This window comes from Indicator indicator, chromosome 5 (genome assembly GCF_027791375.1).
Source record: "Indicator indicator isolate 239-I01 chromosome 5, UM_Iind_1.1, whole genome shotgun sequence".
NCBI lineage: Eukaryota > Metazoa > Chordata > Aves > Piciformes > Indicatoridae > Indicator > Indicator indicator.
Genome location: NC_072014.1, coordinates 12,287,302 through 12,359,390, shown reverse-complemented (window position 1 = coordinate 12,359,390; position 72,089 = coordinate 12,287,302). Strand labels below are relative to the sequence as shown.

The 72,089-nt window shown below is 42.4% G+C and overlaps 1 protein-coding gene across 1 annotated transcript; it reads right to left on the bottom strand.

Moving 5' to 3' along the window:
* Positions 1-15,428: 15,428 nt before the first annotated feature.
* TRAF3IP1 (TRAF3 interacting protein 1) lies at positions 15,429-63,714 on the bottom strand. Its single transcript, XM_054381121.1, has 15 exons — positions 63,577-63,714; positions 62,687-62,755; positions 58,174-58,335; positions 55,353-55,490; positions 54,734-55,204; positions 53,594-53,668; positions 45,518-45,593; positions 35,505-35,603; positions 32,578-32,668; positions 31,720-31,803; positions 30,890-31,010; positions 30,707-30,743; positions 29,569-29,645; positions 18,214-18,437; positions 15,429-15,594 (listed from the first exon to the last, which is right to left on the bottom strand). Exons 1-15 carry the CDS (start codon positions 63,697-63,699, stop codon positions 15,429-15,431), a joined length of 2,013 nt encoding a protein of 670 aa, XP_054237096.1. The 5' UTR covers positions 63,700-63,714.
* Between the last annotated feature and the right edge of the window lie 8,375 nt (positions 63,715-72,089).

The window sequence follows — 72,089 nt, the reverse complement described above, 5'->3', positions numbered from 1 at the left end:
AACACCCAGGGCCTTGCAGGTGCTTGAGGAAGCCCTGCAGGTGCTCATGGTGCCCACTATCTCTTGGCCACTGGATTTTACTGGAAGATGACAGCATACTCTTCTTTACCAAGGCAGAATGCACAGAGCCTTCACCCATGCTCTCACATAAGAGCATGTCTCAAGATAAGAATTGCAGAGAAACACCTTTAACCAGTTTCCTCTCTAGGTTAAAATATTTATTGTCCAACATGAAAAGAGATGCTTAGGACAAAGCAGTACTGGCTGCAACTCTTCACCTTGGTTGAGGTTTTCTTTCATGGCTTCTATGCACCTAAGTGCTCAGGCAGCCAGCAAATGCTCCATGGCTGGTGTGTCTCTCCTGGCTCTCCTGACAAGGGAAGGTTGCCTACTAGCTCTGCAGCAGGGCAGAGAGAAGATGTTACAGCTCCATCTCCCAACACCCAAGCTAGCCTCTCCAGCCTCCATCTTGCCTCTCCTTAGTTTTATCCCTGGGCACTAACCACCCTGTGACAGTGCTGGGAGTTAGGTCATTTCCTTCCCCCTCTTCTTTCTGAGGGGTTTTAATTAGCATTGCCATTGTACAACTGAATTTGACCACACTCCTGGCTTCCCTTACTTTTTTTTTTTTTTTTACCTTTTCTTGTTATGAGCCCTTTAAAACGCAGCTGTAAAACTCTGCAGACCATATATCATCACACTTCATAATCACACTTACATCTTAGCAACATGACAGAAAGCAGCTCATTCCTGGAGAGCCTAAAACCAGTAAGCCAGCACACTTTACTAATGAAGCTGGGAGTGAGGCATTGAGCTGGAGCACCACTGCCCCCCTGTCAGTGTCCCCAGTGGTTCTCAGGGAGGACCCTGGCTGGAAGAGGCTGAACCCAAGGGGGCTAGGGAACTGGGAGCAGTGTCTCATTCTTTCTATCTCATGAATGCATAGGGAAACAATCTGGACATGTGAAGACAATAGACAGCCTGCCAGCGTACAAAACTGAGTCAAGCATCCTTTAGAACACATACACATGGAGATACATTAGTCCACCAAAGATGGACTTTTACTCACAGATCATTCTGCTAACTGAACAAAAAATTATATTGTGTGACTTACTTCATCTTAGTCCACCCAGAAGATCTGTCTCTCAGGCTCTGGACTTCAGAAGAAGCACAGTCCATCATGAAAAGGACAATGACAGCCACACATTGTGCTCACTGGAAACCATCCAGGCAGCTGAAAAGCACTGCTACTCCTTCTCTGTGCCAACCAAGATCAGCACAGGATGGGATCCCTCTCCTGTGATGTGTTTATACAGCACCTTCTGCAGCAAAGCCTTGATGTAATTAGACCCTTTAGCTGTAATTACACCACTAACAGCTGTAAAGCCTTTCCCCTGAGCCCTCACAGCTGCAGACCTCCAGCTCACTCTGACTTTCTTCTCCCCAGGACCCTATTTCCACCTTCAGCAGTACGTTCACTGGTTTTCACAGCAAAGGGCAGTAACGCTTGCATTGTGCCATCCACATTCACCATGCCACATGCTGCAGCACAGTCCTTACATGTTTTTCCTCCTGGACGCACATTTAAGGCCCTTACCCAACACTTAAAGGAGTTTGCAGAGTGCTTGCCATTGACTTGAGCAGGTTTTTAATCAGGTCTTGTAAGTAAAGTTTGTCCCAGCCAGATACTAGTCACTAGGGTGTAGGTTTTGAGACCAAGTTTAAATACAAAGCCCAGACCTGGACTCTGTTCCCTTGCTGACCTGTCAGAAAGCTTCTTCTCATTTTGCTTGGCTTCTTTACCAGTTCTGCAGCCGCCTGTGGGTTTGGTAGTGGTTCAGGTTACTTGTTGATGGCCTGTTCTTTTACCTCTGCCTTTCAAGAAGGGTTCACTCCAGGATTTATAACAGGTTTTTGGTAGCACCCTCTGTACTTAAATCTGTAAAATCATTTCGGTTTAACCACCTGTTTTCACACGCTCATAATTTCACAAAGTATCCACCTTTTGGGATAAAATTTTCCATGCTTCAGCTCTTGCCCAAGGCACTTTTTTTCCCCCCCTTTAAATAAAATCCCCAAAGGAAAAAAAAAAAAAAAGTTCTGTCGAAATCCATTCCACATTTCTGCACTTGGCCTGAGGCAAGAAACCTTCCCCATTCAAAAAAAAAAAATTTCTAACCACACTTCTCCTTGTGGCACTCAAAAGAAAAAGACCTGATGCTCAGGAGCTGCCACAAACACTCTAGGAAGACAACTGGAGGCCAGCCATGGGCTGAAAACCCTGATTCAGCCCAAAGACTTGACAATGAGGTGCCTCTCCTTCCCTTGCTATCAGGCAGTGGGTGGTACCTTGCTGGTGCAGCTCTGTTAGCTTGCAGCACATCCAGCAGCAATGATGTTACGAGGGTGGCTCCTTGGTCACAAGAGCCCATGCTGTGATCCAGCCTTTCCTGGGTCCACTGGGAGCTTTACCACCAAAATGGACTTTCAGTGATGCATGCAAGTGCATCACTAATTCCATCTGGGTTCAGAGCCCTCTGAAGTCAGTAGGAGCCTTTCCAGTGACCTCAGCTGAGCAGCTGTGGTTCAAAGGGCTGATGTGGGGTCTGGGGGAGAAGCCGGCACAGCTTGTAAAATACGTGCCATGTTTTTCTTTTATTTTTCACTCTCTGCTCTTCAGGATGTCTTAGGAAATGAAATGCAGAGAAATAACACCAAGGCGATGCTCAGGCTGTAAGATCATGCAAAGTAATCAGGAAGTTGTTTTAAAACCCCCTTATGTTGCTCCAGAAATGCTGTCCTAGTTTCCCTAAGCTGTTTCTGTTTTCCCTGGTGTTAAAGGTAAAGTATTACTTGTCTTACTTGAATCTGCCCTCATTCCTTTACTGCAGTATGCTAGTCTCAAGCCACCCATAGGGCCCCAGACATGACAAACAGAACAGTCCCCACCCCAAGGTAGGGGTCTAACTGCCTTAAACAACATCTTGTTCCTCCTGCCCTGTAGAGGCTTCCCTGAAGGACTGTTCCTCATCATCTCCGTAGATTTATTTCTGGTGGCTCAAGTCTTTCACTCTGGGCTCTGGCTTGGAAACCCAAGTCTCCATCTTGCAGCTGTCAGAAGACAGGAGAAAAGGATATGGGAGAAAGAGATCTCTGGTACCACCATCAGATCAGAAGAACTGTGAGGCAGGAACTTCTGTGTGCCAGGCCAACCTGTCAGACCATCCTTCCTCCAACCTTAAGGCTCACTGGGAGAGCCAGTCTTCCTCCAACGTGCTTACAAGATGCTCAAGGTCCCTGCACCCCTCCACAAAAGCTGCTTTCAGCAATCAGGAGGCAGCTTAGCCATTCTCCTAGGAGATGCATTGACAAATTCCTTTAACTCAACAGCAGCTGTATCACCATCTCCCTTTCAAGCAACCCTGCTGTTTTGGATGCCTTTTCTGCCAAGCGAGACAGTGTCCATTGAATGGCCTCCTCTGCACTTTTTTAAGGATGGCTTAGGTTCACTCCAGGATTCCCTCTTGTGAGTCCAGTAATAAGCTGCTCTTCCAAAGAGCAGCTGAGGTTTGGCTGCCTGCTTTTGGATGTCTGCAGGCATGCTGATCTTGTTGGACTGACAAAGGCTTCCCAACACCTTGTTTCCTGTTACAGAAAAACAAAACTAAACAACCAACCAAAGCAAACCAAACTAAAGCAAACCAAACCAAAGCAAACCAAACCAAAGCAAACCAAACCAAAGCAAACCAAACCAAAGCAAACCAAACCAAAGCAAACCAAACCAAAGCAAACCAAACCAAAGCAAACCAAACCAAAGCAAATCAAACCAAAGCAAACCAAACCAAAGCAAACCAAACCAAAGCAAACCAAACCAAAGCAAACCAAACCAAAGTAAACCAAACCAAAGCAAAGCAAAGCAAAGCAAACCAAACCAAAGCAAACCAAACCAAAGCAAACCAAAGCAAACCAAACCCAACCAAACACAAACCAAAGCAAACCAAACCAAACACAAACAACCCCCCCTCCAAAACCATTAATCAAAAAAGAAAAAAAAAGGTGCCTCAAGACCACTAAGGCATCTGCCTCTAGGCAGAGTAGTCAGAGGTGATCTCATATAAGCATACATATCTATATTGATTAATCCCTGCTCAGAACTTTATTGGGATGCTCCATTTCCATCTCTCAAAGCTTTGGAGAAGATACAGATGAACAGAGGACAGTTTCTTAAACAACTTCAGCAGTATCACAGTGCCCTAGTGGTCTTTTACCACCCAGGGACTTCAGAGCATGCAACAAGACCATCACCATCAACTTGCTTAACCTTTCAGCTTTCCCCATCAAGTGTGGCTACAGCCTTGACAGTGGTGTAAAAAGGGTAAGGGTGTAAAGAGACCCAGGCTGCAGGAGACAGAGCAAAGGGAGTATATGAAGGTGTGATGTCTGTGTTAGGAAAGCTAAGGTACAGCAGGACTGCAAATTAAATATCTCACATGACTAAAGGTACTTTGCTCTTGCATAAAACAATTAAGGACAAATTTTCTGTCCAGGCTCTGGGAGTGAGATGAAAATGAACTCCAGTGAGCATCAGACATCTCACACAAGCCCCGCCTCCCCTCTTAAATTTCAGCACTGAAATGTGCACTTAATAGCCCAACACTTTCCAAAAATATTGTTTTTAACAGTGCAATGAAACCTCCTGCTCCTCCAACTCTTTCTGCAGAAGCACCAGCAGGTGACTGGGACTCAGCCCTACATGGCCATCAAACCATCCTACCTACACGAGCCTGGAATGACTTTACTCCTTCTGGAAGAGCTCCTTCCTTCTCCAAGTACACCAGGGAGACATCCTCTCTCCTGCATCACACGGTAGTTTTCCCACAAATCCCAGCCTCCAGCAGAGCCAGACCAGGCAGCAGCAGATGCTGATGTTGAGACCAGTGGCGGAAGTTCACATATGCCTTCCACCACAGGTTGTCCCCCCTCCACAGCACTGCATTGGAAGCAGATGGATGCCTTCGGGTGGTCTTGTGCTCTACAGTTGCTCCCCACAATCACATAGTGAGAGCCCACAAGCCCTGTGCAAACACAGCACATGATACTTGAGAAAGTGACATTTTAACGAAATAACACATTCAAGGTACATTCCCACACAGCTTCTGGTCGCTCCTACCAGCAGATATAGAACACAGCACAATAGAGCAGTATTCAGCTGGGAGAGACCCTGGGCTCTCGCCCTCCAGTTTGGCTCCAAGACACAAGTCTCCCATTCACGTGAGATCTGAGTTTACAGCCCTCCAGCTAATGGAGTTAAACAGAAATCTAGCCCTTTCCTGACACTTCTGTGGACAAGAATGAAAAGCTGAGAGCCAGGGAGCATTGCAGGAGAACACCTTTCCTTCCTTCCAGGACACCTGATCAGCACAGGGCTGTCTCTCCTCTAAAGACTTTCAAAACCCGCCTGGGTGCTTTCCTGTGCAGCCTGCCCTAGGTGGTCCTGCTTTGACAGGGGAGTTGGACTTGATGATCTCTGGAGGTCCCTTCCAACCCCTGACATTCTGTGATTCTGTGGCATTGAGTGGCCCATGAATTCCTCCTGGCTCCAGGGCTGGTTTCCAGTACAAGGTGCTCCTCAGCTGAGCTGCTCTTGCAGCCATTAAGATCCCATCAGGGATGCTGAGGCCATCAAGGGGGCATTTCCTACTCTTCTCTGCCTTGTCCCAGTCCATTCATGCATGGTGACAGCCACAACTTCATTACACTGAAAACCTGCCACTATTGGAAAACCTCCTGTGACTACTACCTCTTGGAGGCTACTCTGCACCCAGGCTGCTCAGGATCACTTTAAATTTAGGTCTCTTGGTGCATCCTCCAAAACAGCTACCCTTTTGCTCTCCTGTTGGGACATTTTTGTTTGGACCCATGGCTGCTTGCTGAAGACCCAAACTGCTAGGACAGAGAGGTACTTTTATTCAGCTCCCACCCTGCCAGGAGCAACAAGAAGCATGAATAAAACTCTTGGTGTGACTAGAACAAATAAACCTTCCTGCTACATCAAGCTGCACACCCCAGGAAGGGCTATGTATCTTTGTCCAACCTAAATAACAGTCTCTCCTTGCAGTCCTCTTCTCTTCCCCCACTCCAAGCATAACTCTCAGTGAAGAGACTGACCTGCCAGAGGTGAGCACAGAGGAGTGACATCTGGAAAGGATGCTAAACAGAGGACAGGAATAAAATCCCTTCTGCAAGAACTGCAGGGAAAATCCAGGGGTAGTTGGGTTTTGTAGATGACCATAACGCAGCAAGAGTCATCTTGCAAGATAAGCAAGCTCCACTTTAGCTGCAAAGGGATTCCAGATCTCAACTGATAGGTAAAAGGGAGCCACTTTTTTCCCCTCTCCTGTCTTTTCCCCAAATATCTGCAGAGACAATGGACAAAGAGCCCAGTGTGAGTCCACAGTTAGGACAACCCCAAAGAGATTTGGCAGATGTATGTGTGCATTAGAGAGCGAATTGGTGATGATGGGGTCATGGGTGACAATGAACCACCATGACTATAAAACCAGTGTGGAAATAAATGAGCTCTCAGCTTGCTCCAGTAGAGTCTGGAGTGAGATATGCCAGGTGAGAGCTTACCAAGCTCATTCTTGCCTAGCTTCACATCTTGCTAAAGTCAGAGCCACCATCTCCCCACTGCCTTCTGGGACTTTCCAGATACAAGCACCAGCGGGGCAAAGATGTCTTTAGCTGTTTCTGTCAGTGCTGATGCAAAGTCAAAATGCTCTACTATGGCAATTATTTTCAGGTTAACATATATGTTGAAACAGTTTGACAAGCATTTTGTTCTGCTTGCCCAAACTTACAGACTTTATCTGTGCAAATGAAGGCCAGGGGAAGGTTTGTCAAGGCTTTTTTATATTCTCTATTGGTTGTCAGGCCATTTACTTTCACCTTTGTCCCCACGATACAATTTATGTCCACTTCTATACCCAATTTAACCATCAGTGCTTTGTTGACATGGTCTGTTTCAAAAATACTTGACTGTAATGCCATTTTTCTGATGTCCTGTGATCAAACTCACAAGACACTCCAAGATGTTGGAGCAGCCATTCTTTGTTCTACACATCCTCAGACATGATAGTAGCTGAAGGCTGTGAAAACAGCACTCTCATTATTTTCCCATCTCTCCTTACAATGAGAACTGCAGCACAGACATTTGTGATGGTCAACAGAGTAACATGGGAATTGTGGAGAGGAGGATCTTGGGCTGTTCTCTTCCCACTGCCATCTCTCCAGTAAAAAAACCCAACCAGCCAACCAACCAACCAAAAAAAAACCCAAAACAAATCCCAAAACAACAACAACAAAAAAACCCCAAACAACAGAAAACCAACCCAAAAGTATTGTGAAAATGGTTAAAGGCTCCTTGTCTGGTTTTAGGAGGATGAGATGAGACAAAGCCCAGCATCTCCATGTTCTGGCTCTGCACTCACAATCCATCAGTGTCACTGCTGGTTCTTACCTGCCTTTTCCTACGCTCCATGCACTGATGCTGACCCAAGACCTACCTCAGGTCGACTTTAGTTTCCAACTTTGTAACGTGCACTGGGAGTACTGCTGAGATTATTTGAATTGGACAGAAAGACTTCCTTTCTCTCTCTTGAGGTTAAAGCCAGACCAGCTTGGAACCTCCTACTCAGGGCAACTGCTTCTTATCCAAACAGCTTCTCCTTCCCAGACAGGTCTGCAGCACGGTGTGTATCCCAGCTCCTCCCAAGCACAGCCAGCAGTCAGTCTCCAGCATCAGCAGATGCTGTTCCAAAACCCAGAAAAACCTGAAAGCACAGAAGAAACCAAGCACCTCTTGCCACCAGCCTAATCCAGCCAAAAGCTGTTAGCCAGAAAATGGTCCCTGCGGCTAGGCTGCCAGCCCAGGAATTGAGAGATACTGTGCAGCTCCTGCACGCTGCTCCCTTGTACCACTTCCCATCCATTTCCTTCTAGACCAAGTCAGTCTTCTGAAACAAAAAGAGCTCTGTTAAAATATGCCTTTTCCATTAAATCAATAGGAGTCCTTTCAGTTTATATGCCGGTCATCTGGAACAGGCTCTTCTGGCCTTTTGGGAAGGGAGGAATTTATGTCTGTAATTAGCCTTTCAAACAAAAGCAGCTACACTGGATGGAAAGCAAGGGCCCTTCCCTTCCACAGCACTGCAGCATGGGACCTCCCTGGTTCAGCAGGAGGCAGAGAGAAGACAGGTCCTGGTATACCCTGGGCATGCAGCCCGTGTCTGCTATCCTTCTCAGGAAAATGAAATTCCTTCTATTTGTCTCAGGCTTTGGGTTGTATCCACTACTTATGTAGTTTTTCCTGTGCCGTTTTCCTTCTCTGCACTATTTGTGCCGTTACCTTCTAACAGACCTTGCAATAAAGATGGACATACAGATCCCCCCATGGTAGACTTGTTTCAGTCATTGCCTCTACAGCATCCTCTTGGGAGGAAGGAGAGAGCAGGGAGCCTCCCCAGCCACACATCCTGCAGCAGAGTGATGTTGAGTGTGGTTTCCAGGCCTGTCCTGATCCAGCAGCTGAGCACCTGATCCAGCTGGGGCATGCCTCCATGTCCCTTGGCAAAGCACTATGCCTCAGCATGCAAACGTGAGCCCAGGGGGTTGTAGATGGGAGATTTCTAAGCAGTGCCCCACACAGAGGAAGACCACCTCCTCTGCCATCTGTGAAAGTCTGACAACTGCAGGATTTGGGACTGGCAGCAGTTAATATTAACCTTGTCCTGCTCCTTTGCAGAGCCAGCACACCTGGAAGTACTTCCAGTGCTGAAAAAGAAAGATGTCACCTGGCTTTTCCACGTACAGTAAAATAAAAATTGTCAAAAGAAAAAAAAATAAAAAACACAGACATTCATCTTTAAAAGAAACCTTCAGTTCCTCAAAAGCTGGAAAAACAAAAAGACACTCTTTTTCCTTGGAGAAGGAGTCTCACTTGCAGAACATGTCCATTTTCTCCCTGGATTCAAGGAGAAAGTTGTCACCATACGTGTTCAGGTGCTGCTTTCCCTGTAAGGCCAAAGATGGTATTTCCACAACACCTTTGGCTTCTCTACCTTTTCCAGGGGAGAGCAGAGTGAGAAGAAAATAAGCCAGCAAGTTTACTCCCTGTTCTCCAGGGATGGATGCATTTTCAAAGGTGGCATCTGCACTTTGCTGTGTGTCCTATGGTCCATTTCCCAGGGCTGCACTCTGGGTGAACTACCAAGCCAAACAATGCCTTCCCGTGTGTCCTGGCTGCTTCTGATGCAGCACCTGTGGAAAATGCCTTCAGCACATTTGACACCAGGTATAGACACTAGGGTAGGGTTAGAGGCTTTCTAGGGTCACTGGGTCATTTACTCTGGCTTCATGTGCCTCCTGGCAATGCATTTAGATCCTGCCACATTGCTTCCCAAACTTCCAGTAAATGAAGGAGGTGAGCTCTGTTCTCATCCCAGATCTGGTGATCAGCATATTCCTTCCTGCAGAAACAAGGCATGACCAGGATGACAAGAGAAGGATTCCCTGTGCCATCTCAGAGCAGGGCTCCCATCCCTATCCTCTTGCCTCTGAGCAAGATAAATGGCACAAAGATAATCAGCACAACTATGCTGCTACCCAGTGCCATAAATCCCTCTGGTTCTGCAGAAGTCCTAAGACTCCAGGAGATCAGGAATTCCCTAGGTGTCATTTCAGGGCAAAACCACAGGGCTTGGGAGGTCACAGAAAGCTTCCTTGCATCAAGCTGCACCACAAGGCTGACAGATCCTGAAGGAAGACGCCAGGTCTGGGTTCTCCAACTGAGCAGCAGATGTTTGCTTTGGCAGGTCTACAATAGACAAGGACTGGAGCAGGGACCACCAAGCAGAGCATTTCTTCTGTGCAAAACTTGCCACCCAACTGGTTTGATTGTGGCAGGGGGGTCCCTGGGGCCAGACCCTCCCATTCAGTTCTGCCTGATGCTTCTAATCACTATCACTAGCCAAAGAAATGCTAAAAATGGGGAAATTGCCTGGGAGGGAAAACCCCACCTTGCAGGGACAAGAAGCACATGCTCCCCACATGTCTGAACACACACTTTGCCACCTACACACACTCAAGAGCCTCAGTGGCCCAAAATAGCACCTGAGCACACAAGTGACCTGCAAAAGCAAAAAAAAAAAAAAATCAGTTTTCAGCCCATTCCCAGGCACACAACAAAGTCAAGTCTGTGGGACCCAGCACAACATAAAATAAGGCCAAGCCACGCAACCTCAGGCCTCTCAAGTCATAAATCTGGGCTGGAATTTCTCTCCCTTTTCTCCTTGGTAAGCGCTTCCTTTCTGTGGCTGTCGGAGGCCAGGCTGCCATCGTCTCAGGTTGGGATTTGGGTAGGAGGGGGAGGGAGCTAATCCTTTTTTCATCACATTAAATTAAACCATAAACTATACCTTTTAATTCCTTCTAATTAAATTTCTCACTGGAAATGTTATTTCTCAGTGGTTTTTTTTTTCCCCAAAGCATGGCAGGAAGCACTTGGGAAGAGGCATGCCTCAGCACACAGGCGGTCATCCTGGGTGTCCTGTGGCATGCCTGGGGCTCTTGGAGAGATGAGGATCATTCCACAGCTGGCAGCTCCTGAGTCCATTACATGTACTAGATTTGAAGAGAGGACAGTGCAAATTCAGTCCAGGCAGTGTCCAGTGGTCTATGATACACAAGGTGCTGGTGCTAGCCTACACCCTTGGACTCTCCTGGAAGAGAAGGATGCATTCCCAAAGGCCCTGGGCTCTACACAGTCATGGTTCTGCCATCTTCTTCTGAGCTACAGTGCTTGGATCAAAAGTGCTTTGGAAAAACTCAAAACACGATGAGGCGTTTTTAATTTTTAGAGCAAAGTTGTTTGGGAGCCCAATTTCAATTAGCTCTCAGTGGGTTGCATTCCCTAAATCACAGAATATATCTGGTTTGAAGAGACCTCAAAGATCATCCAGTCCAACCCCTGACCAGCACTGAAGGATCAACACTAAACCATATCCCTAAGAGCCAGGTCCACGTGCCAGCTGAACACTCCCAGGGATGGTGACACCACCAAAGCCCTGGGCAGACCATTCCAATGTTTGATAACCCTTTCAGTGAAGAATTATTTCCTACTACCCAGCCTGAACCACCACCACCCCCCCCCCCCCCCCCCGAAGGGTCTGGCAGGCTTACAAATGCCAGGGTTCTCTCTACTGACACAGAAATACAGCTAGAGCTTTGCAATCCTAAAGCATTTAAAAGTAATTGCCATTTTCCCCTTTACGTTCCAAGATGTGCTCAAGGGAAGTAACCCAATAAGCAGCAGGTTGTCTCTGAGGCCTCTCAACTGTTCTGGCTTCATGAAAGATGAAATCCAATACAGCAACTTGCAGGAGGAGTCAGCTGAAAGCAAGGGCAGGCCATGGAGGAAGCAACATGTCCTTCTCTTAGTCCTTCGGGCTTAGTGAGCAGAAGTAGTTCCCATATGCTCCTCAGATCCCCAGTAACACAGCAAACCAGTGTCACTGAGCCAGACCAGGGGGAGCTACAGCAACATCAGGCACCAGCTCAGCAACCCAGATCTATCTCTAGGGCACAACTATGTCCTGGGTTGCACAGGATCAGGAAGCTTCAGATTTTGAGGCAAAAAATAGCAATGCTGCTGCTCCCAGTGAGGCTCTTGAGCCATGAACAGTGGTAGAACTGTCTTCCCAGGTCAGCAGCCACAATTTGGGAAGAGACAAACCACACAGCATTCACCTGAGGTTGAAACAAGCACTCCAATGCCAGCACTGGCAAGAGCTGCTCCTTTACAGCTGTTAATTCCTGACCTCCAACCAGGACCATAAGAAGAGTTAGCTCTGTCCCTGAGCAAGATGATTGAATTAGAGAAGCTGCCTCAATAGAAGTGGGGAATGAAAATATGGGGACTAAGTAGTATGCAGAGCTTGCTACCCCAGAGCATCTCCCTTTGTGATGGGTGAGGAACCTTGGCAGATGGCCTCCACGAGATGAGAAGAGACATCTGATCTGGTAGCTAAGGTGTGGGGTGTGAGACTGAAGGTCTCAAACTCAGAGATGAGTGAGACAGCAGTAAACAGCCTTACCTGAGCCCAAGGCTACTCTTGCAGACAACACAGGGAAGTGAGCTTTTCTAGTGAGCCCTATTTTTTATCTCAGCCTGGCAATGAGGTGAATTGGAGAATACTCAAGAAACAGGTTGAATTTAGCAGCAGCTTAAATGGCCAGCGTATTTATACTTGGCATGCCCAGCAGTAGTGACTCCAGAATTGAGAACTGAGGTCCCAGGTGAGCAGGGGATCCCTCACAACTACCTTCTGTACCTAAACTCCATCCAAGTACCAATTCCCATGCCCTAAGTCTTTAGGCTTCTCTTCCCCTGCACTGTTAACAACAGGACCAAACCTCTTCCACACCTAGCCAAGCGAACTGTCTCCAACACCTTCAGAACTCACTGATGTCTTCAGAGAGAGATCTCTGAGCTCACCCCACTATTTCCTTCCAGCCTCCCTCTGCCCCTGGACCTGAGTCCTCCTGATCTGGGGAGGTTCTATCACCCCTCTGGCATCTCTCTCTGGCTAACTGCTGCATGTCGGGATCTTGCCAACAGCTCCACCTTTGCAGCTGAGAAACATTCCCCAACCCTAATCCTGAGGGACCAGCAGCCACCTCCCAACCTGCACAGGAGAGGAACGTCAGGCATGCTGTGAAATAAAAGTCCTGCTTCCCAGAACTGTCAGGCTCCATTAGCACCAGAGGGCCCTGACAATGTAAGGGTTTTCTACCCCAAACCACCACGCCAGCAAAGCTGCCCTTGTGATGAGCCACCCACATGCTCACACACCAGCCTGAGGCACCGGCAAGGAGCAGCATGCGAGAGACATGCAGCAGACCCATGCACAGAGATGTTCTTCTCTATCCATCCCTACAGAGGTTCCTCTCCCCTTTGCGAGGCACAACTGCTTACTTGCCTTTTCAATGCTGCATCCCCAGCCTGCCTTCAAAACTAAACCAAGCCTCAGCTCCAAGGCATTGGCTTTGTTTAGTCACACTGGAAAACAAGGTGAGCATGGAAAGAGAGGCAGCTGAGGCTGTGGGAGATGTGAGACACATTATTGGACCCCAACACTAACCCATTCTTGATGCAGAATGCATAAGAAAACAGGTGCATAAAGAGGCAAGCAGTCATCTTTAAGACCTCCCAGGAACCAAATCAATGCCTCCAAGCCTCAGGCTTTGCACCCTAACTCAGGGACAGTCACTTCTAACAGAAGGACAGATGAATGGAGGGGTCATGTCACCATGTGAAGAGCATGCAGCACCATCAGCAGAGGGAAGATGAGGAGAGGGTGTCTAATGTGAAGGGAACTTCATGAAACGGAGTAGCCGATGTGAAAAAAAAGATTTAAAAATTGCTTAACCAAGGGCAAAGTTGAAATCACTTCATGTCCCTAGAGAACACCCAAAACACCAAGCTACTGGTCTTCCCTTACAGCTTTCCTGACAGCCCTGTGCTCCAGCAGCACCATGCTGGTTCCATCTGTGAATGCAGAAGGGTCATGGGTGAGGCACCAAGGGGGTGACAAAGGCTGGAGTGATAAATCTCTCTGTGCTTTTAAAGGGTGGCTTCGAGCAGTGAAAACAGAAGCACCAAGGGATCAGGGCTCACAGGGTCACACACAGTCTAAGCAGGGGTCTGAGCTATCCAACTACACCTCACAGTTTTTGATACAAGTATTTAAAGAGATAAGGGAGGGAGCATTCAAACTGCTCCCAAGTTACATATTGACCATGCAGGCTTTCAACATCAGTTCTGGGCTCTGGGGATTCTGATGGACATCCTGAACCCCTTTTCTTTTCTGTGAGGATCTGAAGGCAGTGGACAGGCTCCAACCCTGGATTAGAAGCAAGGCATGGAAGGAGAAGGTGACAGCGCAGGGCGGGGTCAGTGCAAGAGTCTTGTCTCTCTGCACCCACAGAATCACAGAAGATATCTGGTTGGAAGAGACCTCGAAGATCATCCAGTCCAACCTTTGACCCAGTACTGAAAGGTCAACACTAAACCATGTCCCCACAATATTGCTTCACTATTTAAGTTCACACAGAGAGATAAAAAAAATTGAAGTGACAATTCAAAAGCAAAGACCACAGTGTCATATCAGAATATTGCTCCTATTCTTTCACAAGTCCCCTACTTTCTCTCCACTCCCACAAAATCCTATGCAGCAAAGCATCCTGCCCTTTAAAACGTCTGTAGGTAACACACTAAATACTCACGCTAGTTGTTGATGATCCATTTGGGAGGTTTTTCAAGGTCCTGATACCAGAAAAAAAAAATCAAGAAGAAAAAAAACCCAAACCTCACAGATTTGCCAATCAAAGGAAAAAAAAAAAAAAGAGAGAAAAAGGACATTAGCACTTCATACACCATCCAAACAACATGGGAGGAGGAGATGTGCTCACGCATTACAAAAATCATCAGAGACCAGCCTTGCAGGGGACTAAAGCCTTCCATGCTCAGTGCAGTGTCATACAGTTGTGTCTAAGCTAATATGCTTTGCAGATTTAGGAATAAGTAAAGCTGGACTCTTTAGTGCAGTACATTGGAGGTCATTAGGAAAACACTACAGACATCTGCAGTTAACTAAAGGAGTGAGTGGAATTATTCACATAGAAAACGTTACAGGGACATGCATTTGGGAGGAAACAGGTACTTAAATTAATCCTTTCCAAATGAACATATGCAATAAAAATGGAATTAACACCTGTGCAGATAAAATACTTCTGCTCCCATTGCATTTTCAGTCGTTCCTAATAAGATTCCCGATAGCTCTGAAAACATGACATCATCTCTGTAATGATGCAAAAACCTGCAAGCTACAGCAGGCTTTCTCTACTTCTTCACTTTGTGACATTGTTTCGTACATAATTTTCCCTGTTAATAACAAACAGGATTCAGGAACCTTCTGACCCGCAGGAGCCTGGAACATTTCTTTAAAGGGGCAAAAGAAGTAACTTTTTCAAGACAGCATGTTCAGTGTAGCCTCAGTGGAAAGAAGAAGGAGCAAATGCAGAGAGAAGTGGATCAGAAAATGTGTGTGACACACCAGGGAGAGAAAGCAAGCTGTGAAGACCTGGTAATGGAGTAACAGCAGTTCACATCTAACCAAACGAGTTATTTTAATAGCTCTGCAACCTGAGCATTCATAGGAATATAATTTTATCCTGGGTAACACCAACATCTGAACAACAATGCAATAACGGAGTTCTATACCATTTTGACTTCTGGTCCCTAAACATTCTGTTTTGTTTTTATTTGGTAGGAATGTCACTCAGTCCCAAGGCCTTTTTTATCCTTTTCTTCACCTTCTTGAAGACAGGTTTATGCTAAGAACCATCCTCCGGATCTTTTCTTCGTTCTTTAAAATATTAGCTTTAACAGCACAGGTCTTGTCTTGCTGGTCTTTAATCAACTGTTCCAGTTCAGCCAGATCAGCTTTCAAGGGTTCTACAGCACTGTCCGTGATGCTGAAAGAGACACACAATGTTATTGGAAACACTATGCTGCTTGGGGTTACTTAAGCTTCCAAGAAAGTATATTCAATACCTGCAAAGTATTTAAGTTGCACCCACCCTTCCTGAAAGAAAGTTTAGAATAAGAAGCACAAAGGTAAAGCTAACAACATGGATAGAGAAGAATATTGTTCAAGAGAGATCACCCACAATTCAACACTTCAGCAGTCACTTCTTGGCTAATCTAGCTTTGCTGCTGAAGTGGTGCTAAAAATGCCTTGCAGTTATTTCACCCTGCGCTATGCATATGTCAAGCACTTCTTTTAGGTTACCCAACCAAAAGCTGTAACCATCTGACCCAGGGATGAAGCAGCACCAGACTCTGGAGGTATAAACCAACAACGGCCAAGAAGTCTTTGGAAGTGTTCAAAGCCAAGCTGGGTGAGGCTTTGAGCAAACTGGTCTAGTGGAAGGCGTCCTTGCCCACGGCAGGGGGCTTGGAACTAGATGATCTTTAAGGTCCTTTCCAACCCAAACCATTCTATGATTCTAAGGACTTACAGGGACTCCTGAGTCCTTCCATGACACACTTTGTAACAGTGACCCCTCTGGGCATCACTGCAGGAGCTTAAATGAGATGCATGTGGCAGAGAGGGACAAGCACAGCTACTGTGGAGGTTGCTGACCTCCTACTATCTATTTTCTACAACACATCGGCAAGCCAGTAGCAAGACACCAGCAGCTGCCAGTAGCACCGAGCTACAGCAGATACATGTCTGAGAAGAGGCAAGGAATACAAAATCTGCAGACAAGGGCAGGCAATCTAACACTAACAGGAAATTTAATAAACCCTATGCTAATAAACCACAAGTGCATTGATGCAGCTGAAGTGAAGGGGGCTGCTGGCTCTAAAACAAATGTGCCCCCTTACATAATGCTCTGCTGATATTCAAGAGTGCTGAACAACCACGGAAATGACAGACTGAACTAGCCTGCTGTCACTCTGAATTGCCCAGTCAATCTGAGGACATACTAGTGCAAGTCTGCATCTCAAAATCATTTTGTTTCCCCCTTCTTTCTACCACATTAGCATAAATCACAAAAAGCATTGCTAGAAATTGCACTAATATTTCCCCAATGGGATCCTTCAACTGTCTTCCACAGAAGGAAAGAAAACCAAGACATGCACCCAAATTCCAGTACATATGGGAAACATTGTCTTCTTCATGTCTGATACACTTTAATTCTTTCCTAAACGATTGGACATGCCTTAGCACTACACTGACCTGATTAGGATCTCATGTGGAACCTTGTGAAGTGCTGGGATACACTGCAGCAGTGTCAGCTTGTGGAAGAGTGGTGCTGCTGAAGGGATGTGAGCCTGCCTGCAGTCTCACAGGAAGCAGCTGGGCACTGGAAAGCTTGGGCTGACAAAAGTTGGCAAACAAATTCAGCTGGGCAGTCCCTCCTTCCCACTCCCCCTCTCCCCCTGCACCACTGTCAAAGAGACAATCTTGTCCTCAGTAGCGTGTGCCTGGGAACCAGGGGGGTCATAGGAGTCCAAGGGAAGCATGTACAGTCCCTGTGCCAGGAACCCAGCTGAAGAACAAATGACTCGTGTGGCAAGGCCCGGGTGGATCCACTGAGTAAGCACATGCCTGGAGAAAAGCCTGAGACTTGCTCCCTGTCACTAGGTGTGGTGCAAAGATGTGAGTCAATGCCTCAGATTCTCCAACCATAAAATAAAGCCAAGTATCCTTTCCTTTCTCTTTGCAGGAGTGGTGCATTCTAAGGCCAGAGTGCTAAGGCCTGTCAAAATTTTGGGATAGAAGGTGCTATGTAAGTGCAAGGAATTAATATAATTACACTTTATATGTGAACCAAAGCCCTAATTCCCACCCCAGCCACTGCCAGCAGCTACAAATTTCCAACATGTAACACATTTCTACCTATCAAGATAGGATTTAGCTAAGAATACCACCCATACTTGCTTCTGTATGAATGAAGCACATGGATTCAGGGAGCAGCACATTTATCTAGGCTGATTGTCAACCCAAGATCAATATCTAGCTTATATTTAAGACCAGAGGACACAACTGAAAGGGATGCCCTCTTTCCAACAAACAAAAAGACACATTGGTGAGACAAAGCCAAAAAACCTGTTTCTAGGCTTAACCTCTTTGGTTTTATTGTGCATGTCACTTTCACTCTCCTTATTTTCCAAAGCTTTTTTTTTTTTCACCTTGCACAGGCAACAACTGTTATTAAACCCACTGCACAACATGCTGAATTCAATGGCACAGAGAGCAGGTTGTGATTCAGGAATCCACTTCCCAGTTCTGATACAAAATCTGCTTTGTTTACTAAACTCTTCCTCCCTGATATATTTTTGAGAGAAAGAAAACATATCAAGCACCTCTTGTATCACACAAACCTCTGCTGTCATGGGCAACATGGGAAATGGAGCTGAAGAGACTTTAAGACTTTAAAAATTTAGACCACAAAAAAAACATCCCCAAAACACAAAAGTGACTGATGACAAATTTGCTCCAAATAATGAGTAAAACTCACCCCTCTCCTAAAACCAGAAATGTGTCTCAAAAGATAAATCAAGCTTTCCCAGCCCAAACTCACCTTTGCTCCTTCTGTAGTGCTTCCGCGTGCTGTCTGTTCTCATGCCGCCACATCTGCAACTCGTTCTTCATGGCATCCATGTCTTCTTGAATGTAGTCCATGATCCTGCCAAGTGTAAGGGCACTCTGGCACAGAGTCTGGATAGAGACCTGAAACTTCTCAATTTCTTTGGCTACCAAGTCTCTCTCTTTCTTCCTAGCTGCTTCTGATACAAAGGGCTTCTCCTAATAGAAAGAATGAATGAAAAGGAAAGCATCACAACTAGGGAAACCAGTTGTGGCACATGAGGTACAGAGTGAAGAATATTTTGGAGACTGCTAACTGAAGTATCTGAAGAAACGTTTACAACAGTCTGCAATGAAAGAGAAGAAATGAAGCAACAGCCTAGAAACAGACAAGCAGAAAGCATTTTGTATCCAAGTCACCACTGCTACACAGGACTCCTACAAACCTGTGCAATAGCATCAGCAATATTAAATCATTTTTCAGGTGACATGTGCACAAAATATTTGATCCCAGAAATGATCTCACAGGTATTCTTGTTTTTGACCTGATCTTTCCCAAAGAAACAAGTGCAGGGTGGGGCAACCTCCTTCACATTCAGTCATTGGTTACTTCAACCTGTTCCTGTACCTTGAAAGGGAAATTTCTGTGGCTTCATGTGGCATCACCAAGCAGAAGCTCTTGACAGACTCATAATACTCAACAACACTTTTGTTATCAATCTGTTGCTGCTGCTGCTGGCTGCCAATGCATTCACTATGAAAATCACACAATCATCCATCCATCCTCCTCCTGGGCACTCTACAGGGCAAGGCTGGACTGTCACTGTGTCACTTCAGGGCCCTGCATCAGGATTTGGTGGACTGGCATTTATTCAATACTGCTGTAAGTCACAGTGCACAGCAACACTGAAAAAACGGTTCTCCTGGAGGAAGACAGTGATGAAATCTGAAAGGCAACAATTTGGAGAAGCAGAAGCATAAACGTTCATTGGACTTGCTGGCCACAGGGCTTTGCTGTTACTTGGTATCTACAGCAGATACTGAAGGGCACAGTCTCCTTCTAGCTCTCTAAATTGGTTCTTTCAAGATGCTTCTCTCCTTCCACTGTCTGTGCCTGGATTTCCAGGTCCTATTGCTGGTCCTAATAATTGCACAGCTAAAACAGACGGTGGTTATACTACGCCTTGTACTTCTGTTACAGTGGTTGTAAAATCATACAGACTGCAGATGTGGCCTCAATAAACTCTACTACTCAAAAACTATTTGGTCTTGTGCACAATTCCCTCATGTGCAGGCAGCAGACTCTCTGTGGTCAGTCTCCTGAAGCCTCTTCTAGCTTACTGCAAGTTGAATGCAGAAAAAGCGTTCACCAAAGTGACAAAGTCACGAAGAGCAAAAGGATGCCATAAAAGCCAAGTGATGCCACCTTATTCCAGGAAAGCCTTCCCTGAAAACAAAAAAAAGCCTGCTGTTTTTTTTTCTCCCCCATCAAGAAAAACAATCTAAGTTTTCTGTCTTTCCAAGAGCCCTACAGGTTGAATTCCCAAACTGCATTTTTCTTTAAGATACACAAAGCTTTAAGCAAAGTTTATTTAAAGTCATTTTGGTCATTTAATATATGCCGGAAAACTAGAGAGGTCTTTCTCTACCACCCCAACCACAGGATCAACCAGTTCCTAAGCACGGTTTCTAGTGGGTATATAAACACAGGAGTGGCAGCGTGCTTCTCTCTCGTGCTGGGACACCACATCTACCACACTGTCCCCTCCTGCCCTCCTACCCAATTGGCCTGTCTTCCTGTGCGAGCTGTGGGCTGTTTGTTCAGCTGCGTTTGGAGGCTGTAGGGACTACTGCCAAACACATTTCAGCAGCCCTTGGCTTACTGATGAACTCAGATATATATATTTTAGAAAAATACTTCTAAAGATTTGAAGGCTGAGATTTACTTGAGTCTGATGCTTGTGTTATACCACACACGCGGTGCATGAACGCCGTGGGACTTCCGAGTTTATGGCAATTTTATAATGTTGAAGTTGTTTAATTAGGAACTGGGGCTGAAGTGACAAATGCTGCTGAACTTATGACCTTTGCTTCCTAAGTCAATTCATGAGTGCTGGCTAAACTGTTAAAAATAACACTCATCTTAATTCCTTCTCACTCTACCCATACCTCTCCTCTCAGAAGCAGGTGTTTCATTATACTGCATTACATGAAACACCTTATTTAGACACTTTCTGGAGCCATCCGTGTGCCTGCTGTCCTTTATGTTGCAAAGATGAAAGCACTGCTTCATGACCCATTTCATCTCCTGATTGCTGGTGAGCACCCCCGTTTCAAGCACAGATGCTTAGGGTTGAGCAGATCTCCCCCCCTGGGTCACTTCTTTGGCCAACCTCTGAGCACAATGGCCAACACTGTTCTCATCCATGTTGTTCAGCTTCTCTCCCTGTTGATCTTGCAGCTCCCCAGAGAAGATGGCTTTTCGCCCAGGTGCCCCAAAGGCAAAGATCAGAGGACAGGGTCCTGCACACCAGCCATTTACTAGGGCTCAGCATGCATCTCAGCTTGACAGCATTTTCATATGCTGGAAATATTTATCTGCCCCACTGCCTTGCTGCAGCTAGTAAAAATGTACTAACAGATCTGCACTCTCACAGCATTTCAAAACCTTTTGCTCTCTATACTAGCCCTTTTTCCCTTGTCCTTGAGACATGTTGTGCTCCACCAAAGCCATAGAGAAGGCTTAATCCATGGCAGCATACTTTCCATGCGTAACTGGAAAGCTACCTATAAAGACTTAGTTCAGCTGCTGAGCAGAGTTGTATCAGATCCAACAGCTTCCTAAGAAGAAGTCCCATTGCCTTGTTTTTCCTTGTCTCCTAATTGCACCAAACTCTTACCACCATCCTCACTGCTATCCGTTATAAGAAGCCACAGTCAAGAGATAAGGAATGTCCTTCTAATGCAACTATCTCAGAATGCGAAGATCCAGCCAGTCCTTCATCTGAGGATATAGTTCATAGAATCATAGAATTGTTTAAGTTGGAAAAGACCTTTAACATCATCAAACCCACCTGTTAACCCAGAATTGCCAAGTCCACCACTAAACCATGTCCCTCAGCACCACATCTGCACACATTTAAATACCTTCAGAGATAGTGACTCCACTACTTCCATGAGTGAAAACCTGAAGAATGCCTCATTTTCATTTTTCAAATGCCCAGTTCAATGTTTTACATCCTTGTAATACTTGTGTGATGTCCCTGATATCCAGACAGTCCAAGCAGCCACACTTTTCAACACCAGCAAGTACGGTAAGAAAATAAAAAACTGAAAATCCCACAATTCAGTAAACAAGCAAACTAGAATTTTATACTTTCAAATACAGATCCAGCTAACAATTTGAAACATTCCACACTATAATACACAGCTGCTTGAAAAGCTTCAGTGGAAATAAACCACTGTGGAATATTTTCTATGATTCAGGAAAATGTCCTTAAAGCACATAAGTGTTTTAAAATAATTGTAATTGCCCTTGTAGCTCCAGCACGCTCTGTGTAGTTCAGTTCCTCAAAACAGATATAAAAAGAACAACATCTTATCCCATCCAAAGCAATTTCAAGTACTTAACACCACTACTAGAAATCTATTAAATACTATTTGGACTTTAACAGGTACATCAATAGGCTTGTTATAACCCCCCAGGTCTCTAAAACACACACTGTGTGGTATCAAAGTGGTGTAAGAACACACTGGAGTTTTTTAGTGCATATATCTAAGGCAGAAGCACTTTAATTCCAAGCTCCCAGGAAAAATCTCCCAGCACCTGAAGGTGCCAAGAGCTCAGCTGGCACAGTGTTGTGGCTCTTTAAATGAGCTTAAAAATAATCATCAATTCTTTCTTGCATTTCACTAACACTTGTAGCACCAAAATACCGTGCAACATTTTCTGTAGTCTACAGAAAGTTGAGTTCAGGACAAAGAATTATCACCATGAAGCATTCAATCTTTGCCAGCTATTACTGACTACAAGTAATTAAGAGGGGTGGAGAAAGCCATATTGTCTATTCTCAGTTTCATAGTTGCATTATGGGTTAAAAATCTACATGGGACACTCTTTTAACTGAGAATTATGGCAGATGGTTTATTACAACAGGCAGCGTGGGTGGTAAGAGTCCTGAATGCCACCTTTGCTCATTTTGCACAAACACGTAACAGGATATATTCAATTTTAAGAAAAATGCCAGAATCAGAATTGTTCCAGCCTATTTAATTAGGCCATACACTTCACTGAACTCTCCTTTCACAAAAGCTCAAAATTCAATAAATTATCCCCATATAAAAGACTGTATCACTTCTGTAGGCCCAGCATGCTTCCTTTCCTTCATGTTTTTCATAAGGCAGCAAGATAAATGTTTATTTTGGATTCCTGGGAAAAAGTCTGCCTTTCCCATTACCTCAATGTGAACAAGAACATAGCGTGGACTTGGATATAGGGACCTGAGAAATTAGAAAGCAGGAATTTTCTTTTTCATCAGTAAAGAGAAAATGATCAACATGGCTCCAGAAACCACCAGAATTTTCTTGTGTTTAATTTGCCCTGGCTAAAGCAATTAGTATAAATTTTGCAGTGTGCACAGCGCCATAAAACTGGATTCTTCACAAGCCATCCATTTCTGATAGCTACTCATTCGAAGAGCATGACCGCTATTAAGCTAAAGAGGTGGTAAGATATTTTTTCTCCCACTGTTTGAAAAGTTTCTTTCTAGCAACAGTGTTTGCTTACTTTTAAATAGCTTCTCCTTTCTTCCCACTTCTTTCATTAACAGTTTTTAAATATGAATCAAATTAGAACAAACATTTATCAAGCACTTAGTAGTTTCTGCAGTGCCTTTCAACTATTGCATGGCGTCCCATTATGAAAACACACCCATGTATTCATAGTTTTATTGAGCTACACCATTTCCTCCCTACCTCTTTCTATAGGACAGGACAGAAATTTCATTTTGGACAAGTAATTTCGATACATTCAATGCAAAAACAACAAATTGGGGTTTTTTTTATGGAACTATTTTTTTTTTTTATCATAAAGGGTGTTTTCTTTACCTGGTTTTTACAGAGTCTGCATTTTAAGTAACTATCCACTTGGGATCACCATAAGAAACTCTTTCACAGAAACACAGGGAAAACAGTAAATGTTAAATCATTTCAAATGAACAGGATGCTTTTTCTGCTTATGCCAGGTACTGAGTTCAGTAACAGGCCAGGGAATCAGAGGAGACACAATGTTCTTTACCATTAGAATTAAGAGTCAGTCTGACCTGCTTCTGAGTTGGAAAGCACCAGAATAAAATAAAAGGATAGCTCTTTAAAGGTGGCTTTTTTTACCCCAGTTCACACTTGTGACCTCTAAAAAGAGCTGGACTTTACAGACATAAACACCCCAGCTCAGCTCCCAGAGCCAATCTGCTTTACTTCACGTCTGGTCTGGGAGAAATCATTTCATAAAACCTCACATATTTGGTGCAGTACTCACCATACTAAGAAGAATCCTATGCCTAACCACACACATTGCAAGAGACAACTCTAGCAATGGTCAATGATAGACAGTGGCATTAATTCAGCCATAATGGTATATTTGGTGCCAGTTCTGCCCAGTTTTTCTTTTAGTCTCATGCTGCTGAAACTCTGGGTCCACAATCTCCTTCTCTTGACAAAGCAGCCTCTTTCCTCTTCAACAAGAATTTGCAATAAACTTGTTCCCTGTGTTAAACAACTGCTTTCACACCACTCTATGCCCCAGCCAAATCCATTGATAAGCTTCTTGAAATATGTGAAAGTCACCTGCACTGTGTCCTCCAACACCCAGACGATGCACTGCATCCTTGCTAAGGATGGAAATCACAGCTGTCTCACTGCACTTTTATATATCCTCTCTGTTTTACACATCCATCTGCTGCCTCACGTTGTATTTATACTGTACCCACAGGAGAGAACATTGTGTGTTTTTGTGTGCAAAGACCACAGCAAAGGAGCCACAATAGTGCAGGGATATCATGAGAGCGACAAAAATCCTGTTCCTGTGTTCACAGCTTGTAACAAAATTTACCTGGGGGCCACAGGTTGTTGTTTTTTCTGAGAGTTAGTAACAAAGACACTGAAGTACATATTCGTTTAATTTAAGCTCCTATGCTGCTTGTCCATAACCTGACTGTGAGGTACAGTTATTACTGAGAAACTGTATGCTTGCACCAAAAACATCTCACTGCAGCTTTATTCAGGTTCCTGTGTCAATGTCACCAAAAACATCTCACTGCAGCTTTATTCAGGTTCCTGTGTCAATGTCACCAAAAACATCTCACTGCAGCTTTATTCAGTTTCCTGTGTCAATGTCACCAAAAACATCTCACTGCAGCTTTATTCAGTTTCCTGTGTCAATGTCACCAAAAACATCTCACTGCAGCTTTATTCAGTTTCCTGTGTCAGTGTCACCAAAAACATCTCACTGCAGCTTTATTCAGTTTCCTGTGTCAGTGTCACCAAAAACATCTCACTGCAGTTTTATTCAGGTTCCTGTGTCAACGTCACCAAAAACATCTCACTGCAGCTTTATTCAGGTTCCTGTGTCAACGTCACCAAAAACATCTCACTGCAGTTTTATTCAGGTTCCTGTGTCAACGTCACCAAAAACATCTCACTGCAGTTTTATTCAGGTTCCTGTGTCAACGTCACCAAAAACATCTCACTGCAGCTTTATTCAGGTTCCTGTGTCAACGTCACCAAAAACATCTCACTGCAGCTTTATTCAGGTTCCTGTGTCAATGCCACCAAAAACATCTCACTGCAGCTTTATTCAGGTTCCTGTGTCAACGTCACCAAAAACATCTCACTGCAGCTTTATTCAGGTTCCTGTGTCAATGTCACCAAAAACATCTCACTGAAGCTTTATTCAGGTTCCTGTGTCAATGTCACCAAAAACATCTCACTGAAGCTTTATTCAGGTTCCTGTGTCAATGTCACCAAAAACATCTCACTGCAGCTTTATTCAGGTTCCTGTGTCAATGCCACCAAAAACATCTCACTGCAGCTTTATTCAGGTTCCTGTGTCAATGTCACCAAAAACATCTCACTGCAGCTTTATTCAGGTTCCTGTGTCAATGCCACCAAAAACATCTCACTGCAGCTTTATTCAGGTTCCTGTGTCAATGCCACCAAAAACATCTCACTGCAGCTTTATTCAGGTTCCTGTGTCAATGTCACATCGTCATGAACAGTGCTGTCACACAAAGATGAAAGCCCTTCTGCAGGTAACTCCGATCAAATTTTTACCATCAGCATTTCTTATGACACGCTAAGCTGGCAGGATCCTGAGAAGCTGTGAGCTTGAATGGTGAGCCTCTTCAAAACACTTAAATGGTGGGACATATGCATACACCAGGTTAACATGACACGTTACTAATTGCATTGACTGGAGGGGATACCAATGTCGTGCGGCTGACGGATTAACGTAAAAATCAATGATCTGAAGAACTTTAAACAAACAGAATCAGCAATGATTGTATTTGTTCTAAGCTTACAAGTACATACTTAATTTATCACAGTGGTAATTAAAGTTAATATTATCCAGGTGCTAAGCCATTTCATGTAATTTCTTCCTCGCAGAAACCTCAAAGCTGCTGCTTCTCTGAAGCTCATGAACTGCATTTGCTAGTGCAAAGATGGGAATTCTGTGATCCCACTTGCCTAAAACTATTTAATAACCTGCCTACATTTTCCACACATCAAATAAATGAAGTGGAATACAAAATGTAACATCTGTCTCTTTCTCTGTTTAACATTAGAGGATTAGATTCTAAACAAATACTTTTAGGAAGTCTTTTTAGGAATTCGTTAGGCTGAACACAGCTAATCAAGGCAGCGAGAGTCTTGTGTATTTCCAGAATGACCTCTTTGTTTGACCTGAAAGTCGTGTATATTATTTTAAGTTTCTGCACATGCAAAAGCTAGATGATGAAAGTCTTCTTTTCTCTTCCTTTTTTATTATTCAAACTTCTTAAAAAGCAAATGCATGTTTGGAAAATGCAGCACTTAAAAGGTTTCAGAGGAATGCTTTAAATACAAATTAAAGCTCCTTAGCAATCAGCAGTTAAACGCGAAGGTGTGAAACATCCCCAAGAGTTCGTCACTGATACATTTGGATTAAATATTAATTCACCAACTTCATCTCACTTCTAGTTGATTAATCCACAATAAATCAGGTAGATCTATTGTTTTTTTTTAATGAATATTGGATTTTATAATAAAGTATTAGCCAAAAGTCCCAGCATTCAGACTACAAACATATATTTTCCTCCCTTCATTTTCCCAACTGGCAGAAGAACAAGGCTTTAAAGACTACTGAATAGAACTGGGAAAATATTTCTTCTTTTGGTATACAATGAATAGTTCCACAAAACGAGGGCAGATGAACATTCTTACTGACAGACACAAGGATAACCTTAATTACATGAGATGTAATTTCCCACAGCAAGCATTCTCAAACGTTCGCTGGACTTTCAGTTACCTTACACCACAATACAGAAGTACGATTACATTTTACTCTCCAATGCATAACATGTTTTGGAATACAGTTGCTGATGTAGAAGATATTTCTTCTGGAGAGTTTGATGGAAAACAAATTAAATAAAGAGTTGACAGTCTGGGGAAAAATGGTGAAATCCCAGACTGATACTGCTTCCCAGCAGACTGCAGAGCTAGACCTGGCACAAAACTGACGACCATTTGAACACAGCACGCTGGCCAGGATTCATTGACCCATTCTCACAGTCCCATCAACACAACAGGACACAGTTCCACTTGCCTGCCTAGACCACTTGGCAGAAATAAACTACTTGAAACTCTTCCTTAATTACTTTTGCTGCCTCTCTCCAAAGAGATTCCACAGACCAGTAACTATTCCTTCCAAAACTGCTGGTTTGCAGTCTCACAAGAATACATCTTGCCACTGCCTTCCTCATGACATTAGGAACATCCCTCAGAGATGAGATGTGCTCACAATGCTAGACACCCTGAGCACGCCAGACACTGACCTGCTATCCTCTGCATATCTGCTCCCTGAAGTACTCCCAGAGGCAACGCCATGTTGAAAATGTTTTTCACTTTTACTGTCTTGTGCATCACAGTGTCTCTATCCTCTAAAATAAACTCCCAGGATTCAGTAAAGTCTCTAGCTCATGTTTCCTGAACTACATCTATCAAGTCCTCATTACTAACTCCAAGCATTTTTAATCACCTTTTCTACCGTGTTTCTCTTCTCTGGATCATCACTTCAACAAATAATTTAAAAAGCAGTAGCAGCAAAGATTGGATATGAGATCAGATGATATTCCAGGAGCTTAGCATTGTATGCAAGTTTTCACATGGTGGACTAGAAAGTCAGCACGTTTTTTTCCAGAACTAGTTGTCTATTATCATCACTACTAACACAGATCAGTGCTTCAAAAGGTGCAACAAAAACAAACAAGGACTGAATGAATGTTTTAGAGACTGAAAATGGGCAACAGGACTAAATGGTTATTGTGGAAGGCCCACAGCTGTTCATGTGCATTTAAAAAAAACTCTACAGGGGTTAAAAGCAAATTTATTTAATTAGTGTTTAAAAAAAAAAAAAACAACACACCAAAAAAACCCCAAATCACACGTACAACAACCCCCCCAACAAAACAAAAAAGCCCAAACCAACCAACCAATACCCAGAAAATTTAACACAAACACCGGAGGAAGCTTCCTGAGCATGAAATCTATGCAGTTTTGTAAGCCCTTTCCCATTGTCCTTTTCTATGTTCAGTGCTGAAGCTGACAGGACACAAGACCTAAGAGTACAGCTTACAGCACAATTATGCACTGGAGGCAGACTTTATTCCATGAATTACTACTAAAACTTAGTCTCAAGACTGACGATGTCACAGCACCATCTAGCAATAGAACCAGGAACAGCTCTGCTGCTTGTTCTCACAAGTGCCAGCTCATCATACACCCCAGGAGCAATCTTTAGAGCTAGTTACTGAATAAACAGAGCAGCAGCAACTTTTACTCCTTCTTTTCTCCAAACAGTTCTACATTATTCAAGCAGGAAAATTTTCACATTGGATACATTCACTGGAGATAACCAACAGTGTTTCAATGATGCTGCACACCCAAGCTGCATGTTCAATAAATGGTATGTAATTCAGCAAATTGGATAAAGCTTTAACTATTCATAATGGAAAATGAGCAGGAAACTGAAGGGGTTTTCCTACTTTAAGAAGCATTCATTTTCAGTCTCTAAAACATTCATTTAGTCCTTACTTGTCTTTTGTTGCACCTTTTGAAGCACTGATCAGTGTTAGCAGTGCTGTTAATAGACATAAGAGTTCATGAAAAGCATTTGCTTTTCCAAAACATTACATACCTGTCAGTATTTCTATACCAGCACTCTGCAATGCATTCCTCAGTGCCTCCTCACCAGCACCTCAAACTAGCTTAGTCATTTAGAAATTTCCAAAGGGCCACTGGATCAGAAAAGTCCATCTAAACGTTCTACCCTTTGTAGCTTCTTGTAAACACGAGCTTTGCAAGGCTGAAAAAGCAAGAGCTCTCCAGCTGTAACAGGAAGGCACTGAAACCTTTTGGTTTTGGTTTGTGAACTCTGCTAGACCCTTTCTAGATCTTTTATAAGTGATCAAAACAACAACAACAACAAACCCCAAATCAAATAAAACAAACAAAAGAATTCCTAAAAACAACCAACCAAAACCACAGCAAAACCAAAACCTACTTTCCAAATCAAATCACTTCATAGATCCAGACTGGAACACTGGGATATGCTAGAATGTTAGTAGGGAAACATTTGATGAAATGAAGATACTTTCTATGGTGAACTGCAACAGAGATCCCATTGATGTTAAAACAGTGATGATTGCTGGGCAGGAGAATACTGTCCTTCAAATGACCAGAGGACAAGTAATATTGAAACAATAATGGTACAGCTGTACAAAGGTATAGTGTGGCCTGCTCCATTTAGGGCAAGGCTATTAACAGCAGACTTTTTTCCTGGAGAACAAAAAAATAGGCTAAAGAAGGCTCCCTAAAAAATTGTACTGAAATACTGAAAAAAAAAAAAATCATCCTAAATCACAAAAACGAAAGGCGAGAAAGACAGCACTACACAGAGAAGGGAACAGTATCTCACAGAGAAAAAAAAGCAGCATAACTCTTCAAGGAGGAAAGCTTGAATTATTTAAGACAGAGAAAAAGGTCATGATTATAGTATTTAATATTCATGGTTCTTTGAAGGTCATTACCATCTTACCCTGTCTGTCGTCTTTGATGATTTCTGTGACGCCTCATAATCTTTCTTTGTTTCTAGGATTCTTTTTACAAGCCCACCTGTTGAAGAATCAATGTATTTCTCAGCAGTGGCTGGCACTACAATATTGTTTCACACATTCAGACAATATAATCAAAACCAACTGCTTAACTCTTTTTAATGCAAACAATTTTTAGTGCAACATGAGCAGAATTCTAATTTTTTAATAGAATTTTCTATTCTACAATAGAACCATAGAATGCCAGGTTGGAAAGGACCCCAAGGATCATCTGGTCCAACCTTTCTAGGTGACAGTGTAGATTAAATGAGATGGTCGAGCACTATATCAAGCTGAGTCTTAAAACTGACCAGTGTAGGACAATCCACCACCTCCCCTGGAAGAAAAATTTACTCTTCTAGTATTTATATTCTAAAATATTCCAATATTTTAATTACTAACATACAAGGTATTTGTTATTTGATCTACTTTCTCCTCTAAATCAAAATGTATAATCAGTATTATTTACTGAACAGCTCAGTACAAAAGCAGGTCCTTGAGCTGCATGTATACAAAAGCTTTTCCTTTACACCCCTCTTTTTGGAAGAATTCAAGAACTGTATGGCAGGTATATATCTTGATGTTCCTTTGTGAGGATTTGTGCATGGATATAAGTACATCTGCCTAAATCACATCCAGAGTAACCATAATGGCAGCCCCTGAATCAGAGATGTGAGGTCACAGGTAAGCATAAACGTAGTTAAGAACCAGTCCACCCATTTTTGTAAAAGCTTTTCTGTGTCTTGCCTTGAACAGCCAATCCCATCTCTTATCTCACAGCTGACAAGCTGTATCTGACACTGTAAGAAACATTAATTTATGAGTTTTATGCAGAATTTTAAAGCCTGCTGACATTAAAGACCTAAGAAAATCTGTACTTAACATCAGTTATAAATCCAGCTGCACAGGTAAACAAGACTACATTTTAGAACTTACTTTTGGGTTTCTTGCAAAAGTTGCAAGTTCACACCCTCAGGAAATATTTTGCTGCTTTATTCAGCATTTTAAGTGTTCAGCATTTGGTTTAAACTCATGGTTTTATTCTGTGCATATATATAAAAATATATGTAACAGCAAACATACCATGCTTCTGGTCTTCAGTCAGCTCCACTTCTGGCTCCTACACATGCAGGAAGAAAGCTTTAGTTGCATAAAGTTGACAGTGCTATAACAGACAACTATAAAAAAAATCTCCTAGAAGCTACAAACAAGTAAGCTACAAACAAAGGATGGGAAAAGGTTCTATAATTTGCAACATGAACAGACCATCTCCATATTTGGTATTTCTGACAGCGGCAATGCTGCCTCCACCACAAACTGGTCATCATCGTCATCAGAAATCTGCTGGTCTACAATCACATTTGAGACTGTTTTACCACTACCGCTCCTGTAAGAGACAATGAAAAATGAAAACCCATTAAAATATGTTCAAAAATGTTCAGATCTATCCAGAATAGAAGAGACATCAATACCCTTCCAGCACCAACTACAAGCATATCAAATTCAAAGCCTGGAAAAGCAAGAGCTCTCCAGTGGAAGCCACTGAAATCAAGGGTTTGACCTTTTGGTTTTGGTTTGTGATCACTGCTAGACCCTTTCTAGATGTTTGATAAGGGATCAAAACAACAACAACAACAAACCCAAATAAAATAAAACAAACAAAACATATCCCCTAACTAACCAAACAAAACTCTCGAAAGGACGTACCTTTGCCTTCTAAACACACAACCTCAGTGACTGGCACTTAGCAGAGATTGAGCCAGCCATTTTGTTCATAGATCTGAATGGCTGTTAAAGCCTTTTCTGAACACAATGTTCTAAAGATCTCTTCTAGTAGCACTTGGGATTAACACTCTAGAGCTATCATCTTCAGAGTTTCCAAAGGCAAAAAAATTAAATGTTATTCTTGACCTCCCAGATGTGACTGCCAACCCTAACTTTTAGATAAAGTGCTGCATTTGAATTATTCCAACAATGAGCAGTGAGGTGATCACCCTAAAGTTATTCAGAAGCAGGTGAGGTGAGGCACCAAAGGTCTCAGACTAGTGTGGTACAAGAGCTAGAAAAGCCTGCTCTGCACCTCCCACTTTGCTTACCTTTCTGGAAGGAAGAGCTCTGTGCTTTCCTGCCGTTTTATTCGGGGTGGGGCTGGTCTTGCGCTGCTAGGACGGGGAGTACGTCTGCAATGAGAAAGAAAGAGGGTTTTTTCATTTTTACTGTAGAGAAGCCTCACATGCCCTCCAAAGGAACAGAGTGAATCAAGTAAGTTAGCTGATGCATGACAGCACTGAAAACATCCCCAATATACCCCCTAGAACGGCAATACTTGCTGAGCCTAGGAACATCAAGGAAGTGTCCTAGTGTCCTAAACAACAAAAAAAACCAAAACCAAACAACCTGTGATTCCATGTAAAATCACCTCTTGATTTGTCTCACTAAACAACCTGTGTACAGCACAAGTATTTACCATTAACAACAAATTTACCACCACACACTGCAATGTAAATGGAAAAAAAATAATTTCACAAGTAATACAATTACACAAGCCTTTGCTGGACAAAGTAAAAGTAAATTGAGATTGAAAAGGCAAGTTTATCTTACCCATAACACTGTACTTATGAAATGCACCTACATAATGCAATGTTGTTCTCATTAGAATCTCCACACACCCATCCTACTCTAATAACATTACATTGAAGCACTTTATGGATTAAGAAAATAAGTCTGAAACACTTCACAATGTTCAGGTCTCCTTTATAGAAGGAAATGAAAGTGAAGGAAAGGAAACCATACGTGGAGCAGAAACATACTGCTCCAAGTTTCCTTGCTCTTTTAAAATGGACTGACTTGTTATTATCCCAGATACACCATAATTTGATTCAAAAAGAATAAAGGATATTTGATTCAGACATGATAAAACTTGATTCAGGCAGAATAAAAGATCAGGAACCAACCTTTGGATGGGCTGAGGTGGAAGATCATTGGGTATGTCACCATTTTCAGACACTGGAGGTTTTTCAGCAGCCATGTTCTCGGCTTCTCCTTCTATTAATCAAAACAAACACACAATTTTGGCTTAGCTGGTAAGGTGAATTGAACTTTTCTCACAACAGTATTTAGAATCTTATCACAGAATCATACAAACTATTATCAGCACTATACTTGAATGTGTGTTCATGAAATACACCATGTGACAAAATAAAAAGTAAAATTCTATAGACTACTACAAAAGTTAAGTATCTTGTGAACTTCTGGGTTTTAAACATCTTGGAGCATTCACAACTCAAAAGGGACACAAAAAAAACCCCGTTTTAAATGCCTTCATTTTTTATTTGTTTCTCAATATAGTGAAATTCATCTCTGAAAATGACATCATCTCACTTAATTCCTCCATAGCTGCATGGTAACATTTGCAGTATTTCAAATTGCTTGTTATACAAAATCTTAAGAGGAAAAACAGTATTAAGCCAACCCCATATTCTATATACTAGGGTTTTTTGGAAGCCTTTCTTTTGTTTATATTCTTATTTTCCTCTCCTGGTATTCTTACCACTATTCTGACCCAGATTTGAGATGGGGGTTGGCCTGGATGATGTCCATCTTGATTGAACCCTTGACCTACACCAAGGATTTTAGGATGAGGTCGTCTTCTGTAATCCCATTATAGTTATCCCTTCCATAGGGCTGACTCAATCTCCTTCTCCACAGGGCTGCTCTCAATCTCTTCATCCCCCAACCTGTATCAGGGGTTTCTCTGACCCAGGTGCAGGGCCTTGCACTTGGCCTTGCTGAACCTCATGAGGTTGACAAGGGCCCACAAGACCAAGTCAAGATCAAGTCAGAAAGTTGTACTGTGTTGCTGGATATACCACAAGTTTCATGTGCTTCTCTTGTCACCTAATTTAACATCTCTGATGAATGGATGCAATAGGTATGGCAAAATTTCCCTTCCACACTGTGATTTTCAAGCAGTTTCAACAGCCAGCTTCCATTTAATTCCACTGGAGTTAGGTGGAATATTTTGTATTTTACATATAATAGCTCTTCTCTGAGGATAGATGATCAGTGGCTGTGATGGCTCAGCTGAACGAGTGACAACACCTTAAGGTCCGAGATAAACTTTAAAAGCCCAACTTTACTCCTCCTAGAGACATGTACTTCAATGTATTCACCACAGCTGTGAGAAGATAAAACCACACTAGTGAAACTTCTCAAAAAAACCCTTATTTTAGAATTTAACAAGGTTCAGAAAATCTTTACGTAACCATCGGCCTCTGAAAAAGCTTCATGCAGACCTAGACCTTTATAGTGTGACCGTGAAACCAAACTGTTCCTGCCTTCTTGCCACAGTGCATGCATTTATGTGCACCTCTAAAGGAAGTGGAACCTAAGTAACTTCAGTAGTGTACAAGCAAATAGCTGAGGCAGGCCAAAACACCCTTTTGCCAAAAAGCTTTATATGTGTACTTCTTATTTACAATGCTACCATGAACTAGCCACTGAGCATTCCTAATGGAGAACACCAAGGGAGAATAACTGATATGCTGACAAATCCTTATTTATAAAGAAAGAAAGGATACAAAACTCAATGGAAAGGTTCAGAGCTTTGATGGTCAGAAACAGACTAAGGCTGAAGCAGAATACAGAAATAATACTCCAAAAGATTCAGGAAAAAGAGTTTATTTCAGACAGTAAACAATGTTTACAAAATCCTAGAAATTATTCTTCCTTTGGAAACTCATTTCAGTTAAAGACACAAGAAGACACCAAGAAGGGACTCCAAATATCATCCAGCTTAGCTATCTGCAATGACTGTCTTACTGTCATAATGGATTTCACATTCCAGCTGTGAAAGTCATTAAATGTGTGAATGATATTTTCATCTCTATAAGAACTTACAGAGAAATAGGGCTCACTAATATGCTGCTACATCACACCATCTTATTGAATACAGCTCAAAATAAGAACTGTCAATACAATATCTGGTTCCTATACTACCTGAGAATCCAGTCCAAATCCATAACAAACCTGGGGATACTGCTGTTACATGCATCCAAATTATTAATAGAGAAATAGAAAATTATATTCCATAACAGACACATTCCAATGGAGAAGACAGCTCCAAAAGATTAAAAGCATGGAAGTTTTCCCAGTTGTGTAAGGTCACACAAATGCCTTGGCCAGCTGTCTACATTTCATCAGACTGACACAGCTACGAGGCCCTGAAGGACACAGGTGGACTGGGAAACAGCCTTTGACCTCCCACATAGAGGGTATCAACTCTCCCAACTAGGTCAAGCATCTGGATATCTGGAGAAAACAAACACAGCTTTTACTTGACTCTCAGTTCTTCCTCCTACATTTTGCTTCTATGGCTCCATGTACACTGTAGCTGGATACAAATACCTCATTAACAACGTATGTCTTGGGAGCTACATACAACTGTTCTTTTCTTTTTTTTTTTTAATGGAGAACTAAGAATGCAGAAGTGGAATTTTCCTCTAAAATCCTTAAAAATGCAAGCATTAAGTGAGACTCCCTAATATTTGTATAAAAAGTCAAGGTGCAGTGATTCAGTTCTTACATAGAACAAGTCACCAAGGGATTCAGGTGCAGCAGCCCTGCATTTTCCTTAGGACACTGTAAGCACTGGTCTCTTTGAAAACTTGCATAAGAGTAAGGAAAGAGCAAATGCAGGTAACTGTTTTATCAGGCAGCACACATTTTTCACCTCAACCACAAGATGTGATTAAAACTCGGGGCAGCAGTTAGATCAGGTGTAAATCCTCCTCTTTAAATCAGTTAGCTGCACAGACTCAAGTTCAGCCCCAAAGCACTCAAGAACGACATTTCAAAGCAGGCAATTTTTTATTCTCCCTACCTTTCTGTTTTATGGTAAGCCCTGGTTCGGCTTTCTCTTGCAGTTTAGCAGCACTGTCCTCTGAAATCTTATCTACCACGTTCTTCATTTCCACAGTTCCTGCAACAAAACAGTTTATAGCCAAATGAAACCAAAGATAGAGTAAAAATTTAGAATAAAAAACAAAGAAAAGCCACATTAAATACCTGTTACACTCACTATTTCTTTATGGGCTATCCTAGTTTAATAAACCATCTTGACTGTAAACAAATAGCATTCAGAGTTCACAAAGACTTTTTATGTGACCGCTGATTGAACTTCTTGTGTTACTGCAAACTAAGGGCAAATTCTTCAATCCAGAAACGATTTACAGATACTATTTATTAGCCTGATAGCTAGTGAAACAATACAATATTTACCTAATAAAGTCTTAGCAATAGCTGAAATACACAATATTGTTGGTATACTACTTAGAATGCATAATGCACTGACGTTTGTTTCAAAGGCTTTAGCTTTAAACACTTTTCATACTAATGCCATTAAGAAATTCTAAGCAAGTGTGTCGGTGTGAGCTGAAATTCCCCCCCCACCGACAATAACCAGGCTAGCCCAGTCTGGAAGCAAATGAAAAAGCTGTATTTACAAGCAGAGTCTAAAATCTACAATGAAATGCAATGAATATGTACAAATATACAAAATTCACAACATTCACAAATATATACAATCAACAGAAAAAGCACAATCGATCTCCCTTTGCTTCCCCCCAAGGGGACCCTCCCAAAGGGGCCTCCCTCTCCCAGGAGCTTCCCCCCCAGACCCCCCTGGACAGAGAAGCAGAGTTAGTTAAGCAGAAAGTTGTTAACTTAGCTGCCAAGGTCAGTGTGTTATCTTCAGCCAGAAGAGAAGAAGAAACAGCAGCCAGACAGCCCAGCAACTGCCCCCACTGCCGAACGCAGAATGTGCAGAGTGCCTACTTTGTTTTGGGTAATAGTTCTTAAACATTTCTATCTATCCAATGGAAGTGTTTAGAACAATCGTTATTTTGCTTTCTTACACCCAATAGTGACTTATTTACATTCTTTCACTTTCTCTGTTTTGAACTTTGCAAGGAAAAATTAAAAAGACAGTTTCAAACCATCACAGTCCACCCCTTCTAAACAATTCCATTGGCTGCTACTATCATTTATCTAATCTAAAATAATATCTACAACAATAGGTGAATAAAGACCATAGTCCATTCCGGCTATCTCAGATGTAGATGATTCAAAAGAGTCAAATCACAGGAAAAACAGCAAACAGCTTGTTTCCTCGCAGATGGAGCGAAGGAAGGAACAGGGACTCTCAGGTGACTCAGGGCTCTCAGGGTTCGTGCACTGTAGATCTCATGAACTCTCCTCTTGGGCGCGATGCTGTATCTGCGCAACACTCTGAATTTAACCTCTCTCAGCCAAAGTTAGATTTCTTTGTGGAATACACTGAATTTCACCATTTTCTTGCATCACCCAATAGGTGTGACCAGGACCTTCAGCAGAAACCACCCCTCGGACAGGTTTGGCCTCTCCTGAAGGAGAAAATACCCAAACCGTTTTGCCTAACAGATTCTTTTCTCTGATAACAGGAACTCTATCACCTTCTTCCTTTCGCAACAAATCTGATTGGGCAGGTCCAGCTCGATTCACTGAACCTCTACTATTCACCAACCAGGTTGCTTGTGCTAAATGTTTCTCCCAGTTTTTCAAAGATCCACCCCCCATGGCTTTGAGAGTGGTTTTCAGCAAACCGTTGTAGCGTTCGATCTTCCCTGCAGCTGGTGCATAGTAGGGAATGTGGAATATCCACTCGATGCCGTGCTCTTTGGCCCAGTTTTTTACAAGATTGTTCTTGAAATGAGTTCCGTTGTCTGACTCAATCCTCTCTGGAGTTCCGTGTCTCCACAGGATTTGTCTCTCCAGGCCAAGAATGGTGTTACGTGCAGTTGCATGAGGAACTGGATAAGTTTCCAGCCATCCAGTGCTTGCCTCTACCATAGTCAGCACATACTGCTTACCAGATGGAGAACGAGGTAGAGTGATGTAGTCAATCTGCCAGGCTTCACCATACTTGTACTTGGACCATCGGTCACCGTACCACAAGGGCTTGATCCGCTTTGCCTGCTTAATAGCAGCACAAATGTCACAGTCATGGATGACTTGTGTGATAGCATCCATGGAAATGTCAATGGATCTGTCACGAGCCCATCGGTAGGTTGCATCTCTGCCTTGATGTCCTGACGAGTCATGGGCCCACCGGGCTAAGAACAGCTCACCTCGGTGTTTCCAGTCAAGATCAGGATCAGGACCAGAGTTTGTGTCCACCTGGGAAACTCTTGCAGCTAGATCTGCCTGATGGTTGTGTTGTTGTTCCTCAGTAGCTTTGCTCTTAGGAATGTGAGCATCGATGTGTCTCACTTTCACTGGGATTCTCTCAATGCGAGCAGCAATGTCTTGCCACAGATCTGCAGCCCAGATTGGCTTTCCTTTCCTCTGCCAGCCATTCTTCTTCCAGTCTTTCAGCCAACCCCACAAGGCATTGGCTACCATCCACGAGTCGGTGTAGAGATAAAGCTTTGGCCATCTCTCACGTTCAGCTACGTTAAGAGCTAGCTGGACAGCTTTTACCTCTGCAAATTGACTGGATTCTCCTTCTCCATCTCTCGCTTCTGCAACTCTGCGCGTTGGACTCCACACTGCAGATTTCCATCTCCGCTTGTTTCCAACCAGGCGACAGGAACCGTCTGTGAACAAAGCATATCTCTTTTCATCATCAGACAGATCACTGTAAGGAGGAGCTTCCTCAGCACGAGCTACTCTCTCCTCTGGAGGTTTAGCACAGCTTGAGCCTTCTGGCCAGTTTGTGATCACCTCCACCAAACCAGGCCTTTCGAGATTTCCCATTCGAGCTCTCTGTGTTATCAGAGCCATCCACTTAGACCAGGTAGCATCTGTTGCATGATGTGTTGAAGAACCTTTGCCTTTGAACATCCAATTCAGAACTGGCAATCTAGGAGCTAGAAGAAGTTGTGACTCAGTTCCGATCACTTCAGAAGCAGCTTTCACTCCTTCATAAGCAGCTAAAATCTCTTTCTCTGTTGGAGTGTAGTTTGCCTCTGAGCCTCTGTAGCCACGACCCCAGAAACCAAGAGGACGTCCTCGTGTCTCCCCTGGAGCTCTTTGCCATAAGCACCAGGTTGGACCATTGTCACTCGCGGCCGTGTACAGAATGTTCTTAATGTCTGGACCAGTTCGGACAGGTCCCAGACCCATGGCTTGGACTACCTCTCGCTTGATCTGGTCAAAGGCTGCTTGTTGCTCAGGACCCCATTGGAAACTGTTTCTCTTTCGAGTCACATCATATAGAGGTTTCACAATCTGACTGTATCCAGGAATGTGCAGTCTCCAAAATCCCACTATGCCTAGGAAACGCAGAGTTTCTTTCTTGTTGATGGGATTTGCCATGGTGGAGACTCTGTTTATCACATCCATTGGGATGTGACGGCGACCGTCTTGCCACCGCACTCCCAGAAACTGGATTTCTCTGGCAGGTCCTTTCACCTTGTCTCGCTTGATAGCAAAACCAGCTTGCAAGAGAATGTCAAGGATTTTGTTACCTTTCTCGAAGACTTCTTCAGCAGTCTCACCCCAGACGATGATGTCATCGATGAACTGAATGTGTTCTGGAGCTCCACCTTTCTCCAAAGCATCATGGATCACTGCATGGCAGATGGTTGAACTGTGAATCCACCCCTGGGGCAAACGATTGAATGTGTACTGAATGCCTCTCCAGGTGAAAGCAAACTGAGGCCTGCATTCCTCTGCTATGGGAATAGAGAAGAAAGCATTAGCAATGTCTATGGTAGCATACCATTTGGCCTGCTTGGATTCCAGCTCATATTGGAGTTCCATCATGTCTGGTACAGCTGCACTCATGGGTGGAGTTACTTCATTCAAGGCACGGAAATCAACTGTCAGACGCCACTCTCCATTCTGCTTTCTCACAGGCCAGACTGGACTGTTGAAAGGTGAATGAGTTTTGCTGATGACCTTCTGACTCTCCAATTGACGAATCAAGTTTTGAATGGGCACCAAAGAGTCACGGTTGGTTCTGTATTGTCTGTGATGCACAGTTTGAGAAGCAACCGGCAGCTTTACATCCTCTATCTCATGTTGTCCCACAACTGCAGATTCATCTGAAAGCTCAGGTCTAATGGACAACTTCAATTTTCCTCCATCAATTTCTACAGTTGCTATTCCAAAAGCCCATTTGTAACCCTTAGGGTCTTTAAAACGCCCTTCTCTCAGAAAGTCAATTCCCAAAATACAAGGTGCATTAGGACCTGTTACAATAGTATGTTTCTTCCACTGCTTCCCAGTTAAACTTATATCAACCTCTATCTTAAACAACTCTTGAGATCCACCAGTGACTCCCTGAATAGTTATAGATTCTCCCCCTTGATAATTTGATGGTATTATGGTGCACTGAGCTCCTGTGTCAACCAAGGCCCTGTACTTCTGAAATTTTGAAGTGCCAGGCCACTGGATGTACACATCCCAATAGATTCTGTTATCTCCATTATCCCTTACCTCCCCCTGGCGGAAGGCAGGGCACCCCTAATGGTGGGGATTACCTCCACATGTACAGCCGGCACAATGTCCAGCACCAGAATTAGGATCACTGTTGGAGCTATCAGAGTTGTTCTGGGAAACTGAGGAAGCGACAGCTACCCTCCTGGTATTGCTACCTCGGGATCTGCCCCTCTGCAGCTCCCGTAACCTCTTGAAAAGATCAGAAGTTGGTTGACCATCCCATCTGTTCATGTTCTCACCAAACTGATCACGTAGAGTTATCCAGATACTACCACGTGATTGCCTCTGCTGTCTGTTTTGGTTTGACCTATTTTGGAATGGCCTCCTTGGAGCACGTCTGTTCCTAACAGCTGAAACTTGTATCCATCTGGAGGAAGAGGAATTAGAATCATCCCCCTTCATCAAGTTGGATATGGAGGTTTTAAGTTCCTCCTTCAGCTCTTTCATGCAATTCTCCATCTTTCCAGACAAAGTTTCAATGGCTGAAACCAAAGAAGTACGTGCAAGACTATCCTCCAACTGCCTCATTTGGTCAGTGAAATGGCCAACAGTAGGAGGTGCTCCACCATAATTTCTTGCCACAATCCTGCTTGCCAGAATAGTAGCATAATTAGGAGGAGCAAGCTTAATGAGCTTTTTGGCAAGGCCTGTTCCAACAGGAATTTCATCAGGATTCAGGGTCTTATGATCTCCATACATTACTTCTCTCACAGCAAATTCTCTCAGACGCTTGATTCCCTCAGCTATTGTGGTCCAAGGCTTAGGGTTCCATGGTAAATCATCTCTGCTGGGGTACCTCAGCGAGACTGCCAGTAGGAGGCGTGCCCACAGAGAAACTTTACCAATGCACTTGCCTAGATGCCTGTCTATGCCTGTATCCTTTGAGAGCATCCCCAACTGAGAGGCCGACTTGTCGCCTACCACCAATGCTGGGGCTCCCATATCAAAACATCTGGCTAGCCAAGACAGGACTGGCTCATTATCTCCTCTGATGTAATCCTTCCTCACATGTCTAATTTCCTGTCTGGGTGCATTAGCTGACTGTATGTCATCCTCATCATCATCATCATCATCATCATCCTGAGGTCGCTGTCCCCATAATCCTATTTTAATCCTCCGTTGAATTTCTTTGAGTTCAGAGGCACTACCAGCAGTTGCTAATCTACTAGGGTCTACATCCTGACCTACATCTCCATCATCCATGTGGGGTCTCAAGAGGTCTACCAGAGTTTTAAGGCTAACCCTCTCTTCCTCATCAGAAGGATCTTTCTTAAGAGAGGGACCCTGAGTAGAAGGACCCTCATCTCCATCTGCACCATCTCCTGCAGCATCTGCATCTCCTCCTGCAGCTCCTTTGCGCTTTCTGGTTACAGTGGCCACCAAATTTACTGGCTTGGTTTTCACATTCACAGCAGAGTTGGAAGAGCAAGTAGCCTTATGTCTTTCTTGATACAGTGCTATCAGTAGCCATATGATTATTCCAAGAAGCAACAAATTTAAGATTAAGGCTAGTACAAGATATCTAAGGTACCACTGGTTCCAAAGACCCTCTGTAGTTGTAAGAGGAGTAACAAACTCATATGTGTCTGCTAGCAGATCCATAGTTGAGTTATCATAGCTTCTTAGCCCAATAAGACCATAACAGAATTCACCAACATTCAGTAACTTGTTCTTAACCCAAAGAAACGACTTATATGCCACATATCTCACAATCTTGTCTATCATGCAAGAAATGGCCCATCTGTAAACAATCACACTGATAATAGATGAAATAGAATGACTCAGAATCCAAAACAGCTTCATTTTGCTTCCTAATCTGAGCAGAAATAAATCAAACAAGCAATCGAGCCCCACGTTGGGCGCCAAAAATAAAAAGTGTGTCGGTGTGAGCTGAAATTCCCCCCCCACCGACAATAACCAGGCTAGCCCAGTCTGGAAGCAAATGAAAAAGCTGTATTTACAAGCAGAGTCTAAAATCTACAATGAAATGCAATGAATATGTACAAATATACAAAATTCACAACATTCACAAATATATACAATCAACAGAAAAAGCACAATCGATCTCCCTTTGCTTCCCCCCAAGGGGACCCTCCCAAAGGGGCCTCCCTCTCCCAGGAGCTTCCCCCCCAGACCCCCCTGGACAGAGAAGCAGAGTTAGTTAAGCAGAAAGTTGTTAACTTAGCTGCCAAGGTCAGTGTGTTATCTTCAGCCAGAAGAGAAGAAGAAACAGCAGCCAGACAGCCCAGCAACTGCCCCCACTGCCGAACGCAGAGTGTGCCGAATGCCTACTTTGTTTTGGGTAATAGTTCTTAAACATTTCTATCTATCCAATGGAACTGTTTAGAACAATCGTTATTTTGCTTTCTTACAGCCAATAGTGACCTATTTACATTCTTTCACTTTCTCTGTTTTGAACTTTGCAAGGAAAAATTAAAAAGACAGTTTCAAACCATCACAGCAAGGAAAGCTGATTTCTGAGAGCTGAAGTCCACAACTTGCTGGTAATGCCACAGAAGAGCCTAGTTCATAAATGCTGTTCACTTAATGCTACCTAAAACACTTTTTTAAAAAGTGAATGACCATTTTATCTACCAATTATCTTAAATTAATTCCCCCAGTTACAATAGAAAAAGCAAAGTAACACACAGTGGAAGAAAACTCAAATGTTCACATATACATCTGATTTCTAATTATCTGCCCAGGGAGTAGAGACACTCAGGACAGAGGGGTGCAAAGAAGAAATGATTCATCACCATTTGTACCTCATCCTGAGAATGTACCTGTGCATTGAAAACATGGAGGCAAGAAAAGTTAAACTGGACACTCACTTTGTCAAGGTATATACAGAATGGGAAGGATATTTAGCTTTAGTCTTAGCATTAAAAATATATATATATATATATATATACACACACACATGCATCCCTTCACTTGGAGTAGCATGTTCAGTTCTCATACTCCTCAAAATGCAGCAGAAGCAGAATAAATAGGCGAAATTAATACACAGAAAAAGGATATATGTTTAAAACACAGTTACCCAAAGTGCTGAACCCAGCACTTCCCAATCTCCTTATCTGCAAACAGGTAACTAAAGCAAAGGTAAAGAACAGATTCACAGGGCACTTAGCTGCAGCCAGGGCACCTCAGGTGTAACGTTTCCACAAACAGAACAAATGAGTAAATTATTCTAGCTCAGGGAAAGATTGACTAGCTAGAGCTCTGCCTAATGCTTAGGTTGAAACATCCAACACTTCCACAGCCCATGATGAAATTACTGCCTTGTGGGAAGCATCCACAAAGCTGTATAGTCCATTGCAGCAGAAACAGTCAGCTCTACTCATTTAGGAAGAGACTAAAACACAGGTCAGCCAGTACTTTCATCTGCCTGTGCTGATTAAGGCTAGCCTTTCAGTATATAAAGGGGGCCCTACAAAGAGACAGTGCCATTCTTTTTAGCAGGGTCTGTTGTGACAGAAGAAGGTGTGACGGTTTTAAACTAAAAGAGGGGAGATACAGGCTACAACTGAAAGAAATTTTTACACTGAGGCACAGGTTGTCCAGAGAGGCTGTAGAAGCCTCATACCTGGAAAAACTCAATGTTAGTTTGGACAAGGCTCTGGGCAACCTGATCTAATTGAAGAAGTCTCTGCTCATTGCAGGGGGTTGGACTAGGTGACCTTTAAAGGTCCCTTCCAACCCCAACCCTTCTATCATTCTATGATTTTCGTCCAGTCACTATTAGAAAGTATTGAAAGCTCTGATCAATATCACCACCAGTGACTACCAAGACCACAATGCAACAGGCATCAGCATAGCACCAGAAGGTTTTCACTACCCTCTGGATTACTATGGTGAGCACCTATGAGCCCTACTTACCTACTGTAGCTCTGCTGCCTTCTAGAATAGAAACTAGGCTAATGCCTCAGAAGTATTTAGTGCTTAGGTAAACCAAAATTTGAGCACACTAACTTGTTGCATCATGAAAAGAGAAGGATTTTTAAAATTTACCTTAAAGTCAAAACACAGGATGACTCATTAACTGTATTTCATGTATCAGAAAAGCTAGATCCAGACTTTAAAGAAGGGACTATCCTATAAAATGGGGTGTGTCTGGTCACTATAGTGCCAATTCAGGCAGTAAAATAAATATTCCAATCTTGGGAAATAAAAGAAGTTATAGGATCAGCTAAAGATCATAATGCAGTAAAATAAGACTACACTTAATGGAATCCAGACAGTACTTTTCAGCTGCAAAATTATTAAAACATCACAGCACTTGAGTTCATGAGATGTGACGTAAAATGTTCAATTTTCAAGCACCAACTTGAATTAAGCTCCTAAGTCAGCAGACATTCACATCCAAGGTGCCTAAACATCTTGTTTTTCTTTTTCCCCACGTCCTTTTGAAAATGTGGCTATTGACAGGTCTTGGAGGTCTCTTCCAACCTGGTTCATTCTGTGTGAAAGCACTACTCGAGCTCTGATGTAACTTCAGTGTTTTGGCCCAGACACATGGAAACCTACTAAAACAGAAACCCAAAGAAAATGTGGATGCTTGTGAAGACACACAGCAACACACAATCTCTTTACATAAAGTAATAGTAATGACATTGGCAGGTTAAATGCATGAAGTTCTCATGCTTCATTAGTCTAAACAGTACCTACCAGTATTTAGCCACAGTCAGATACTTTAACAGGTGCCATTGTATCTTCTGAACAGATATGTTAAACTGATTTATGTACTGTGACTTCTTCACTAGAAATAAAATATCAGTGCCCAGAGCACAAAACTATTGAAGGAAAATTTGAATCACAGTAAATGATCAGGTCGCTAGAGAGTAGGAGGAAAAAGGCATTTAAATACAGGCTGTATTTAATTTCTGTAATTACACTGCTGTTGTATGAGGTCTAGGAACCAGTCAGCTTTACTCCTTAACTCCTTGATCCTCTTGGTTTTCTTAAACAAAGGGCTAGCAGTTCTAACTTTAGATTCCTTTCTTCCTGGTGTGAAAGTATTAAACACTTGGGTTATTCTGCAGAGAATCTAGTTTCCAATTAGTATGCAAATACAGATTATTAAGCAAAGAAACAGTTCTTGTGAAATGAAGAGAAAAAGAAATAGTTGTAGATGAACTAAAAAAGCCCATTCAGAGAGAACACAATAAATATCAAGAGCAGGTTGAATTTCTATCTACCATTGTGCATGAGGAACACAAGCAAGCTGAACTGAGTATCACTTTCTACTTATCAAATCCATGCAGAAAAATTGCCTTTTGGATTCATAAATGCAGACTGGGAGTATAAAACAAGCACTGAAAATAATAAACATAGATATTTAAGTATTTATGCTATTCCTATTCAATAACCCTCTAGCACATTAAATAGAAATAATATCCTCCCTCTAGTTACCTTCTCCTCCGGGTCTGGCACGTTGCCTTGATCCTTTTGTTGAAGGCTGCCTTGATATTCCTGCTGGATTTTCACTCTTAAAAAAAAAAAAAAACACCCATAAATTTATTTTTAAAAAATATTAAAAATATGTATTTATGTATAAACTTTAATTGTAGGTGTTGCTTTTTTATCTGTATGTATTACACATAGAAAACATTCACTTACAAAACTGACCCACACATGTAAGGTTACGTCAAGCCTATTTTCCTCAGAGCCTGATGGTATGTTTGTTTCCTGGATACATTCTAGCTATTTTCTTTCAAATGAACCTACTAGAGGATTAGATTTCATTACTGTAAAGATAACTTCCAAATGTGAACTATGAGTATCCAATGCAGAGCAATCTTGCAAAACCTGCAGAGCATCTAAGATACTACTGCTGGTCCTGGGATATGAGGTTTAGCTACTAGTGAGCTACCAAAAGGAGTAAGAGGACTGCAATCCCTCTATGTTTCAGCTACATCAGATACACAGTTGCTCTTTAACCTTCTGGGAAATCTGAATTTCATTCCATAATAGGAGTAAAGACTAAAAAACTGCCATAAGACTTGCATGATCCTTTACTCAAAGGACAATTTTCCTGGACAAGGACCTTGGACACAGTGAGAAATGGGTCCTGCCAGCAAGTCCAGCAGACAAACAAGAGATGATTGGAGGGTACAACTGGTACAGGAAGGAGAGTAAGAGTTCAAAAGTGGAAAAGATCAAACTAGAAGAAAATTCAGGACATTTCTGAGGACTCTGACCTTAGTCCAAAAGTATATCAGACAGACCAGGAAATGAAAGCCAGCAAGCACACATGAGAATTACTTTGCTTTCTCTGGATATAGCTTGCAGTGCCTGAAGTCAGGAACACTTGACAACATTTTCTGCATGTTGCACATTTCAATGGTCATAGGTCCTTGGAAAGGTGCAAGTTAAATCACCAGGTCAACTTGGCTGGAGGTTGAGAAAAAGAAATGCATAAGCAGCAGTCTCTTGTGAGATGAGATCAACACCAGTCCCAGGAGACAAGGCCACTCAGACAACAAGGTCTCCTCTATCCAAAGAAATAGCCAAGCCCATGCACAGGTATTACAAGAGGTTGAAGGCAGCTATAGCACTTGCCCTACAAATAAGCTTGAAAAAACATCCTGGCAAGAGCAGGCAGAGGGACAGGTCCATGAGAGTTGTCACTACTACACATAAACTACAGATTTAGTACTCACTGTATCTGAAGCACAGCTGGAGCCCAAATGCCTCCAGAGAATGTGCAAGTTGTAAAGGAGCACTCCCACTAATCCAACAAAACTCAGGTATCATTATTAGTGGTAGTAAGGAAGAAATTTTTTACAATGAGGGCAGTGAAACAGTGGCACATGTTGCCCAGAGATATGGGAGAAGCCTCATTCCTAGAAACAGTCAAGGTCAGGCTGGATGAGGCTCTGAGCAACCTGATCTAGTTGAAGATGTCCCTGCTCACTGCAGGATGTTGGAGTAGATGACCTTTCAAGGTCCCTTCCAACCCAAACCCTTCAGTGATCGGGGTGGGAAATAGGCAGTTCACCCACTTACACCAATCTTCACTAGCAGAACAGGCAGACTTGGTAGTGGTCAACTTGGCAGTGCTGGGTTAACAATTGGACTCAGTGATCTTAAGGGTCTTTTCCAACCTAAATGATTCTATGACTTCTGCTTGGGTGTAAACCAGAGGATAGGGGCAGCAATAAGATCTGGCCCATCATGCACACACACAAGACTTCCCACTTCTTACAAGGCTGTACATACTAAGAAATCAGTCCCTTCCCACAAGTCATTCATGCTTTTAATTACTTTCCTGTCTTCTTATCCAAGTCATGAATTCATTAACAACGTTTGCCATTAAAGAGGAAGCAACCACCTCTGAACACAACAGATGAAGTACAGGTGGCTTGAGAACAGCAGGGTGCTGAGCCACTGAGAAGTTGTAGATGTTCCCTCCCTGAAAATGTTTCAGGTCAGGCTAGATGAGGCTTTGAGCTACCTGGTCTAGTGGAAGGTGTCCCTGTCCATGGCAGGGAGGCTGGAACTAGATGATCTTTAAGGTCCCTTCCAACCCAAAACATTCTGTGACTATGTTCTGTGCTCTCTTGCCCTATGATACATCTCTGCATCTCTCTCAAAATTCTGTAATGAGTTTAGCATCTCAGAGGATTTCCCCATCTGCTTCTCCTGAAATTTGTGTGAATTAACAGTTCATGTGGTTTGCATCCAAGATTTATTGTCAATCCTGCTGATGACTACACTGATAACATAAATAAGAATTACAAATTCTTCCTTTTCTGTGCAAATGTTAACTTTGTATGTTCCAATAACCTGTAAGAGAAAATTATCAAATTTCACTATGCATGACATTCATTTTCCATAAGACCTTGCATACAGGACAATGACCTGTACACACCATAATGAAAAATAACACTATGAGATGTTTAAAAATACAGGAGACCAGTAAATATTTTCACTCAAGCTACTACAGGTGACCACACAAGTGAAACAACCCGCCTCAGCAAGCTTACAACAATGTACCCACTGGCCTTGCAGATGGAGTTACATTATGGAGATGAATGGAGTTGACATGGCAGGAACCCAGTGATAAGTTTGTTTTGAAGGCAAATGTTGCTTTATTTTAGGCTATAAAGCACCATGAGCTCAGCGGAAGTTCTTGACAACAAAGGGACAATAGCAATTGCCTACTGTATCACAGTAGATAAACTGTGATAAACTGAGAAGTTGAACTATTTGGAGGCACTTCATAGGAAAGGAAAAGTCACCTTCAGCAGCTCAGGTCTTTCGACAGATGCATCTCCTTCACCTCCATGACTAATACAACATGCACACTGAGTATTTCAGTTATTCAATCAGCCAAAAGAAAGCCTCACAAAAAAAATAGTGCATGGTCCTGCTTGGATGCCTACTGCTTTTGACTTACACGTTGTCAAGGGCTAGAGCTGGCCACTAGATAGATGACAGCAACTCTACATTAACCCCTCTGCCTTCTCCATAGAAGCAAGTACAAGAACCTTTCTGCACACCAATCCTTAGTGGTAACTGGAAGCATTAAGCACTGTCACCTCTAGAAGTAGATACTGTCTTCAAAAATATGCTGTTAACTTCAGAAACTGCAGGCACTTAGAAGAGACTTAGGTGAAAAATAAAACCACTGAAAAGAAGCCACTGTTCTGGCTCAAACCTGGTCTTCACTGAATTACAATTATTACTGGACCCACAACCAGGGCTACCAGTATTTTTGTCTTACTCTTTAGGAAGTATTGGCATGTTATACAGGAAGACACAAAGAAGTCCAAAATGCATAGGTAATATTGAAGTGGTTAATCTTAATCTTAATTATTACCATCTTTCAGAATCACAACATTATGCAAGGAGCAAAAATAAAGCTCACATACCATCAGAGTCTGGCTCAACGAGCCTGCAGGCTACATCTGGTACACTCAGGCTTCAGCAGCTCTTTGGGTGATGTAATTATTAGCACAGGTGGGGAAGAAGTTGAGAATAGGTGCTGAGGCTTCTGGAGGGGTGGACTTATGTCAGGTAGTGACTACAAACATTTTTGTAGAGCCACATATGCACACAGGCAACGGGTGCAAAGTAAAAAGTTAAAATCTGATCAGGATGATAGCAAACAAAACATGAACTCCACAGTATTTATTATTTGAGTCTTTCCAAAAGATAAAACAGCTCATTATTCTTACAAATTCAGAGGCTCCAAGGCTTTGACAAACAGTCACTGGAGCTATTACAAAGAGATCTTACACTTCCTCTCACACCATCCTGAAAAAAAAACACATTAAAGTGGCATTCTAGATGGATGTATGAACATTTCCCAGTTTTGAGTAATTACATTTCTCTTTGGAGAGGATACAGCACTCAGCTGCAAACTGTCTGGTCTGCTGTGTTGTCCTCATTATTAACCTTTAAAAAGTCTGAATTCCACTTTAAGACATGAGCAAATGAATATTCCTAACGTTTCAGCAGGTGAAGAGGAGGAATATGCTTTGAAAAGGCATCCTGCCAAACTGCTAATTCTGCCCCCCTTTCATGCAACAACCAACCTCTACATTCATGAAAGGATGTCATGAAGAATCTCTATTAGTGAATTTTGTACTGCTCTTGTAACTAATTCTGTACATGCTTACATCACCTCTAGCCGCTCTGTGCACCAACAAAAGCAGAACAGAAAACCCAAAACATCCAAGCAAGGTAGGAGAACAACTCTATATAATTTGCCACTGTGATTTTTCCTCTCTAATAAATCAGATCTACTGATAGTTCACTAATAAGAAGGAAGAACTGAGTATATGACGAGAAACGTAACGCAACCAACCTTCTACAGTACTTTTGTTAGATTTAAATCCACAGTGCCAGAAGGTGTATTTGTATGGATATTGCAAATAGTGTAAATTTTAAAACCCACATTTATCTATGTGTTATATAAATACAACTACATATACAACATATATTTCAATGTTGTGCAAAAGACTATTCCCCAGCAAATAAACACAGCTCATTTCTAACGCTTTTACTCAAAGTTTTGTATCCCTCAAAGACTTCTTTTGCTCTTTCCCTCAAACTGGCTATCATTATTAACAGGCAGAATTTATTAGTGTGCAACAGCAACAAGGACAGATGTCTACTTGCTAAGGTCAATTTGACTGCTGTGGTGTTACAACTTATTATCAATCAAGCATCTTGTTAAATGAAGGCTCACAAGACAGCGTTTCATTAGTGTTAGCTTCTGCTAAAACTTTTCAAACACAAAAAAAAATATTAGAAAAATCCCACTTTTTAAAATATAAGTTTTAATGATGGATTTCTATTATATAAGCCAGTTATGCATAACTGACACCAAAAAGAGGGGTCATTCACTGAACCAGAACAAAAACCTTTGAGCCATATCCAGCAGATTTCCATGGAACAATTCTCTCTGCTGCTTCTAGAGCAGTTACGTCTTTTTTCATGCAGTAGTTGTTTCATTATATAGCTGAGATGAGTTCCAACAGAAATACAAGTTCATTAGATATGACTTAGAGGCTTGATTCAAGTGACCAGTTCCAGAGCAATACAACTTGTAGGGCAAAAATAAAAGTCATTATGGAAGTGGCCAAAAGTGACAGGATATTACAAAAAGCTTTAGCCAAGAGTTTCAGCAGCCATCTGTAAAATAGAAGAGACTTTTCCAATGTGTTTGGCCTTAGGGGTAAATGACATACCTGTTCTGCAGACACTCTCATATAAACAGCACCATACGCTCAGAAGCTTTTCACAATCCGAACCATCTCTTGTCAAAAGACAAAGTTATCCTTATTATTTGGAAGGTCAATAAGTCACACTGTGAAGTGTCTGTTTTAAAGAAGACTTTTACCTGAGGCAAACTGAGAGCTAACAGAACATAACTCATCTTGCTCTGATCACAAACAGTGTGGTATACCTAGCCTTGAAGCAGCAAGTAGTCATCTTCTGATTACCATGTGTTAATCAAACATCTCTTAATTCCTCCTTACGCTTGCTTTCTTTTAGTTCCAGAAAATTACAAATACTTATTTGAGGCCTATTACATGCTAGGTAACACAGAGTTTATTTAGTACCAAAAAATACCTTTTTTTTTTTAAGTCAATTTGTCAAAAAGTCAGTAGCCTTTGAAAGCTGGCCTCTGATAATTGTCAGCAGGAAAAATTAAGAGTCACATGAATACAGACAGAATCTTCTTAAGATTCCTGATTTCATAGAAGCCAAGTCAAAAACTCAAGTGATATATTTGCTGTATATGTAGAATATGAAAAAAGTAAAAATTAATTTCTTTTCTAAAGTAATGGCATCAAAAAAGCCATTCAGTCTGAAACTCCATGTACATCTCATGACATAAAAGTTCCCATTCCCCACTGCTTGTTATAGAATCATATAATCATAGGTTGGGTTGGGTTGGAAAGGACCTTTAAAGATCATCTAGTCCTATCCCCTGCAGTGAACAGAGGCATTTGCAGATCTCCATTCAACCTGACATTGAATATTTCCAGACATGAGACTTCTACCACCTCTCTGAGCAACCTGTGCCAACGTTTCAGTACCCTCAGTGTAAAAAATCTCTTCGTTATATGTAGTTTACTTCTCCCCTCTTTTACTTCAAAGCCATTGCCCTTTGTCTTGTCACATTGGGCCCTGCTAAAAAGATTGTCCCCATCTTTCCTATGCTTTCAGACAGCATGGTTGAATATAGGACCTAATTCAAATATGGAGGAAGGAAGATCATAGTCAAGATGAAGACAAATAGCTCATTACACCATGAAGCCATGTAGGACTAAGCTTGGAAAGGACAAGAAGCTGTGGCCAGGAGTGTGATGATAAAGAGAGCAGGACCAGGATACAGGTGGGTAAATGAGCATGATAGGAACAAATGAGAAAAGAGAAGGAGGTTAATCCTTTAGGGCAGAAAAGCATGGGTGACATCTTAGATACTGGCATAAGGGCCATCGTTGGAGAGGGGCTGCTTCAAATGTTTTCACTTCTTTTATATTTATAAAAAATAAAGACAGATGATGAGTTACTAATTATGCAACAGAGACTACAAAATATGACTCGATACTCCTCATGTGCATAAAGACCTACGCTGTTTCTCTTCTTTTTAATACACTTGTTTCACTGACACATGACTTAAATGGAGCTAGAGTAGTTTACATCAGGGTAAATCCCTGGAAATAGAGGTGTTACCCTGCTCTCAAACTACTGTGAAGACAGGAAGATGAACCCCAGCCCATCAGACACACTTTCCAATTATGTATTGCAGGCATTTCCTCTAAATCACTTTTCGCAGCTATCTTAGCTTTCTGGCTCTAAAAATTCATTTGGAACATTTTTATTTCATTTCTCTCTCCCACAGTCTTAAGATGATGACCATTTGTCATGCACTGGTCTGAAGTGTGTGTTTTCATCGCCTTAAAACTAAGCAGCATCTGTTACGCAAGCAAGCAGAGGAAAGTATGTCATCTAGATTTAAAGTAATAAACCCACATGCCTTGGAACCACTCCCAAAAGCACTTAAGACGGGAAATGAAACTTTACTGCCCCAGCATATTATTGTGGTGCCCAAGAGCACTACGATAGTTTGGGATGAGGCTCAAAATTTCCATTAGAGACCCAATCTGCAGGAAGTTTAACTTGGCCATGAACATTTGCTTCAGGCTAAAAACTATTTTATAAGCTCTCCCTCCTAGAGCCAATAATTTTAAAAGTTTGGTTGGATTTCAGTCAAAGAATAGCTATAAATTTGTCATCTCACATAGAAGACACAATGATGTCAGTGACCCATAGACTCTCAACAGAGACTCCTGCTAGACTTGGGATCCTGCCTATTTTTAACTAGCCTGAGCTGCTTTAGGTTAATTTATTGAAGTCTCACTCTTTAAACGTTTAGCCATATGGCTCCATAATTCCCCAGATTGCCTCAGGTCATCAAGAAGCAGCAGATGCAGACATGACAGTATCACAAGCAACAGCTACTGTTCAGAGGCAATCAGTGAATTGCTATTCCACCATCATCCAGATGCAATGCCTAGGCCCAAACCACTAAATTCTACTAAAGTACAAAAATCTAACAGCTTTCCACTAAATATTCAGAGGAATAAATAGAAAACCTTGTACAACTACATATATTTCCTGAAGTACCCAGCATATCAGTAACACAGACAAAATCTGGAAAATTAAATAAATGGAGTGGACCTTTTTTGTCCAAGATCAAAGACATTTAAGAAAAACAAAACAAACTCAAACCAATCATAAAAGAGACAAAAGAACAAACAAAACCCAAAACAAACAAAAAACCCCAAACCAACCAACCCACCCCCCCAAAAAACCCAAACCTTAATCAACCAGACAAGCATCTATCTATTTTACAGCCCTACAATTTCTCATCTACCAACGTTTCCATCCTACATTTCTTTCCTTCTGATTTCCAAAACATTCTAACGTGCAACACTTTCAATATGTATCTTCTATACTACTAACCTCATCTGGCTGGCACTTGCTGTCTTTAGTTGGCCTCTGCATTTTTCTAAGCACGGATTCCTCAGAATCTGCATACTGAAAAGAAGGCAGTTGCTTTAGATTCAGTGTGCTGAGCAGTGAGTTATCTACCTCAATAATGGGAAAGAGGAAATGAGCATAGAGTACATTACAACATGCAGCCATATACCTTATCCATCTACCTGCCCTCTTTACCTTGCCTCCTCTGTGTAAGAGACTAACCAAGCAAAATCCACAGTTAAACATTGTTCTCCATACCAGACCAGCAGATAGGTAGTGATAGAAGTGCTTTCTTACATCTAACAAAATTAAATCACCCTCTAACAGGAGCATCTTAGATGTCCATTAATGCCAAACTTCTACCACGAACCAGCTCACAGATCAGAAAAGGAGAACAGGAGAGAAAAGAAAAGGAACAACAAAATGAAAGGCAATGAGAGATGGCCTTAGGGCAGTTTAAGACTTTACACTGAGGAGGCCTAAGTATGGGGCAAGTGTGGATGCCTCAAAGATGTAACATGATAAGCAGAATCCACTGCAAATACTGCACCCTTGCAAGAGCCTAGTTCTTTCAAGGGGGGAGCAGAAATCAAGCTGGAAGCAAGCAGCTTAATCTAGAAAAACAGGAAAAAATACAGATGTGCAACTCTGTCTTGTGTGTCCTGCTACAGAAGAAGTAAGCTTAGTAAAGACTGGCTATGGTCCAAAGGAACTCTCTTCAACCCCATCTTGCCCAAGACTTAGCTATGGCTGGAACAACATCATGGATTTCTGGGAAGACACATGAGTGCAAAAGTACAGAGTTCCAACAGTTGCTGCCATCTCTCTGCCAAACAATCTAATGCAATGAGGGGAATTCCAACATGCAGAGTTCAGAAAAGAAACTGCTTATTAGATGCTCAGGGTCAAGTCATTATATATCATGGCAGAGACATGAATGGCCTCAGTCAGACTCTTACCAGATGAAATCCACACTGACACTTTCACTTGCAAGTAATTGCAGTTGAAGAAATTACTTCATTGTTAAATGAGCAGAAATACTAATGTGAACACATTAGAAGAAACATTCAGTCTCTGCCACAGCATGTGGGAAGTTATTCTCTTAAACATGATTTCAATTACCTTTTTCTCTGTTTTATCTTTCCCATGTTCTCTTACATGCTCCCCATCTTTTTCTCTGTCCTTCTGCCTATCCCTTTCCCGGTCTTTTCCTCCAGCTCTGTCCTTCTCTCGTTCTCTGTCCCTAGTCTTATCTTTGTCTCTTCCTTTCAGTCTGTCCTTTTCTCTTCCTCCTTCATTTTTTTTCTCTCTATCCTGTCCTTTATTACGCTCAAGATCATCTTCTCGTTCTATGCCTCCTTTCCCCTTGTTATTTTCTGTTTCTCTTCCTTCTTTGGATGTCCTGCTTTTTCTTCTTTCCCTTTCTTGTTTTTCTCCTTCCTTATAAGTGTCTCTTTCAGGGTCTTTGTGTCTGTCTTCATTGTCCTTCTGCTTTTCACTTTCCTTTTCTCTTTCTTCACTCTCTTTCAAATCTCCTTTGGGTTTTCTGTCTTTGCTTGAGCTCCTCTCTTTAATTTCAGTGCGTCCTCTGCCCTAAAAGGAAAGCAAAAGCTAAGAATTAATTCTGATAAACACACACAGTTACTTTACGCAACAAAAAATGCAAGCTAAAAACCCAGCTAAGCAAACAAAGCATAAAGAGTGGTAGTCCCTGTACCCCACAAAATTTGGAAATGCCTACCTCTTTATCTCTATGGCTTTTTTGTTCTTCTGTTTTGGAGTCTCTGCTTTCTTTATCTCGAGATTTAGAGGATGGAGGCTTCCCTTTATCGGGTCTTTCCCCGGCTAAGATCTGTTTTACAGCAGCATCACTGGACAGCTGCAATGAATAGGAAATCATCACTGAAACAAGTAAATTATGTTATTCAATATCTCCTTTCTTCCTAACTGTAATTTACAAGACTTGTGAGGGTTTACTTTTTGTTCTTAATGAAGTTTATGTTTCTATTCTTTTGGAAACATTCTTTCACAATAGTAATCAAAGAATCATAGAATGGTTTGGAAGAGACCCTAAAGATCATCTAGTTCCAACCCCACTGCAGTCAGCAGGGATACCTTCCACCAGCCCAGGTTGCTCAGAGCTCCCACCAACCTACTTTAACACTTCCAGCATGAGGTATACACAAGCAACATGTTATAGTGTTTCATCACCCTCATGGTGAAGAACTTCATCCTTATATCTAGTCTTAACCTCCTCTCTTTCAGTTTAAAGCCATTATCTTGTGTCCTGTCATTACAGGCCCTTGTAAAAAGGTCTACCTCCAGCCTTCTTACAGACCACCTTTAAGTACTGAAAAGCTACAGTAGGATCTCCCCAAAGCCTTTTCTTCTCCAGGATGAACAACCCCAAGACTCATATAGCAGGGTTGTTCCAGCCTCATGATCATTCTCTGCACCTGCTCCAGCAGGTTCATGTCCTCTTACGTCAGGGGTCCCAGAGCTGCACACAGCACTGCAGGTAGGGGTCTCACAAGCATGCAGCAGAGGGACAGAATCACCTCTCTTGAGCTCTTATGTCAAACATCTCCTTGCAACTCCTATAATAATTGTTTATATGTACTGGAGCTATAAAAATATATGGTGTTTTTTATGTATTATAGCACAACAGCAAGTCTCATTGCAACTTCAGTATTTTTCAAACTGGTAAGGTAAATGACAAATCCTTGTACCACAACTGCTGGATTGGTTAAACACTCTCAAAACCATGTTATTGTGTATTTGCCTCCAATCTTAAGTCACTTCACTTTCACCTAATACTCGATCAGTCAGCAGAAGTCACTAAAGAAAATTACATTAAGAATGACTTTCAATAAGCTGCAGTTACAGTGTTTTAAAAGCTTCTGCATTGAGTTAATTTGTTAAGATGACAATTATTAATTAGAACTTTTAGCCAGCAAGTTAACATGTTTTCATGTCTGAGTAGCAAAGAGTTTGATTACATTAACAGGAAAAAAATGATCATATTGCTGGGGAATTCTCCCTTCTGAAACAGGAATAGCTTTTAGATCACTAAAACTGATATTGCACTGGGGGTTGACTCATGATTCTCTCCTGGCTTGTAAATGCAAAAGTATGAATTTTTGTGGGTTTTCACATTTGAGCATAACCTTCTGCACATTAGTAACATTTGCCTGAAGTACCTAACTCCAAGCATTGTGCTCAGGCCAGTATTGAATGTTATCAAGCTAGAGAAGGAAGAAAATCTTTGCCATAATGCACATAAAGTACAACAAAAGCCAAGGTGCTAATTATCTTAGCTCAAGTGGGTAGACTATATAGTCTGGATATTAAATCTCACCACAACATTCAGAGAATCATAGAATCAACCAGGTTTGAAAAGAACTCCAAGATCATCCAGTCCAACCTATAACCCAACCCTATCGAATCAACTAGACTATGGCACTAAGTGCCTCATCCAGTCTTCTCTTGAACATCTCCAGGGATGGTGACTCCACCACCTCCCTGGGCAGCCCATGCCAATGGTAAATCACTCTCTGTGAAGAACTTCCTCCTAATATCCAGCCTATACCTCCCCTGGCACAACTTGAGACTGTGTCCCCTGGTTCTGCTGCTGGTTGCCTGGGAAAAGAGACCGACCCCTACCTGGCTACAACCTCCTTTCAGGTAATTGTAGACAGCATTCTACAAAGCTGTTCCATCAAGCACACTTTCTAACTCCTCCACTCTCTGTGCATGTGTTTATCAACTTCCCCTTTTTCAGTCTCAAGCAATTCATAAGGAAGAAGCTCATAGCACTTAGCTTATTAAAACAAATATAAGTTCAAATGAGTAGATTATCAGACAAAGATAATCCAAATTAAACTTGCAGACAGCATGGAAACACTGCAGTACTTCATGGTTAAACAGCCAATTCCTTCACACATGTTAATTCAACAGGTTTAATTAATACCCTTGTACTTAAAAAACATCTAACACCTCTAAGCAAAGAATCCCCATTACTTTTAATGAAAGTTACTTTAAGAATGCAATTTTAAGAATGCAACAATTATTTTAAGAGTTGTGTCTGCAGGTATTCTTAACAGGTTATCAAATTTCTCCTTTTCTGCATTTCCATATTCCAAAAAACAGTTAAAAAAAAAAGGCAGTACATTGGAAAAATTAGTTTCATTACAGAATTATAGATTTTACTGCAATTTTAAAGGAAATAAAATCAAAGGTGTTAGCATCTGCTGACATAATTAACATGCCTGCAGCCAAGTTTTCAAAGTTCTGAAGCTTCTGATTCTTCTTCAAATCTTATACATGTTATTAAATGGCCAATGAAAACCAGTGTACATTTAAAGCCCTAAAATATCCACAATTTTTTTTTGGCTCACACTCTGCTAAGGGTCTTACACTATCTCTCTATATGTATTACTGTAAATAGCGACACAATGTTTATTTTGTGTAAATAAAAAAAGCAGATGAGTGCTGATGAAGTCTGCTGCAAATAAGCCCTGGTAACATATCACTATATGTATAAAACATATATGATGTCATACCTTGTTTAAGCAACACTTCCCAATTGCTTGAAGAAATTCATTGGTTTTTTCAGGTTCGTGGCCAGCCACAATACGTGCTGGTTTTACTGACAGGGGCTCTCCTGTTACCATTACCACAGCATCGATTGCCTTCTGAAGGAAGAGGATTTTGGCATCTTTATCCTGATAAAAGAGCAAATAAGAAATAACATTGAGACTCCAAAATAATTCCATATGCCACCTAAAGACTCTGATGGGAAGGATACTTGCAAAAAGCATCTGGTTTGTAAAGTCAAGAGGGCTGCCCATGATTTATAGTTAATTTATTTCTGGTCAAGAAATGACAGCTTTGATAATGGATGAGCACTGAACTGGAACAACCAAAGTGACAGTATAACTTTGACTTTTTAATATGTTTATTGTTTAGCTTCAGTGTTTTAAGACCACTCTAAGTCTTTTGGCACCCTATTTTGACAGAGCACATGTTAAAGCTTGGTTTAACAAATCATGCAAGTATTACCAAAGGGATTAGTAAAGGGTTACAGTGGGATTGTTACAGCAGGTATTGCTTAGAAGGACAGTTCTTGCCTTGAATACTTTTCAGCACAGAAGTCCCAAAGTTATGGGACTGAGAATCTAAACTGAGGGACTTACATGCTAGTACACATACTTTACAAACCAGACTTAACAGTGAGTAAAGAAAACATATGAAAGATGATGGGAAAGAGATAAAGGCATATTTTTATCTCCACAATTACCACCTGTGTTTTATAATTGTACTTTACCCAAGTGCCCTTCAGTAGAGATGATGGCTTTTGGTGATTATGCAAAGGTGTAAGAAAGACAAAATAAACAAACCCCCACCAAGCAAAATTTTACTGGAGGGTTCCTGGCTCAGAGAATGAAATCAGTGTGAAGTCTCTGCAGCTGCATAATACTCGGGGGGATTGGGGGGAGTAAAGTTTTTATTAATAAAACATAGTAAAATTCAAGGAGTATTTACTAGGCCCAGCACACAAGTTTACTGACTCATCCTTTACAGTCGTGAGTGGAGATAAATGAAGTATTTTTCTAGTTTGTTAAAAAGTAAGCCATGTGAGAAGAATTCTGTATGCATGTTTTAATAGGCATCAGTTCAAAAGGATACAAAACCACTGCATTCAAACTGATAACTGAAAAGCAGACCATTTCCATTAATTCAGGAAAGAAGCAGTTGTCATCATCCAATAAAACACCTGACTTTACACTGCACTTACTGTCCCAGGTGCACAAAGCCAATTAAATTAGACAGATGTGGAAAGCAACAGAAGTTAGTATTTCCTCAGCTAAGCAATGCCCTCTCATAGCAGTATCTATTCCTGTGGCACTGGAGCTTAACAGAGCTGCTCATGACCAAGACCTGGGTTTTGCTGCAAGAATGTAAATGACAGTTACACATTTGAGAAGATGGTCTCCAGAGTCAGGGTGCTTCCTGTCTTTGGCTCTTCCAAATGGATTAAAACAAATAACTGCCACATAGCTGAGATTTTTAGGTTGTCTCTGTTAAAATCAGGAGCGCCGCACCCCAACCAGTGCTCCCTCCATTCAGAAACAGAAAAGGAAAGGAAGGAAATACTGCAACCTCCTTCTATCAACATCCTTGCAATCTATGAATTTAGGGAAGGAGATGGGACACAATTTTAAACCAACCATGTTTTCAAATAAACATCCAAAAATTCCTCCCACATCCTTGATGTTTTCAGCAGTTTTGTTATCAGTGTGTTTTGTGCAGAAAACAAATTCTCATGAACCTAATGAGAAATCTACAGCTCCCACCTGCATCAGTAAACAAAATTCTATCAAAATAGAAATAGACATCTGAAACAGTACCCCAAACATAACTCCTTTGGTTCAAGTGGTGGGAGTCTCCACATATAAAAATACAAATACAGTTTTGTGTATGTGTGTGTGTGCATATATACACAAACATATATAAAGCTGATGTGAAAGATTAAAGGAGTAAGTCCAATACTCAAATCTTTCCACTTATAAGAGAACAACTTTTTACCAGACTCCTTTCTGATACAGACAGCAACACTGCCCAATGTAGCTGGTAGAAGAGGTGGACTTTCAGAGAAGTCCCAAACATTCAGGAATCCATATGCTTTAATTTCCCCTTACATCTCTCTCTCCAACTGACTGCTATAATACACATCCCTGGAACAAACCAGAATTCAGTGAGGTCTACATGCAGATTCTGCAGGCCAGATTCAGTTTGTGAGAAGCTTCCAGCCTCCCTCTGCCATCTTTTCACACAGTGGGGACCAGCCATCCATACAGTATGTGCGATCTCAAAGGTGGAGACATTAAAAGTAGCACAGAAGAAACAGTGGGAGTTTCAGGACCCCACTGGCATGTACAGGTGAGAGAGGCAAGTTGAAACAAGAAATTAAGACAGCTGCTGAATATACATGTGCATAACCAGGCTTGCATCAGAAATAGCGTGGCCAGCGGAACTGAAGAAGAGATTGTCCCCCTGTACTCCTCATTGGTGAGGCCACACCTTGAGTAATGGATTCAGTTTTGGGCCCCTCACTACAAGAAGGTCATTGAGGTGCTGGAGCACATCCAAAGAAGTGTAACAAAGCTGGTGAAGGCTCTACGGAACAAGTCTTACAAGGAGTGGCTGAGGAAACTGGGTTTGTTTAGCCTGGAGAAAAGGAGGCTCAGGAGAGACCATATCTCTGTCTACAACTACTTGAAAGGAGGTTATAGTGAGCTGGAGGTGGTCTCTTCTCCCAAGTAACAAGAGGAAACAGCCTCAAGTTCCACCAGGGGATATTCAGGTTGGATATTGGGAAAAATTTCTTCACCAAAAGGCTTGTTAAGCCCTGTAACAGGCTGCCTAGGGAAGTAGTGGAGTCACCATCCCTGGAGGTATTTAAGATATGTGTCAATGTGGTTCTTAGGGACATAGTTTAGCAGTGGACTTGGTACTGTTAGTGGTTGTACTTGATGATCTTGAAGGTCTTTTCCAGCCTAAATAATTCTATGATTCTAACTTCACTCTATGCACCTCATAAGCTGCAACTGTAGAGTCAGCTGGCAAAGCACCTGTCAATTCTTTCCAGCCCACATCAGTTTGAGACTGTGGACTGCATGCAGCACAAGGACTGTTTACAGTGGGTACAGACCTTTTTCTGAAAGCATCCTGCTCATTCCAAGACTCTGCATCTACTGCCAGACCATCACACCTGCTCTCAGACTGTGGGGAGTTTTGGGCTCTGCATGAAGACTACACTCCTGATTTTCTACTGCTCCAACAAAAATCACAGTAAGGAAGCATCCTAGGAGAGCCAAGTCTTTCTCCTGATCAGTGTTTTGAAGAGAAATTCAGTTCTCAGAGAGGTACTCAAAATTGGTGCAGCTTCACAGATATCATTGTAGAGATATAAAGACCTACTCAGGACTTGACAGGAAATCTGCTTTTTGGATTCCCAGATAAAATGCATGCTGGTCTCCCAGGAAAAGGCAGCATGTGCTAAGCTGCTCCTCATCACAGAACTTTCTTGAGAAGCTTCAACATGAATAGTACCAACACAAACACCAATCGATTATACAATTAACTCAGATTTTAGTTATCATGACAATAAGGACAGTCACAGAAAAAAATCTAGGTATCAGGCTGATCATTAGTTGCAAGTGCATAAAACACCCATGCAAATGGCTGTACAGATGAGAAGCTTGGACCACAAACCTCACACTTTCAGTTGCTATGTTAAACAATTGCAACAGAGGCAGCTAACTAGCAACACACAAACACTGCCTTATTTGCCACGAATAAGCGACCAGTTTCCAGTTAAGCTGGTAACTGAAATCAACAACAGCTCAGCAATGAGGCACAGAGTACAACAGCAACAAACAGCAACTGAAGTCACCCTTGTACTTCAGATTTTTCAGAAATAACATTAACATCCTCTTTCAGGAATTGGCCATTTGTATCTCTAATAAACCTATCGTGGAATACATATACTAGTCAAATACCTCAGCAAGTTCTGCAATATTAAGCAAATATATTTACTGTATGTATGTGTACAGCATATTAATATGTATGTCTATAGAGATACATGTACATAAAGCAGCAAGTATAAAACCATACATTCCACTGAAAAAACAAATCACTCTTTAAAAAACTGTATGTGCATTTCTAGTGTTTATGATTATCAGTGTCTGACTACTTCAAGGCAATCTTGCTACAGAACGATAATAGAATAATATTTTGGAAACCTACACCTGGCCCTTGGTTAATACTTCCTGTTTTAAGATCTGTACAGAAACAGTTCTCTTACACAAAATACCTTATGTGTCACATCCACAAATGCAATCTACAGGTGTTCACTTCATGTAACATAGCCAACAGGCAAGAGCTTGTACAATTTCTTCACAAAACCAAAGACACATCTTTGACATCAAATGCAGAAAGGACAAAAGTACCATTTGGCAAGCTTCAAAGAGTACTAATACTAAAAGTCAGATAAGTAAGTTTCATACCCACCTTAACATTATCTGATTTCAATTCAAAATCCGTGTAAAGTCCTTTCATAAAACCTGTCACTCTAATTACCTTCAAAACAGAAGAAATGGAGAAAGTTAAGAACACTTGAAGGTTTGCATGGCAATAGGAAATATGTTGGATTTATTTGCGGAGGTGGTGTCTCATTTAGAACTATTTCCAGAGCAGGTTTGGAGGTTTGGTGTGTCTCTGAACATGCTCTGGAACGATGAGACTTAATCCTTGCTTACAGCTCAGGCCTCCCTTCCTATTTAATTCCATCTTTAACCTTGATGGTTGGTGAATCCAGGAAATGAACAGCATGAATATCAGTACATGTGTTTTAACTACAGTGTTACATTATTCTCTTACTGACTTCTTCACATGTGGCAGCTTACTGAACATAAAAATTCAGACTGTTTTTTTTTTTTGTTGTTGTTTGTTTTTGTTTTTTTTTTACTGACAGGTGGAAAAACCACCTACCAGCAAGTTTCGCGAAAGATCAAATACACAGCAGTCTGAGCAAAAGAGACAGATACTGTGTCTGGCCATAACCGCTACGATACCTTAAACCCCCCGAGATTTACTCACTACCCTAAAGCTCCCGAGATTTACTCGCTACCCGAAGAGTACTGCTGTAGTAGCGCACAAAAATGTGCACCAGCCGGTCTCGGGGGCCCGGAAAGGTGACGACGGGATCCCCTCTTTCCCGGGGTCGGGAGAGCTCAGAGCGCCGTGGGTACCCTCGGCAGCGCAACCCCTAGCCCCACAGCTGGGGGAGCCCCCCAACTCGCCATAGCTCCACCCCCGTCCGCCAGGGGGCAGCCAAACCCGCGGGGAGGCCTGTTGCCTAGCAACAGCTGAGCGGGCCCGCAGGCCGCCTCCCGGCCCACCTCGGTGATCACGTCGTGCAGGTAGCGGAAGGGCGGCTTATTCAGCAACCGGTCTGTCAGCGGCGGCTTGCGGATAACTTTGCCCAAGGAATCCTGCGTCCTCCGCACCACCGCCTCGTTCATAGCGGCGGCGGGACCGCGCCGCCGCCGCCAACGGCGGCTCCGAGCATTCCCAGCTTCCCCTGCGGCGCAAGGCTGCTAGGTGCGCAAGCGCAGAGTCCTGGTAAGCAGTTGCTGGTCCCAACGCGGCCCTAGCAACGGGCCCCGAGGCCGGGTTAGGCCCTGCCCTGCCTTCACCCGCTGTGCGCCTTAGGTAAAAGGCCCTAGAATCACAGAATCGTTTTGCTTGGAAGAGACCTTTAAGATCACCAAGTCCAACCATTAACCTAGCACTATCAAGCCCACCATTAAACCATATCTCTCAGCACCACCTCTACAAGCTTTCTAAATACCTCCAGGGATGGTGACACCACCAGTTGCCTGGGATGCCTATTTCAATGTTTTACTAGTCTTTCAATAAAAAAAACCCAGATTCTAATATTTGGTGTAAACCTCTCTGAGACTGAACTTGAGGGTGGTTCCCCTTGTCCTAGAGCCTGTTACTGGAGAGAAAGGACTAACCCTCACCTTCCTACAACCTCCTTTCAGACAGTTGTAGACAGCAATAAAGTCTGCTCTCACCATCCTTTTCTCTGGGTTGTGTTGCTTTTGTGGTTTGTGTTTGTTGGGTTTTTTTGATTGTTCTTGAAATAAAGAAGTAGTAAAAGTCAAGAATGGGGGAGAAGGAGATAAGCATCAGGGCTGTCCAGTTACACTCCCTAGCAATGCCAGGCCATGACCATTAAAGTACACAGGACAACCTGCATCATCCTCATCTCCTGCAGGCTCAGTCCAACCAGGCAACATACTACACCCTCCCTAGAGCCTGCTTTGTCCTCACCCCATCACAGCCCTCACTGACGAGCAAAAACCAGGCTGTGCACCAGCCTCATGCCACTGCCAATCTCCCTAACCAGGTATGGGGAGCTGAGAAAGAAAATACTGCTTTTCTGCTGGGCCAGTTGTGACCACTAATGTTTGAAAGCTGAACTTCAATAGGGCTGCATAGTGCTTGGCTGCCATGCTTCAACTTACAGCTCCAGCTCACCCACCTAGAAGAATTAATCAGGTTCAGGAACAAAAAGAGACACATTACAAAGCACATTTATCTGGTACTAGTTAAAGTAAGAAAAGAGGTTATTTTTTTTCAGCAGAGGAAGGGAAGTGGGTGCTTCCATGCTGAAAGGGTAATTACACCTGGGCTCCTCACAGTAAGTGGTTGCAGGGAAGCATTTTCTGTCTTTCTCCATCCTGACACGTTGGTAGGTTGATGAGGTTCACAGGCTGTGAATACAGGATCTGGTGAGCCTGGGAAGAAGAGGAAGTGTTGACAGCTTCTACATCTGAGGGCATCAGAAGACGTCTCAGAGGAAGCAAGAAGACTGGGAAGAAGCTGCTCTGGGGAAGACTGTTTATTTTTTAATCATGTGATTTATCTGGATTTCTGCCACTGGCTCTCCAAGAAGTGTCTGAGATGCCTAAGAAGGAATCTCAGGGGTTTTGTTAAATTTGGCCTTTGCCATGCTCATTTTGCTGAAAAGGTAGTACCCCGAGGAAGCACAACTCAATTTAACTGAAGAACATAAAGCTAGCAACCTACAAAGTCTCCACAAATCCCTGTGGACTTGAAGGGAAGCACTGGAATTGAAAGAAGTACCCTATGACCATAAAACAAATAACTTTGGTCAGGAGACTTAGTCTTTGTGAGGACTTTAGACTAGAATTGTTCACATGTTGGGCAAGCTGAGCCAGTCCTGAAGATGTCAACAGGAAATGTAGCTGACCACACAATAGCAATAAGAGAAAAAGAAAGGTTCCAAATAGCTCAGGAGAAAATTCACAGATCATAGAACCACTGAATGGTTTGGGTTGGAAGGGACCTTAAAGATCATCTAGTACTAACACATCCCCACACCCCACACTCCCTCCACCCACCCCCCAGCAGAGATACCTTCCACTAGACCAGGTTGCTCAAGGCCTCAACCAACCTGGCATTGAACACCTCCAGGGAGAGGATATCCACAACCTCCCTGGGTGACCTGTTCCAGTGTCTCACCACCCTTAAAGGTTTTTCTTTCTAATATCCAGTCTAAATCTACCCTCCCCAAGCTTCTATCCATTGCCTTTCATCCCATCACAACAAGCCTTTGTAAAAAGTCCCTCCCCAGCTTTTTTGTAGGCCCCCTTCAGGTACTGGAAACTGCCATGAAGTCTCCCCAGAGCCTTCTCTTCTCTAGCTCTCACAGCCTGTCCTCCAACGTGTGCTTAAAAGCCATCCCAACACCAGATGAGCAGCAAAGAATTTTAACTATTCTGAGCACTTCATAACCATTTCAAGCAGGAATAGACATCAACACAACAGCCTTTCCTCTGAGATGTTTCTCCTCCCATGACATGAGACTCTGACCCTTCCAGCCATTACCTGGACTTAACACAGCAGAACTTCTTTGCAGAAATAGGCTGGAAGATGGCACCATGGTCCATACTGCTGGCCAAATATTCTAGGCCCAGCAGTGAGAATGTAAAGCTCCTTACCTCTATTTCTTTTTGCATTCCACTAACAGCAGGATACTGTTTCCAGTCTCAAATAACCTTATGAACTCAGTAGCTTAAGCACTCACATGCTTATATGCAGTTTCCAACTCCTATCAGCTGAGCTACCAAACACTGCTGTAGAATATAGATGTAACTTGACAACAAAAAGCACCCACTGCCCATTTCAAAGACAGGTGTTCAGACCTGAAGATACCATTACCAGGACACACTAACAAGAAAAGACATACTGACTGCATTACCTTAGAATAAGTTTTTTTGGTTGCTGACTATGATAAATATTAGCAGGTTTTCATGCTTCACTGGGTTTCTCAGTTTTAAGGCTTTTAGAAAAGGCAATGGGAAACCAGTTTGTAAATGTGTAAGAATTCTAAACCAAGTGGAGATTTCTCCAAAGATCTCCATAGCATAGGATTTGGGAAGTTTACATTAAAATCAGTTCTTCAGGCAGAAATAAACATTCTCACAGTACCCCTTACCCTAACATCAAGAACAGCAACAAAACCAAATGAAACAATGGCATTTGCTTGGGAGACAGCCTTCCGTTCTCTTGAACTCCCTAACCCCATCTCCTTTAAACAGCTGTAGATTTGTTTACCTTTCAAATTACTACCATCTCTTAAAAGCCATATTTTGCCTTTTGAGCAGCTAGTCAATGTGGAATTTGGAATTTAGTCCAGCAGTCCCACACATATTCAGATCATGCAATTAAGTGCATGGTTTAAATCACTGTGAATACACTGTGCTTCTGAGCATCAGCAGGAAACTGGTGAAACATCTACTGGCATACTATAAAATTATCTAGGAGCAAAGATGTAATTTTAGTGCTTCACAGGCCTGAAATATTTGGGTGGCAGGTTGTAAAATGTGTCTTGAAAATTGTAGATTTCAAACAGCCTATAGCAGCCCTAGAGTTCTGGAGACATCTGTGCTGTCTGCATCTCTGGATATGCTTTATTCTTGAATCTTGCTCTTATTACCAGCTCCAGAATTTTACACCAGCTTTGCCACACAGCATCTCCCCAGGAGAAGTGCAGTCGCCAAAGATTACAAAACTTCAAGGAGTACACATTGCACTCCTAGACAGCTACTTATATTCATCCTTCTACAAGAAGACTCATTTACATACATTTACTATTTACCATAAATCTGGTTTCCAAATTATACCGAAAACTGGTATCCAGCACATGCAGGGGAATGTGGGAACCCTTGGGAAGAGTGTAAGGTTATAACAGTTACAAAGATGTTCTAGGCAATAACGTGCTGCAAGTCAAAGTCTCCCTGGCAGAAACATATGGCTGTGAAACAAGCAGGCAAACACCAAGCTTTTTCCTTTGTCTTCTTCCCCACCCTGATCATCTGTTAGTTCTCCTCCTTGCCTACTCCCAGATCCAGTCTTGGGCCCCAGCAAGCATAGAAACCATCAGTGCATGTGATTAAAGCTTGGGGAAGCTGTAACCCCTGAGAAAGAGGCTGTGAAAATAGATGATGTCAAACCAGCAAGGCTAGGCATGGCACTGCTTCCATTGCATTGTTTCATACCTTGGCTTTGAGGTTATGGGTGTCTTGCAAGCAGGGAGACTCATACTAGGAAAATTATCTCTACAATCTCATATTCACCAATTCACAAGGACTGTAATATGGCTCTAGTGGCCTGTTTTCATCTGCAGACAAGAATCACAGAAGTGCAAAAGTTTACAGCATTGGAAAGCTCAAATCATCTTCTGGCTTGCAAGAGCATCTGTTTCCATCTGTTATACACACTTTCCTCTTACTAAGGCCTCCTGCCAAAGAGAGTTAGACTGCTCACTATCCCTTGACAACCTCCTTGGCGACTGAGAACAAAGCGAGGTTTGTCAGGCAAGCCTGGCCCCACCATTTCTTATGAAACTTCTGTATTTGTTCCCCCAAAGGCAAACATCATAACTCATGCAGACATCTTCTCTAGGTTCTGTAGTGCAGGGCCACAGATGGCCAAACAAAGCCAAGCCATAAGCATTCATGACATGTTCAGCCCCTGGGAAAGCAAGTACCTACTCCAGCATTTCAGTTTCTCAAGGGCTAAATAGTTTTTGCATTTTACTTTACACAAACCAAAGTCCTCCAAACTTTGGGGTACATGTGCACATCAGAAAATGGTGTCAGTCATTGACTTGGAGTATTTAGGATCGATGTAAGATGTTAAAAAAAAAAACTATTTTTTTGTCCCCACCCAAATAATGCATGTCTCTGTCCTTTAGCTTTAAGGAAAGCCTTTGCTTCTATCCCAGAGATCCAGCAGATGGCTCAGGAGGACTTTGTCTGGTAGTAAGTCTGAATTTTAAAATATTAATCAGAATGTTTACCAGGCAGTGGAATAAACCAGCAGAGATTTACTTTGCACAGCTTTGAAGTTGTGTTTGAAATTCTTTTTACCCCTCCCACTTTCTCTGGGGATGTACAAAAAGGTTTGCAAAACACCAACAGTTCCTCCTTGGAGAACAGGGACACACACACATACTCATTGGCATGGAAGTACAATTTTATATACTCCAACCACAGGTGGTATTCTGATACAAGGGAAAAATACTCAAGTCATCAGGCTTTTTGAGTTACTGTCTATGGTTTCTGTCCTCAGCCCCAAGTATATAGCAGGGGACATCTTGTACAGGACAACTCTGTATTTGATCAGAACAGACTTGTTAATTGTTGGTAGATGAGAGAAGCTTAGCTGGTTCAGCCCACTTCTAGCACTGGGACAGTGACCCATCACTAGGAGGCTACCTAACTCTGAGAGCATTCCAGCAGCAATGACAACATGGCACCCAGTGGCCATTATGTCCCTTGAATGCTCTTTGTGGGCGAGTCTCTGGTATCAGGGGAATGATCACGGCAGCGTTTTTAACATGCGGTCCCCCTTGAATTCACATTGCTCCAAGTAGCAATTCATGTTCTTTGGAGCATTAAGCTGTAGGAATAACCCAGATTTTCAAAGGGAACAGCTTAACCAGAAAAACCCAAAACTGTTTAGCAATTGGAGCTTATCACACATCTACTATTTGTTAAAAAAGAGGAGCACGACACTCTTATGCCACTAGTGGAACTGAACAGCCTGTAACTAATGACTAACATATCCTTTAAGAGGTTGGTCCTGCCTATGAGACACTGTCACAACATCTGAATACTGCTTCTTACCCCAAGCCTGTCCTCAGATGAATGCAAAATGGTCTGTCCAAGGGCTGTGCAGAACTGAGTGTGTCACTCTTACCACTACCTGGCTATAAACCACGTGAACTCAGCCTCCAGCTGTGCAAATCAAGCCTGATCTGAAAAATCAAGAATTTGCAAATCATTTAAATTCTGACTGGGGAGCCTTTAGCACTCCTACATACCCCCCAAAGGAAGATATGCTCCATGTGTACATGATAGCTACAGCTGTCTCCTTTCTGTAGGAGTAGTAAGTTTGTTAGCCAAGTTAGACATTTATTAGGGAACCCAATCCAGTGTCAGTTTAACAGAAACTATGGGGGCTCTTCTATCTACTTAGAATGCAAAAATGCCCGTCAGGAGCATCCAATGAGAACAAACCAAACCAAGCTAGCTAATGAATGCCTTTCTCAAGCACAAGAGGTGGTGGATGGGAGAAGAATTAGAGTTCTCTAGACATTATGAGCACAGGTGTATTTCACATAAATCACTCAAGAGCTGTTCCAGGAGCACAGGCTGCTGGCAAGGGCTTACTCTGAGCAGTGATAGCAGCCAGAAATCTGTATGGCAGCAGAATTACACAGCAGTCTCAGCAGCTTCTGCACAAAATAAAAGATCATATGTGTGCAGATGTGATCAGTGATTCCCTTGATCACTGGGAAAAAGGGAATTAAAGAGGAATTTGAAAGACAAGACCTGTGGCAGATTGCACCTCAAGGAAAAGCTGCAGGCAAATAAAAGGGTGAATAAAGAGAGGGATCAGCCATGGGGGAGAGGAACAACCCTGGGGTCACCCAGCAGAGACAGGAGGACTGGTATGAGCTAAGAGATGTGAACAGATCCAAGAGGACCATGATGGACAAAGCACTGCCACAGGATCTGGGGTGGTTGGAGGGGAGCCTCCTGGTAGCACTTGTGTGGGGGTCACTGCTAGCACAGAGGAGCGGAAGGCACAGCAAAACCCAGCCAGCAATGCTGCCCAGGGTTGGGATGCTACTGCAGGATAAACATGCAGGAAATAAAACACTGTTAATCCCTGGAACCAGTAGCAAACACTGAACCCCAGTCAAACCAGTCAGCAAGGAACCAACACAACGGCCTACAGCTAGTTTTTTTTTCGAAACACGTTTCTCCCCAGTGGTTAGCATGGAAATCTTAGCAAAAGCAGGTGTTTAAGCCCTCCTGATCACCATCTAAGCACTGCCAAGCTTTGGAAGGCAGGAATTTATATATTTGTTAACCACAAAGCTGATACTTTCTTAGCTAGAAACTCACCAGCTAGTAAGATCTACACTCTTCAAAGACCAATCAGCCTTAACAGTCTAACAGTCAGTCAGGTAAGTTGTTGCACTTCATCCAGTCACTCTGGGACTAGGACCTTGATCCTCCTGGTGTCTCTAAGCTTGCTTACAAACTCAGTATTATTTCCTCAGTATTATTACTACACTGCAGTGGTCTTAGTTATGGTAAGGGTTGAGGACTAACTCCTCAGTTACAGGCCATGTCAGCAGAAGCATTGGCAAAGTCCCAAAACTGCAGCTAGCCATGCTGGAGGCCACTCCTGGCACACCCCTTCACTTGGGGAAACTTCAGGGAAATAGCCAAAACTGCAAGTCCCTCAACCATGGAGCTTCTCCTGAGTGCAGCCTGAAGCCCCTGTGCCATCACTCACTGGTCCCAGTTACATTCCCCCATACCATTGCTCCTCCTTCTTGGGTTATGCACCAGCAAACCCAATGCAATGGTTCTGTTCAGTGGCTGCTGAGGAAGGACTGAAGTGAGCACGACTGACTTTGCTTTTTAGGCTGACAGAATTGTTTTGGCTGGAAGAGAGCATCTGTATGTAGGCTATTTCCTCCTGCTCAGTAATTAGGTGAACTAGTATGAATTATCATGAAAATAAAAAGAACCCCCACCATTTTCTCATGAATTGCCAGAGCTGAACATGGACTGCACCAGGAGCAATCCGTGTTTCTTAACTCTGTGCAGAGCCACAGTCCTCTAGATGATTGATGCTAACTGCAGAACAACACAGATTATGTATTTGCAAACAAACTAGTAGCTGAAATAATGGCAAGTAAATACCAGGTCATGCCTCCTAAAAAACAGGGGAAAAAAAAAATTAACTTGCATCAAAATCCCAGCTGACCCTGGGTCCTTGCACAGTGCAGCCCCAGCCAGGTTGGTGCAATTTCTGTCAGACAGATGGGAATGCTGTGTTAGGAACAGATTTGGAAATTAAAGCTTAATGAAGGCTTTAGAAACCAGCTGATGCCACTCCTGATTCACGTTCAGTGGGCCACACAGACAAGTCAACGAGACATACAGAAATGACTCTTTATTTTTTGAGGAACACCTGAAAAATAAAGATGAAAGCTTTCCCAGGCTTTAGAATATAACCATCATAGACTGTAGAACCACAAAAACTCTACTGTAAAAAGGTGTTCCTCCTCCACACCCCCATTTTTAACAAGCTCTCTCATTGTGGAATGACCCACAATAGTTTTAAAAAAAAAAAAATACGCATTTTGAGCCAACATTAGATAAAATCCAAGATTGGTTCAGTGCAGGCGCTGCTACATTACACTTTAACAAAGGCACATACTAAAATCCTCACATTAGTGTTTGCAATCCATATTTAAATTTCTCCAAATGTTATGTTTTCAAGAAGAGAC

Coding starts and splice junctions, on each gene's coding strand:
- TRAF3IP1 (XM_054381121.1), bottom strand. CDS start 63,699: ATGAACGAGGCGGTGGTGCGGAGGACGCAGGATTCCTTGGGCAAAGTT. Junction 30,744..30,889: donor AAATACCAAATATGGAGATG/GTCTGTTCATGT, acceptor CTGCATGTGTAG/GAGCCAGAAGTGGAGCTGAC. Junction 15,595..18,213: donor GCACTACAGAAGGAGCAAAG/GTGAGTTTGGGC, acceptor TGTCTCTTTCAG/CATCACGGACAGTGCTGTAG.